The following is a 72,089-nucleotide window of genomic DNA, read 5'->3' on the forward strand; positions in this document are numbered from 1 at the left end:
CATCAATGTGATTGGGCATTTAGCAGGTGTGCCCACGTACGTCATTACCACGTAAGGCATGACGAGCTTTGGTAATGGATCAAGAAATTAAGGCTACTGAACGGTATATATAGTGAAATTAAAAAAAAAAAAAAAAATCTATATGTTGTAAACGAACTTTTGAGCCCCTTAACAATCTTTCGCTTACTTTCGATTTGAATTGTAATTCCAATATGAATTTAAATTAGGATCTAACTTATGGTTAAATTCTGACTTAAGGAAGCGCTTCTGATCGATTGTCGTCTAGAAGACAATTTTCCGATTACCCTTCCTATACATACATGACACATACAATGCACCAGCTTCCGCGGATCATCTAGTGTCAGATATTCGCATGGACAAGTAAACATCGCAAAAGCTTATCCGCACAAACGAAAAGCTTATCCACATTCTCGTGTGCTTGTGTTTTGCCGTGCACCATCTACCTCCTATGTCCTACGCTTTCATTTTCAACAAAATAATTATGTATGATCTCACTTTTAAAGAGGAATAATGATATTCTCTCTCAAGTTTTCAAGTAAAGATAGACATAAAAACTCTCCAAAAAATATTGCCAACCATATATATTTTTTAGACGACATTATAAATAGTTATGGTACAATAAATCAACCCATTTATTTTCAAGGTACCAATCTCGATGATATCATGATCAGTAGCTGTTTGCCATCAACCCATTTATTTTCCATCATTCTTGTTCCTATATATAGTATAATAGGAACTAGGAACTAGGAAGAGATTAGAAAATGGCTTCTAACATGGAGGATAGGATGATTCCTGAAATGGAAATTGAGGTGATCAGGAAAGATTTGCTCAGAAAGTCTGCGAAAGGCGAATGGGCAGGAGTTATTGACATCTATGAGAAGCACCCTCATGCCCACGAGGCAAAGCTCACAAGGAATGAGGACACAGCATTACACATGGCTGTCTCAAAAGACACACAAGAGACTGTAAAGCAACTTATGAACATAATTTCCAGTCATCACGGAGAAGGCAAAGAGGCACCTGAAATTAAGAACAGGCAAGGGAATACCCCTCTCCATGTTGCTGCATCAATGGGGAGTGTGATTATGTGCGAGAGCATAGCAGGAACATGTCAACTTGGTTCATCATTTATAGCTGCTCGTAATTGTAAGGGAGAGACCCCCCTTTTCTTGGCAGTGCTATGTGGCAAAAAAGATGCATTCCTTTACCTTCACAATCTCTGTTAGAAGTATAAACTTAATGGCTATGACTTTTCATGGCGGAGCGATGATGATGACACTATTCTTCACGCTGCCATTACTGTAGAACGTTTTGGTAGGTATTATAATATCGCATTTAATTTAGACATCTGACCGTTTCGTTGTACTTCATTTATTGTCAGTCACTTTCTTCTTGCAATAGAGTTTTCCTTATAGAGATGTTAGAATTCACGTTGTCTACATCCTAATTTATATATATATATATATATATATTCTAAAACATGTACTTAATTTAATTTTGCACATGGCAGATTTGGCATTTCAAATAATTGACTTGTACCCAAAACTAGTAGACTCCATCAATAAGCAAGGATTCTCTCCTCTCCATCTGCTAGCAGACAAGCCTTCCGCCTTCAAAAGTGCAACTATATTTGCATTAATCGCAGATTATATAATTTACAAAGGTAATTAAGGATTGCTAATTTTTTTTATGCATTAAGTTTATTTTAATTATTGTATTGAATTCCATCATCTTTAGTCACATCGACTTATGCGTAATATGTTTTAGTGGCTGCATAAGTCAATCACTAATTAAATGGAAAATCAGTTTAATGAATATGTATACATAACAAATGAACCTCGCGCAAACGTACAACTTAATTAAGATGTTATTGAGAAATTAACAAGGGTAGGAGTTCTTGATTGCTTAATTGCTAGCTACTTCCAAAATGCATTTTACAACAAAAATAGTAAAAAAGCTTAGAATACATAAATATTAGCCTCATGGACAAATATATAGGAGCACATGCAGATATTATAATTATTAAATTAATATCCAAATTTTGAGACAAAAAAATAAATCTTCATAGGAATATAGAGTTCCATCTTGATTAATTTTTAAAATTTGGATGTACCTTTCGGAAATATACGTACTTCGACCTAGGGAAACCGTATGTTCAAATGGCCTCCTTTATGCATCTCTTTGTTGTTGTTGTTTTTTTTTTTTTTTTTTTCTAAGTTACAAAATTCTTAAGATAGCGGTCTATTATAATATATATATATATATATATAATGCTATATATGTGCTAGTGATTAGACAATTAATCTTTTCTTAAATTCTAGTTACTATCAGATCAAAACAGAAACGAGGGCATTCAAACTTAGAGAATCCTGAAATACAAAATGTTCCACATGACCGAGGACATCAAGGTAAACATACTCTACCGAGAAAATCTATTTGCTTATTAACACATGATCAAACACGTTACTGAAGTTGAATTCTTCTACATGATCAGTTAACATAAAAATGTATTTGCATTTTAAATCTTTTATTACTATAATATATTTAACAGTAAATGGAGTGTTTACCCACAAATTTGTAAATAGGAGAACTCTATTCTATTAAGTAGGTGTTTTGATGAAAGGGATTTCTTTATCTTAATTCTTTCTTTAGGATGGTGGGGGGAAATGTAATTACCCTATTAAAAATAGCTTATCCATTGCTTAAAAAAACTAAACTAATGATAAATGGTGGATTAGCCATTATTTTAGCACCATCCTTCCAAAATTTCTCAATGAACAATGACATGCATGTGTAATCCAAACTTAATACCACTAGTGTTCATTTGTATGCTTCATGACATTTATTCATGCTATGTGACAGATATTCATGGCATGGCTAACAAATCCCAAATATATCAATCATATAATTATAGCATGTTTCACTTATATGAAATTTACCATCTTACCGACTGTAATACACTAAGAGTAAGTTAGAAGCTAACTTATAAATTTCTTCGTGCACAAAAGTAGAGTGGGCTGAAATGATAGATATTCTAAGGTTAGAAATTCTCATTTAATGTTGAAAAGCAAAACTTACTAGTTCTAGAGCTTTATTTGCAAGATTTCACATTAACTCTTGGAAATTTACAAATAGACCCCTAAACTTTCAACCATTACCAAAGGCCCAAACTTCACCAAATTTCATATACTTCAAGTATTTTCCATTCGAAGTCCATCAATGAACTTAGAATTGGCAAAAACACACATCTAATATGAGACCCCTGCCGTGGTCGAAACTTATAAACCCTATTTTCCCTTGATGTGATTTTTAGGTCCTTCTTGCATACCATTTACACTCTGATCCGAATTTAATGTATGACCAACATTAAATCCCTAGTTTAGTAACATGTTAAGACACCATCCATACAATCATAATGCCATATACTTGTCATGTGAAGCAAACAACTCAAAACAAAAAAATCATGCAATCGGAAACCTTAGTTTGGCATTTCTAGCATCTCTCTTGCAATTGACCTCAAGATGTGGTGCCCCCGACCCTCATGTAAGGAGACACGGGAATCGAGACGCCAGGATGGTGACAACACGGTCACACATCCCAACAATAGTTTCAAGTATGTGCATATACAACAGTGTACAATAAACAATGCAACGGATAATATACATAAGTCTACTAAGTATCAGAATTTTAAATACAAATATTCAAAACAAATTATCTTTAAAAAGTTATACAGTCATCCAAAATAAAAATATATACAAGTCTCAAACTAGAATACGAGTGATCCCAAACACTCCTCGGGCGGAGCCGACTCCTCAGGCTCATCCTCATCCTCCTCTGCATCAAAATCTGCGTTACCATAGAACGGTACCGCAGGTAAATATAAACCAAACAACCACGAGATAAAAACATATTAGTGCAACTAACATGCATGCATATGATGAAATATGCATTAGATCCAAAAATACCATTTTCTCCGAAAATAGATATTTTCAACATACGCCAAAATCTCATTTTGGCCCAAAAATAATACACCGTCATTTTTCAAGAAAATGACCCAAATCAATAAAACCTCATTTTCCCAGAAAATGAATCACATAAAAACCTTTTAATCAACAGACGCTATTTTCCCAGAAAACAGCCCATTATTCCATTAACCAATGCACCATGATCGCCCTTAGGGATCATCCGCATGTCCTGGCTTCGTAGCGATGCTTAGTTCCTTGCCCAGCGCATTCGTGGCCAAGCACCCACTACCCAACGAGCGATGCCTAGTTCCGAGCCCAGCACGTTCGTGGCCAAGCATCCTCTAACCCCCGCCAGCAGAGGGGCCACAGAGTCGGCACGAGACCATCTCGTCCGATCCCGTTGTTGCCCAGCGACAACCCAGGGGACGTCACTCAGTATATTCTGCTCCCGAGTGACCAGAGGAGCTCCACCGAGATAATACCCCATCTCGGCTTGGGGTCGTGATAAACACGCACCCGAAATCCTTTAACACATGAAAACCCAGTTTTCATGAAACACATGAACATGAATGCATGTACACGGAAACCCAATTTCTTTTACAAACATGATCATGCGTGCAATATGCCATGTACATGAACAATACCATACCAACAACCAACATTTCACAATACCAACTAAACACACAACTCTGTCCACAATCCATCCGACCCCCAAACTCTTCGGACTCAGTCTGACATGTCCCAACCAGATCACAATAATATGAGTTAGTATAAAAATATATTTAAATTACGATAGTTCTTTGGAAAAATACTTACAGTGCTATATAGTAATTTCTGAAAGATCATGGAGCTGCAAGAAGTGGCGGCACAATAACGTAACAGAACAAAATGCACTGTGGCCATGGGTCTCAAAAACTCACTTTTGAATGGGGACAAATTAAGACCCGAAATTGATAGGGTAGGGCTTAGAGATGTCGGTGAAGCTAGTGGTGGTGGTGGTGGTTGGCCGTGGGTGGCGGCGCAAAGGGTGGTTGAAGACCAAAAATACCCAAATCGGAAATGAGGTTGGTTGTGCTTCACCGGTGACGGATCGGAGCTGGGGTTGGGTCCATTGGGTTGCTATGAGGTCATGGATGAAGTGGTGAAAAGATGGTGGCCGGAGGTGGCGCAAGCTTAAAGGGTGCCGCGGCTTAGTGTTGGGCGTGAGGGCTATCGGCTGCGATGGAGGAGCTGGAAACAGAGGGAGGTGGTCGCCGGCCTGTGGGGGAACTGAAGGGAGGGGCGGTGGGTTGGGTGAGGAAGAAGCAACGCACGGGGAGAGAGAGGGACGACGCTCGGGAGAGAGCTGGGGGAAAAGGAAAAAGAAGAAAAAAGAAAGAGGAAAGAAAAAGAAAAGAGGAAAAAGAAAAGTGGGGAAAAGAAATGAGGTCTAATCCTCACATCTTGGGTCACAGAAAATGATCCAACGAAAATAATTTCAAAATAGTAAGTTAAATAAAATAATTTAAACGTAATTATAAAATGAAGATAAAATAATTAAATCCAACAATCAATTAATTTAAAAAGAAGAATAATTTAAATGTATAACAATAAATAAATATCAAGAAAACATAACAAATTAATTTTCACAATTTAAAGATCATAAAATAAACCATTTAAAATATCCGATAATTTTAAAACAAGAAAATAAATTTTTGAATGAATAAAAATAATCATTCAATAAAAATACACTAAAATACGGGATGTTACATTCTCCCCCTTAAAAAAATTTCGTCCTCGAAATTAGCAAGGTCAACAGTAAGGTTAAGACAGGAATAAGATTGAACTAAGAGCAAACTTAAGAACATACCGCCAGAATCAATCAAACAAATACGGATACTGCTCTCTCATGTCAGCTTCTCTCTCCCAAGAGAAATCCTGAGCCAACGGATCGCCCCATGACACCTTCACCAAAGGTATTGTCTTAGACCTTAACCTTTGCTCTTTCCAATCCACAATCTGCGTCGGGGCAACTTCATAAGTAAGGTTAGGCTGAAGTTCAATGCGTTCAGGGTTGACGAAACGCGGCTCTAGCTGTCCAAAACTTTTCTTCAAAGACGACACATGGAACACATCATGGACATCCCAAAATAGTCTGGCAAGACAACTCTATAAGCAACAAGCCCAACTTTCTCTATAATCTGGAAAGGGCCAACATACCTCGGACTAAGCTTTCCCTTCTTGCCAAAGTGCTTAACCCCTTTCATCGGAGAGACTTTAAGGTAAACCCAATCACCTACCTCAAATGATAAGTCTCTTCTTCTTATATCTGCATAACTCTTCTGACGACTTTGTGCTTTTGCCATTTTAGTCCTTATAAACTGAATTTGATCTTTCATTTCTTGAATTATCTCAGGCCCAATTACCTTACTCTCGCCAACTTCATCCCAACACAAGGGTGATCTACACTTTCTTCCATACAAAGCTTCATACAGGGCCATCTGAATGGAGGAATGAAAGCTATTATTATAAGCAAACTCAATTAGCGGCAGAAGATTCTCCCAACTCTCCCGAAATTCCATGACACAAGACCGCAACATAACCTCAAGAGTCTGAATAGTATGCTCTGATTGACCGTTTGTTTGAAGGTGATATGCAGTACTAAACTTCAACTTAGTGCCTAAAGCTGCTTCCAGACTTTTCCAAAAATGGAACGTGAACCGCAGGTCTAGATCTGACACGATACTCTTGGGTACTCCATGCAAATGCACTATCTCCTTGACATACAACCGAGTCAACTTACCCAAAGAGTCAGTATTATTAATAGGCAAGAAATGGGCACTCGTAGTCAATCGATCAACAATCACCCAAACTGAGTTCTTTCCACTAGGAGTCCTCGGCAAACCCACAACAAAATCCATAGAAATATCATCCCACTTCCACTCCGGAATAGAGAGAGGTTGAAGTCTACCAGCAGGTCTTTCAAGCTCAGCTTTAACTTGATGGCACATGGCACATTTCTCAAAAAAAACATGGCAATATTCAACATACTCGTATTAATCCTCTAGCGGCACATCACGACCAGTATTCCTAGGTGACTATGCTATCTAAAATCTTATTTTCTACAAGAACCTTAATACAATATCCAGAAAATTCCAATGATCAATAGCTTTTACAATAATATGTGCCAACCTCAATCAACTCCTATGCTACAACTTCTAAACCTCCATTGAATTCTACTTTTGGTAATCTAATAGCCACTTCCAAAGTTAACCATCAATAACAAATTTCGCACAACCAAATGATTAATCTCTAATTACAAGTATCTTCTCAAAATTAAAGTCACCACTAATTCCTCAAAATTAGCCCAATCTGAACTCCTGACTACAACAAAAATATCACGCTTCTGCTGCGCACTTTGATATTCGCCACATGCATAAAATTTATGTCCTCATAAAAACTAGCATATCGAGTACAAGGTTGCTTCATTCCTACTAACTAAAACTCTTATCACAATTTAGTAGAAAATATTCTCTTCCCCAAAACTACGAGTTATCACCCATAGTCCTCAAGTAACTCCGCTGCCTTAATCAAATCCAATATTCCGCAAAATACATCTACGATCATAGACAGGAAACCAATATCAACTAGCCTCAGTATCCCAAATTGAAAATAAGCAACCTCAACCCAAAATACATCCGTCTTATCTACAATAAGGAGCATACTTTAAAAGGCTCGATTCCAACCCGACCAACCAATAAGAGCGCCTATAAACTTCTACTTGACAACCTAAACCCAAAAACTCATCACCTACATTCTGAATAACATCTAATCTAGCGGTGACAAAACTCACTACGAACCACCATTGACTTCACCAAAACATTATCGAAACCATCTTGGTAACTCGCCCACCTATTTCTACTCCTATAAGCTAGCATTAACACAACTAGTTCCTTCAATAGCACATCACTATTAAACCTCAAGGCAAGCCATACTGCTCAATTCTTCAATCCACCAAAAGCCATTGCAAAGCACCCAAGGATCCTAGAGCTTTATTAACCCACATACCTGACTATATTATCGACCGATGATGCCTAAACTTCACTTCCAAGATCTTATCATACACCATACATGATGCCCCATCAATCTCTTTTCAAGTTAAATAACAATGTCCTTAATTCAACTAACTGGGTGCTCAATCTCCAAAAGAGAGTATAATCTCAAAATTTAAATTCCTATGTGACCTTAAGTCATAATTAATTCCTGTAGATAATCACAATAATTATTGTCAACCATCATTCCATTGAGTAATCCGCTTCGACTACACACTCCGGTTGACTCACCAAAAACTCCAAACCAAAATCTCTTGAATTTAATACTATTGTATTTACTCATCTTCAACACCTAACCAAGACACTTCTTCCAAGCTCAAATGAGACTAGGACCTGTACTCTCCGAAATGCATAAACACTTACCACTAATACGTATTGATCTCATGCACCCTTAGCCAAAACAAAATATGCTCCAAATGTGCAAGTGGTCCATCACTACCATTTTCATCATCTAGACCTATATCCTCGAAATCAACAAGTATTATTTCCTAAATCCGTACCATCTATTATCCTTAAAATTGATATGGATTAAATCCTCAACCTGTCACTAACCTCGAGCTAAAAACAATCATTTTCCGAACTAGATCAACATCTTCAATCCTCAGAACATACACAAACTAGATCATTACCTTCCATCTCCAAAGAAGTTATCTCCTGAAAAATTCTCATATCAGTAACTCAACTCTCATCAATCTCATTTTAATGGTTACCAACTAATCAATTGCTAGAATAGACCAAGCTAGCGTACCAAGTCTACAAAACTAAGAGCTCAAATCTTATTATAATTCAACCCTTCAACTCTGCAATTCTAAAACCATAAACCAGATAAGAATCATTTCTCGAAATCCTCAAGATCGATGACCTTAAATCTAAAACATTCACCTTATAAAGCTTGAAAACCCTCAAGTCCCAAATGTTACCAAATTGCTTATCAAGGTCGACAAGATCGAAAACTTCTAATCTAAGTAATCCTCCAAATGCTTGTTGAACCTATCACCTTAAATCCAATAAACTTATTTCCTAAAAACTATAGAATCAAAAACCTTAGATGAACTTCTCAAAAATCTAACCAAGAAATTCGTTGAACTTACAACCTCCTACTCCATAAACTCACTACATAATTTCTACGGAGGCTACAACCTCAATTAACCTAAGCGATTTAAAACTATTTCCCTCCTCAGTTGCGACTTGAGTTCCTACTGCATAGAGTTCACCCAAACCAAGTCGTTTGAGCCTCGATATTAAAACAAACTAGTTGCCAAGAGTTCAGGCCTACTACACTAAATGTTCAAGCCTAACAATGACATTAACAGTCGTACCATTTTCCTGCCATAGCACAATTCTTAACCCGCCTTTCAACTCCGAACAAAACAAAACAAAACAATATAACATAAAATAAAACAAATAAAGTAAATAACATACAATAAAATAAATAAACAAACAAGGCAATATGCAATAAAATAAATAAAACCAATAAAAACAACATACTTTAAATTAAATAATTTAACTTACAACATTAAAAATAACTCACCTAAGAGACATGTGGGTTTATCCAGAGCCGAACTACTCTGATACCATCTGTAGCGGCCCCAACCCTCATGTAAAGAGACACGGGAATCGAGACGTCAGGATGGTGACAACACGGTCACACATCCCAACGATAGTGTCAAGAATGTGCATATGCAACATTGTACAATAAACAACGCAGCGGATAATATACATATGTATACTAAGTACCAGAATTTTAAATACAAATATTCAAAATAAATCATCTTTAAAAAGTTATACAGTTATCCAAAATAAAAATATATACAAGTCTCAAACCAAAATACGAGTGATCTCAATCACTCCTCGGGCGGAGCCGACTCCTCAGGTTCACCCTCATCCTCCTCTACATCAAAATCTGCGTTACCATAGAACGGTACCACATGAAAGTATAAACCAAACAACCACGAGATAAAAACATATTAGTGCAACTAACATGCATGCATATGATGAAATATGCATTAGATCCAAAAATACCATTTTTTCCGAAAATAGATATTTTCAACACACGCCAAAATCTCATTTTGGCCCAAAAATAATACTCCATCATTTTTCCAAAAAATGACCCAAATCAATAAAACCTCATTTTCCCAGAAAATGAATCACATAAAAATTTTTTAATCAATACACGCTATTTTCCCAGAAAACAGCCCATTATTCCATTAACTAATACACCATGATCTCCCCTAGGGATCATCCGCACGTCCTGGCTTTGTAGCGATGCTCAGTTCCGCACCCAGCGCGTTCGTGGCTAAGTATCCTCTAGCCCCCGCCAGCAGAGGGGCCACAGAGTCGGCAGAGACCATCTCGTCCAATCCCGTTGTCGCCTAGCGACAACCCAGGAGATGTCACTCAGTATATTCCGCTCCCGAGTGACCAGAGGAGCTCCACCGAGATAATACCCCATCTCGGCTTGGGGTCGTGATACACACGCACCCAAAATCCTTTAACACATGAAAATCCAGTTTTCATGAAACACATGAGCATGAATGCATGTACACGAAAATCCAGTTTCTTTTACAAATATGATCATGCGTGCAATATGCCATGTACATGAACAACACCATACCAACAACCAAGATTTCATAATACCAACCAAACACACAACTCTGTCCACAATCCATCCGACCCCTGAACGCCTCAGACTCAGTCCGGCATGTCCAACCAGATCACAATAATATGTGTTAGTGCAAAAATATATTTAAATCACGATAGTTCTTTGAAAAGATAATTATAGTGCTATATAGTAATTTCCGAAGGAACATGGAGCTGCAATAAGTGGCGGCACAACAACGTAATAGTGCAAAATGCACTGTGGCTATGGGTCTCAAAAACCCACTTTTGAATGGGGATAAACTAAGATCTGAAATTGATAGGGTAGGGCTTAGGGATGTCGGTGAAGCTAGTGGTGGTGGTGGTTGGCCGTGGGTGGCGGTGCAAAGGGTGGTTGAAGACCAAAAATACCCAAATCGAAAATGAGGTTGGTTATGCTTCACCGGTGACGGATCGGAGCTGGGAATGGGTCCATTGGGTTGCTATGAGGTCGAGGATGAAGTTGTGAAAAGATGATGGCCGGAGGTGGCGCGACGGTGGCGCGCAACCTTAAAGGGTGCCGGTGCTTAGTGTTGGGCATGAGGGCTATCAGCGGCAATGAAGGAGCTAGAAACGGAGGGAGGTGGTCGCCGGTCAGTGGGGAGCTGAAGGGAGGGGCGGTGTTGTGCACGGCCGCGCGATGGCGGTGGGTTGGGTGAGGAAGAAGCAACGCATGGGGAGAGAGAGGGATGGCACGCGGAGAGAGAGCTGGGGGAAAAAGAAAAAGAAGAAAAAAGAAAGAGGAAAGAGAAAGAAAAGATGAAAAAGAAAAGTGGGGAAAAGAAATGAGGTCTAATCCTCACATCTTGGGTCACAGAAAATGATCTAACGAAAATAATTTCAAAACAATAAGTTAAATAAAATAATTTAAACGTAGTGATGAAATGAGGATAAAATAATTAAATCTAACAATTAATTAATTTAAAAAGAAGAACAATTTAAATGTACAACAATAAATAAATATAAAGAAAACATAACAAATTAATTTTCACAATTTAAAGATCATAAAATAAACCATTTAAAATATCCGATAATTTTAAAACAAGAGAATAAATTTTTAAATTAATAAAAATAATCTTTCAATAAAAATACACTAAAATACGGGACGTTACACAAGAACTTCAATAAAATCACCAAACCTTTCTTCTATCATTCTAAGCACTCATTCCTAGTTGACAATATATAACATCAAGGAATAAAAGTTCAAGATAACACAAGATAGAGATCAGTTTTGTGCCCTATACCCTAAACTGATTCTTTCATGCTTTGTTTTAGGCTATATTGACTAGATCCATAGGTAGTATGCATGTTTTCATGAGCTAAATCATTCACACACTTCCATACATGTCCTAGTTAGGTCTTAGTACCATTTTACAACATATCATAAAAAATTCCAACATTAAAAAAAGCAACATGCCAAGATCCTCAAAATATGCATCAAACCATATATCCTTGCATGTTCATCAAAACTCAACCTAAAAACCTAATAACAAGGCTCAAAATCCAACTCATATCATAGATTCAACTCTCATTAGAAAGAGTTTATAGGATCCAATCAGGTATCTAATACTCTAGAGTTCAAAGAATCAGCTTAAATAGTGGATTTTATGCGTAAAGGTTTCGGTTTTCATCACCCTAATGGAGCATGCAAACTTTTCTAATAAAATCTCTTGTGCTATTAATCAACCAAAAGATTTTCACGCCAACAAAATACCAACTTTATTAGAACCGACATATTTGGGATCAAACAACACCTCAATACAAAATTCCCAAGGCATACAAAGCATGCTATGTAACGCCCCGTTCCCGCATAGGGTCGGAGAGTTACCTCTTATCACTTAAACTCAAATTCTAATAATATATTTGTAGAGTCCAAATTCTCAATATCATATAAAATTTTTGATTCAAATTAATTTCCTCAATTTAATCAACCTCCCAAAATGCCAAGTCATTAGTACACAACAAAAATTCTTAACAAAAATCACCAATACTCATGCAAACCTTTTATGCTTAATCCACTATAATTAAAATCATCTCACCTATGCTCCATAATCTTGATCCTCAGTTGAAATATCTAAATCATCTAAAAAATATTGTTGAGATAATGGGTGAGTTATCAACAACTTAGTAAGCAGAGAACATAAACTAGTATGTATACATAAGCATTTATAGAGTTCGGAATGCAAAACAAGACATTTACTTTCAGAATGCAGAATCAAAACATGTTATCAAAATATCGGACCAAAATTTTCAGAAAACATTCTTATTCAAAAATCCTTTAGCATATCAAAATTTGGAATATCTTCATATTATATCAGAGCATCACATCGAGACAGATACCAAGTTTAACCCCTGTGGTAGGGTTATAAACTACCATTATATTTGTGGTGGTGTCGTATGCCACTATTATACCCATGGCGGGATTGTATGCCACTATTATACCCATGGCGGGGCTATATACCATGTTTAATCTCTGTGGTAGGGTTATAAACCACCATTATATCCGTGACGGGGCCATATACCACTATTGTACCCATGACAAGCCCTTAATAGAGACAGAGCAGAGGCAACATAGGAACTAGATCATATTTAGATATAGAATCAAAAATTTATGCTAAGGTTTTCAGATGACACATTATATCACAATAGAGTACTGAATAGATTCAAATCATTTCACATATTTAAAAATCAATTCGAAAAATCCTTGCATCACATGCACAATTTTTCATAAATTTCATATTTGCTCTTTTTGCATAGTTCAAAAATAGAATGCACAAAATTAGCTCATGTCTACACCTGTCATGACAAAAAAAATACTTTCTTTTATACATAATTCATGCATATGCAGAACACATATCTGAGTTTGTTTTCAGATTTCTTTTCAAAACAAATATGCATATTTTCAAAATCAACTTCATTTCATTTTCTTTGTATGCAAAATCTATTATAGGAACTCCGTTTACCTAAACTTCTTAACTCGTATGAATCTTTTCACTACCGTGCTGAATGAATATCAATTGTCACCTATACGGAATACTAAACGCTACTAAGCTTCTAAAAGCACTTGCTAAAACTCGCCGTTTACTTAAATTCATATTATGGATTTTTTTTTTTAAATTATTTAGCTATCATAAATCTAACAAATACAATCGCCATTCAAAGTATATTTAACTTGTTATATTATAATTTTATCAAATATGGAAAAACAACTTACATTCATTTAAAAAATTATCTCAATCATATTTAAAACTCATATCTCTAATAATTATAATTGAAATAATAATTTAGTACTGCTAACATATAACGTGGTAGGAAATCATAAAGTTCTGAAACCATAGTAGTTCATAAAATATCTTTAATAATACTTATATTAAAAATCATTGCAAACAACTAATAATATATATTTTAAAACCATACACGGTTTATTTCATATAATAGGCTTAAAATGTTTAAAATAAAAGATTAAATACTTACAATTCACTATCAAAATCAAATTGTAAAAATTTATAATAAGTAATATAGTTAAATTCTTTAAATATTTTTTGTGAAATCAAGTCTATGGCTAATATTTTTATTAGAATAAGATCATGCCTAATTTAAAAATACCAAAAACAACCTAAATTAAAACAATACATTAGTCTCTTAATACAATAAAATAAAGTTCATTAAAAATCGCTAATATAGTTTTTGAAAAATACAACGAATCTAATTTAAACATCAAGCTCATAAGAAATCAACTCATTTAAAATATTTCAATAGTTTCTGAATTATAATTGCCAATCTATACTTTTCATTTCCAACTTAATAAAATAATTATATCAAATTTAAATAATATAAATACCTGAAACATCATTTAGTAAGATAGACTTAAATCAGTTTTGAAGCATTTAGAATTAAAATCTTATTATTTACTACTCAAATTAGTTGTAAAATATTTAGTAATTTAATTTGAATCCATAAATGTAAATTCTTATACTTCAAACAAAGCCCACTTAAAACAAGTTTAATGTAAAAACCGGTCCAATATGAAACCATCTAAAATGACAAGAGCATTATGGAAAAATAAAACATGAACATGCATGTGCTCTTTAGGTATGGCTGGAAACAAGAAATACGTGAAGTAAAAGTAAAACGAACCTTGGACCAAAATTGTGCAATGCAGGAGACAAACTCACCGAGAGAGGATGTGAGGCGCAATGGGACAGTGAGCTGGGTAGAGGTTGATAGTGGTGAGCACGGCAGCATGGCACTGGACGAGAGAGAGAGAGAGAGAGAGAGAGTGTGAGCACGACGTGATAGAGAAGTGAGATGTTACCAAGAGAGCGGTGGCTTGGAGTGGCGGTAGATCATGGAGTGGCACGTGGGTGGCGGAAGCGTTGTTGGTCAGCATCATTAAGCTTCATTGACGTGTCACGGGGCTGCAAAACCGAGGTGGGGGAAAGTGGCTTTATTGCTTTGTTTCGGAGGTCAAAAACAAGGGACATGCAGTGGCTTGAATGATGGCTTGATGTTGTAGGGGTAGCACGGTGGAGGAGTTCTTTGTTGCACCGAGGCTGAGTGAAAACTTATGCGGTGGTCTTGCTGGCAATTGGTTTGTGGGGAAGAAATCGAGAGAGGGAGGAGGTGTGAAGGAGGCTCATGGTGTCGCAGCATGGGCTGGTTCAGTGGTGAGTGGTTGACGGTGCTTAAACATGGCTGGGCTTCACGGCTGTACTGGTGGCTTCCGTCGAGAAGGTTGGTGGGTATCTTGGGTTCACGTCGAACTGATTTGTAGTGGTTTTCTAGTGGCGGTACATGTGGTGCAACACAACATTGCATGTTGTACGTAATGATTGTTAGTGGAGCTTTACGGTGCAAAGCTATTGGATAATTCTGTCGTGTAGTGGCAGTGGCAATGGTAGTGAACTGCGGTGGCTGCATGGTGCTCGACATCTCACTGACTGGCGTTCGTGCTGCTTTTCATGGCATGGGCTTGCTCTGTTCTGTGAGTGTAAAAATAGAAATGTGCTATTCTGCTTGTTTCGTGCAACAATGGTTTTTGTTTTGACCTAACGAGGTCGACAATGCTATTGGCGGGTGCAATGAAAATCGACTTCAATGCGGGGGCTTGTTCTAGAGGTGGTGGTTTGTTGTGAAGAAATATAAAAGGGGCTTCTACGCATTCAATGCCGACGGTTACAAATTGATAACGTGCATATCCATGATTCATGGAGAGGAAGAACGTGACACGGGTTTATTCCACTACGTTCATTCTATTAAAGAATAATAGATAGAATAATAATAACAATAATATATGATAAAATAATTGATATTTGAAAAAATTCATAACAGTAATATGTGATAAAATAAAATATTTAAATAAATGACTAAAATAGCAAGCCCATAAAAATATTCGATATCGGCTAAAATACAATTTGGACCCGCAATTAATATAAAAAAAATACTAAAAAATTTCTTGGTTCTTCATATTTATAAAACCCTTATTAAAAAAAAAAAAAAAACTTCAGAAAACGGCTTGGTGCTGGACCTGGGTGTTACATGCTAACCAAAACATCATGTCCATACCAGCAATATTCAACGATCAAAACTTTGAGGAAAATAAACTAACACACTATTAATAAGATCATGATCTAAGGTAACATAAAATAGAAGAGATGAGGTTAGAAGACTAGACTTACAAGTTTTGAGTATTCAAGAGAAAACCTAGCACCTTCCCCTCAAAGTTCTCACTCTGGTCGTTCTCTAAAATACCAAAGTATGAAAGTTGGCCTTGTGTGTGTAAGTTAAGAGAAATGGCGTGAGGGACTGACGATATGAAGGCTGACTTGAGGTGGTTATGGTAGGTCATGCTAAATGGGAGAGCTTGCTTGCAAACTTGGATAAAGTATTGGCCGGTTTTGGGCTAAGTGCTAGCCAAATGTGTGGTGTTATGGAAATGAGTGATGTAGCTGGAGTTTGAGTACACTATTTGGGCTGCCATGAAGGTACAAAGTTGGTCATGGGATGGTCAATCAATGGTGTCTTTCTTGTGGGAGGATCCAAGTGATGGAGGCCATTCGGTTGAAGAAAAGACTCTAACACCCGACTACACCTATTTCGGGTTTAGTTGGGGTTTCAAGCTTCAACTCAATTAGGGTTGGTCAATGGAAGGTACCACATGGTATATGAGAGTGGATGATAGGGTAAGAGAAGTACTTGGAGTGAGATGTTTGCATGTAGAACTAGCTTAAGTCAAGAGGGAACGAAAAAAGTCAAAACCAAGTGGGCTAATTTGGCATTTGGGGTTTCAGTTTCTCTAATGGGGTTTAGGGTCTCAAACCCCCTTTTGAGAGCTGGCCAAGAGAGTACATGGTTGGTTGGAAGAGTGTGGTAGGTGTAAGGGGGGCATGTTCATGTAAGAGAGCATGTAGTTTGATTGATTCTCCCGCAACCTCCTTACACAAGTGTACTTCATTTGACATGTATAAAGTGAATTCCAAATGGAGGGTGGTGATGATGCCATGTATCCAATAAGATTTCCTAGTGATTCTAGGCTAATTTGGACATTCTACATGGCGATGTGATGTCTGTTTGGTCACTAACACTAGCCGATTGGCCATGTCAACTAGAAATCTTAAAACTTGTTATTGCTCCATAAAATTCTAAGAATTCCTACGAGTCTAGTGGTGCAAGGTTTTTCATCTAATTATGATCTTAAGTGCCTAAAAAAATAAAAAAATAAAAGTGATTTGTTCTCTTAGCATATCATAATTCGACTAATGCTAACAAACTAAAACTTAACCGATTTTTCGATCCATGAAATCCAACTAGGTTTCTTAGGCATACCTAGAGTTCAAAGAAATTCCTTCTCTTGAATTTCTTTTCGGGGCATTACATCTTATACTTTCTCTTTTCTATGTATGATTTTTCTAAGAAATGTCCTCCTATCTTTTGAGCTTTCTACTCCTTCAAAAAATAGTTAGTTTGTGCCCACCACCACCTCCAAGATGAATTTTTGGATATCCATTGCTCCCATAACTTGGATAGGTTGTTTAATGTACCAATCTATTGATTTAAAATGATGAACAAATAAATGAACCAATAAAGATCGAGAAAGTTATCATGATTTAATCTTTAATCTCAGATGTCCTTAAAAGGTAAAACTTTGATGAAATTTCTTTTTTAGGTATTACAATGAATTATTTCTATCGTACAAGATCTCGAGCAACACTTATGCTACAATCACTAGAAGAAAAACAAGCATTTGTTATGGATTATTTGTGACGATAATAACTATTTGCGATGAAAACAGACTCATTTTAACATAAAATAGTTAATTTCGCAAGAAATAGCTGGCCACGAATAAGCAGTTTTCTTATAGTGAATACTTCTCATTGTTTATAAAGTAGCGAAACATGTCATGGAAAGAACTTCTTTGACTTATACATATGCATGTTAGTATATAATCCACAGAGCTACCACTTGTACTAAAAAGTCAACAATAATTCAATATATATATGTACTAAGTGAATTGTGTGGAGTATGGAACTTAATCACTAAGGAAGCACGCTCGCACTATTCAATTCTTTTTATACATCAGACACAAGCCATATATTTTCTTCCACCCATATAACACTCTAGTTTAATTCTTTAAATCCAAATAATTTGTAAAAAAAAAAAAGTATATGGGTGTATTGTACAATATACTTTTATGCGATGTGCATTCATTTATCATTTGTAAAATTATGAATATAGTGTTCACACAGTTTTCTCTATATCACAGGAATTCTAACAGCTCCCAAACAGAAGCATAAATGGGTCACCCAAGTCATGAACGAGCTTGTAGAACGTACTTTAGCATATGAATTAGCAAATGGAGGGATGGAGCCCAACATGATCATTAGGCTTGAGATGGTGGGGGATCCAAACCAAAAAACACCAATCATTGGGAAAAATAAAGGTATTCCCCTATCCTTTTTCATTAGCTCATAAAGTTTACTATCAAGTGATGTGCAAGGATATTTATTTAAAGACAGGGTAAAAGGTTTTCTAGGATGCTAAATTGCTAGTTATGTATTGAAGAATGACGGGATGCATAAGATCATTGACAACATATATGACAAGACATTTACATGTATGCATATTGTCGATGAATACATATTTTTGTTAAAATAAATAAATTTCATTGTTATTATGTCCATTTTACTCATTTTCATGCATGTTTATGTAGTTGGCTTAATGTTGGACTAGTGTATTGTTATGATGGAGTCATTTTGAGTGCTCATTAAGGTAAAACATTAAAGATGGAAGCTTCTAGGTGGGTTCATTGATAGACCCACGAATTTTCCCTTCTTGTTCTCTTAGAGTCTATATTTTTTGAGGACTTTTCCTCTTCTTTTTATGAGGCTGCATCTTCCATGTGTTATACAAAATTCTCTCTATCTTATTTCATATGTTAACATAGTGGTATCAAAGTAAGGTTTGGATCAAAAGTTGGCTAGGTCTGATGATTTGAAGTGGGAAAACAAGCACCGAAGAAGTCAACAACAATGACGAGTAGAGGCAATCAAAATATGAGAACCCAACAACTATCATTTATTATTTTCAATGGAGAAAAATATGGTTTTTGTTATGTGAATATGAGAACTATTTTTATTTCATATGATTTTTGGGAAAATGTGGGAAGATGGGTACGAAGAACCGGTGGATGCTACAACCTTGATGAATGCTTGAAAGCAACAATTGAAGAAGCGTAGGAAGAAAGACGTAAAAGCCTTAGGCCCTGTTTGGATGTTGAGATGGTTTCATTTCATTCCATCTTACTTCATCTCATCTCAACATCTGAAAAATACTCAAACACAATTTTCAATTTCAAATTTTTAGCTTTTTCTTCTAATCATTACAACTTTCCTAAACTTTCAAACAAAATACAAAAAATAATTTAACTTTTTCAAATCTCAAAACAAAAATTGTATTAAAAATTATATTACAACAATATTTTAATTTTATAATATTTTATTCAACTTTTTTTTTTCCTTTTCCAAAATCCCATAAAACATCTGAACTCAAACTATTTTACTACTATTCATAAACTATTTCATTACAATAAACATATTTCTCATCTCAACATCCAAACAAGGCCTTATTTAAAGACCAAGTGTGAGGACTATGCCAAAGCAAGGGAAGAGACCCCTTCCCATGGGCAAAGGTGTCATGGAAGATTAGGCGGCAGTCAGGCAAAGTGTGGGTAGTGAAAAATAGGGTGAACAACACAATGTAGAAAGCCTTGCTGACACATCCCAGCACAAAGTGATAAATGACATTTCACCCCATGATTAACAAGTAAGGATTGTCCTGACTACACTTGAGTGAGAGTGAAGAGTTGAAAATGCTGGTAGTTCTGGAAAAGGACGATCCCTAGTAAAGGATGAGCTACGGGCGAAGGGTGGGCAATGGTCAAAGGACGACTGGCGATCAAGGATGGGACTGATGCAAATGTGAGGGATTTTTGGGATTATGAGGAGATGCTCAAAGGTGGCAGGTGTTGTATGCAGAGGTGTATTCTCCATCTGAGACATCACGTTAGGAGTGAGCCTGCAAAAGAAAAATATTACAAACCTACATGCCATATTGTCTGATCTCAAAGGTATGGTCCAACGCCATATGAGAGACCCTTATTGGAGGAAGGCTGCAGGATTGGACCCAAGGCAAGCCATAAGAATGTGCATGCCTTGACCCGTTAGTCATTCGAACTCTACCATTCTTCAAGTCTAGAGGATGAATGGATGTTTGAGATCAAATAACTCCTATTCAAGTGTATTAGAATATTGTCAGAAGGACACCTGGTGGTATCGTCCTATAAAAGGATTTGGACAATGGACAAAATCTTACTTTTGAGATCGTAAAGTGTTGGATCTTCTTTGGAGCTAGATTTTCAAAGAAAGCATGTGACTTCAAGGGTGCGACTGAGGGCAGCGCCAATGCTACCGTAGTATCTTTTAGGTAGGTTAGCTCTAAAGAAATTTTTTTTTATGAGTATGGTTATTAGACAAGGCTTTGCATATTCTATAAACTCCCTTTTCTACATGAAAATAATTTATATTTTCTCCCTTATGTTCTCTAACTATCTTTATATTTTGATTGTGAGAGTCTTACTGTGTGTTGATCATCGTAGATGGGTAGAGGAGTTCACGCACCATTCCTATAGCATGTTACCATGAGTTTCATAGGGTAGAGGGAGTCCCCGTGAAGATTGGAGTGGAACGTTTTCATATTTGCCTCACTTAATAAACGGGTAGAGAGATTCTCTGGATTGATCATGTGTGGTGTTTTCGAGTCGATTGATTGGGTAGAGTGATTCCCCTAGTTGATCATGTGTGTTGTCTTTGAGTGTGTTGACCGGGTTGCACAGTTCCACATGTAAAATGATTTGAAATTGGTGGATCTGGTTGCACATTAGCCGAGAAACTTCTCGCGTCGAACAATGGAGTGATTTCCTTCGTTATATCATAAAATGAGATATGATGAATTTTATGTGTTTAATAAGAGGGTGATTCCTTGTCTCGGTGATAATAACACATACTTAAGATTTGCTTAGAGATTAATTCTTCACCATGCTTATATCTTGTGTTTTAGTCAGAGGATGATTTATTACCATAACTATGAGTACATGTGTTTCTACCTGAGGGTGAATCCTTGCCTTGCACAAATATATGTGTTCATGGACTATTTACAAGAAGCGGTGCAGGCATATTTATTTGCATTTTATCTTATTGGTGGTATTGTCTTAAAAGTATAACCTACCTGTGGTTTCGTTTATCGCAACCGTAGGCCTTGATGCAAACATAGCCCAAGAGGAGTTTCCCCAAAAAAAAAAAAAAAAAAAAAAAATTGATCACACCCGACTGAGGCCTATCTTCATTAGTTGTTGTTTGTATTTTGATAAAATGTACTATTTAGGCAGCGATAAACAATGTTCAGTTTGTTGTACCTAGACATATGTGATGAATAGCTGCTGTTGTATAATATTATTTGGGAAAAAATAGTGACAAACGTTATTATTAATGAACGAAATTTTATTTTTAATACTTTAGACCTTTGTTATAGAAAGTATTTAGTCTTTGACTAAGCCTTTTGCTTATTTAATTTACTATGACTTAACCTTCATGCAGTATATTTGGTCAATGTGTTGGAAGTTCAAATAAAAATGAAAAGTCAAAGAAAGACATTTGTTAGGCAGTAACTTTATTAGACTTTGTGACTTTTAGATTTATTAGCTCTTGAGTGCTATGTGTAGGGTGAGTGATTATTAGTCACCTTTATAGACTTTGTAATAATAGCATTGAATGCTATGATGACTTTTGTGTTGAGAATTCCCTACATAAGGGATCACGCTATGTACGTTTGATACAAGCTAGAACCAAAAGAAATCCATGAGCTTATCTTTCTCTTCAAAAGGTGTTTGAGTAAGAGGGGTGATATAGTTTGTAAGCTTATCACCCGTTTATTTTGGTATTAGTTTGTAAACCCAATACCAACAAATTGGTATCAGAGCTAGTAAATTCCTAGCATTACAGTCATGGCCTCAAATATGGTGCAAATCCAAGTTCCTCAGTTAAAAAATGAAAATTATGAGAAGTGGTGCATCCAATTCAAAGCATTATTTGGATCACAAGATCTACGGGAGATTGTCAGTACTGGGCTCGTTGAGCCCACTCAGGAGCAAGAAGCCACCTACACTGCAGACCAGAAAGCCACTCTCAAGGACCAAAGAAAGATGGACAAGAAGGCGTTTTATCTCCTTTATCAAGGATTTGATGATTCAACGTTTTAGAAGATGCTGAAGCGTCAATGAGCAAAGCAGCTTGGGACACTTTGAATACAATTTTCAAAGGTGTTGTTCAAGTGAAGAGAATTCACCTTCAATCATTAAGGGCAGAATTTGAAACTGCCCGTATGAATGAAGGAGAAAATGTCTCTTATTATTATTCTCAATTACTTGTAATCGTGAATTAAATGAAGAGAAATGGTGAAAAACTTGAAGATATCCGTGTCATGGAAAAGATACTTCGATCCCTCATACCCAAATTTGAGCATGTGGTGATGGCAATTGAAGAATCGAAAGACTTGGAGACTATAATTGCAGAGGAGCTACTGGAACTCTCCTAGTTCATGAATAACACATTCTGAAGAATGTAGGCTCCACATCTCTTGAGCAAGCTTTGGTGTTAAAATGAAATCTTGACAAACCAAATGGGGGTCGTGGACAATGGGATTCGAGATGAGGTGGTGCCAATTACTGTGGTCGAGGTCGAGGATGCGGTAACACAAATGATCATGGTTCATCTCAAGAAAGGAGAAATTTCTCTGATCAGCGAAAGCAGAATGTCCAGTGTTACAACTGCGAAAAAACTATGCCTTAGAGTGCAAGCACAAGAATGATGACCATGTCAACCTTGCTGAAGCATCAAGTAGTGAGAGTAAAAATTCTACTCTCTTATTGGCACATAATGATTTCAGTGGTCAACATGATACTTGGTATCTTGACTCTGGTGCAAGCAATCATATGTGTGGAAGAAAATAATTTTTTGTTGAACTCAAAGAAGGAGTTTGTGGAAACATGAGCCTTAGAGATTCCTCAAAACTCGTAATTGTAAGAAGAGTAAAAGTCTGGATCTTCCAGAAAAATGGCAAGGAAGAATTCATTTCTAATGTTTACTATGTCCCATGTATGAAGAGCAATATCTCAAGTATTGGCCAGCTTCTCCAGAGGGGATATATTGTACACATAGAGAATAATTCTGTGTCTCTCTAAGTGATACAAATGGAAGGCTCATTGCATATGTTCAAATGATGAAGAACTGTATGTTCCCTTTGAACCTGAATATGAAGATCGAGAAATGCCTCATTGGACTCATTAAAAACGAGTCATGGTAGTGGCATTTATGTTTGGGCCATCTTCACTTCAATGGCCTGAAGCTATTATCGTCTGGTAGAATTGTGCATGGTCTGCCACAAATTGATTTAGCAAACCATGTATGTGAAGGATGTGTACTTGGTAAGCAGTCTCGACTCTCTTTTCCAAGTGGTACGACAAGGAGGGCGAAAGCACCATTGCAGTTGGTGCACACTGATATTTAAGAGCCATTGGATCCCATAACATTTGGAGGTAACAAGTACTTCATTACCTTCATAGATGATTTCGGCAGAAAATTATGGGTTTATTTTCTCAAGGAAAAATCTTCAGCCTTAGCTGTTTTCAAGAACTTTAAGGCGCTTGCCGAAATGGAGAGAAATTGCAAGCTTGTAGTTGTTAGATCTGATCTAGGGGGTGAGTACACATCAAATGCATTTCAAGATTTTTGTGGAGAGAAATGGATCAGACATCAACTCACTTCTGCCTATACCCCACAACAAAATGGGATAGCAGAAAGGAAGAATTGCACTATTCTCGACATGACGAGATCCATGCAAAAAGAGAAAGGATTGTCAAAGCAGTTTTGGGCGGAAGCTGTAGCATGCTTGGTGTATTTGCTGAACCGGTGCCCAACAAAGAGTGTTAAGAACATAACACCTCAAGAAGCATGGAGTGGATACAAACCTAGTGTTGCACACCTTCGGATTTTTGGATGTGTTGCATATGCTCAAATTCCTAAAGCAAAAAGAAGGAAGCTTGATGATCAAGGTGAAACATGTATTTTTGTTAGCTACAGTGAGGAGTGAAAGGCATACAAGCTCTATAACCCATTAACAAATAAAGTAGTGGTTAGTAGAGATGTTGTCTCTAGTGAAGAAAAAGCATGGAATTGGAGCAGTAAAGAGGTGAACAAAGAAAATGTTGTCTCAGATGAATCCCAAGAGCAAATGCCAATTGTGACATCGTCTGCCCCACCAACATCTCCTCAACTTGTTACACCCTCTTCGACACACAATAGTCCAACATCTGGTTCTTCATTTTCCTGTGACAATAGTAACAGAGGAATTCCAACCCTATCAAGATGGGAAGTCTCAGGGATGTCTATGAATGTTCAAAAGAAGAAGAAACCAATTTTTTTCTGTTTCTATGCAGCTCATGAGCCTCTAACCTTTAAAGAAGTTGTTGAAGAAGATTGTTGGAGATCAGCAATGAAAGAAGAAATCCATGTGATTAAAAAAAAGACACATGGGAGTTGTTGGCACCCCCACCAAAGAAGAAGATGATTGGTGTCAAATGGGTGTACAAGATCAAGTGAACTACAAATGGTAACGTTGATCGATACAAGGCAAGGCTTGTAGCTAAAGGCTATAAACATAAATATGGATTTGACTACGAAGAAGTCTTTGTGGCAGTTGCTCGACTTGACACAGTGAGACTGTTGATCTCACTTGCAACCCATCACAGTTGGAAGATATACCAACTAGATGTTAAATCAACTTTTCTCAATGGAGTACTTAAGGAAGAAGTGTATGTGGAACAACCAGAAGGTTTTATTTCACAAGGAGAGGAAGATAAGGTGTATTGTTTGAAGAAGGCTTTGTATGGCCTAAAGCAAGTACCACGAGCTTGGAATGCTCGTATTGATGATTATCTTCAACAAAATGGATTTATCAAATGTCCATATGTGCACTCTGTCTGCATGAAGTCTGGCGACAAAGGAGAATTTCTAATACTTTGTCTGTATGTAGATGATTTGTTTTTCACTGGTAACAGTGAAAATATGTTTGCAGAGTTCAAAAAGTCCATGTTCAAAGAGTTTGAAATGACTAACAATGGACTGATGTCATATTTGCTTGGAATTGAAGTAAAGCAAGAAAATGGTTGAATATTTATCTCTCAATAGAAATACATGAGAGAGATATTGGAAAATTTCAAGATGGATAGCTGTAATGTTGTCAACACTCCGGTCGCAACAAGACTAAAGCTGTCAAGAGAAGGAGAAGGAAAACCTATCAATTCACCCATGTACAAGAGTCTCGTCGAAAGCCTGAGATATTTGAAAATGACAATGCCTGACATACTCTATGGCGTTGGACTAGTAAGTCGTTATATGGAGACAGCAAGAGAATCTCATTGGCTATTAAAGGTATATTAAAGGTGCTCTCACTTTTGGCATTTTCTATACTTATGGTGAAAATGCCGAATTAGTTGGTTATTCAAATAGTGACTAGAGAGGTGACCAAGATGAGAGAAAAAACACAACTGGTCATGTGTTCTATCTTGGTTCAACTGCTTTTTCTTGTCCATCAAAGAAGCAGGCAATTGTAGCACTGTCTTCATGTGAAGTAGAGTATGTAACAATTTCTTATGCTATTTTTGAAGCCATATGGTTAAGAAAAATCATGCACAAGAAAAATCTACTGTGATTCATGTGGACAACAAGTTAGCAATCAAGCTCCCAAAGAATCCAATGCAACATGGAAGGAGCAAGCATATTAACACCAGATTTCATTTTCTAAGGGACCATGTGGAGCAGAAGACAATTGAACTTGAGTATTGTAATACCAAGGATCAAGTGGCTGATATCTTCACTAAGCCACTGCTAGTTGAACCCTTCAAAATGTTACGTGAGATCCTTCGCATGAAAGCCTTTTGATTTGAGGGGGTGTGTTGGAGGTTCAAATAAAAATGAAAAGTCAAAGAAAGATATTTGTTAGGTAGTAACTTTATTAGACTTTGTGATTTTTAGCTTTATTAGCTCTTGAGTGCTATGTGTAGGGTGATTGATTATTAGTCACCTTTGTGGACTTTGTAATAATAACATTGAATGCTATGATGACTTTTGTGTTGAGAATTCCCTACATAAGGGATCATGCTATGTACATTTCGTACAAGCTAGAACCAAAAGAAATCCATGAGCTTATCTTTCTCTTTAAAAGGTGTTTGAGTAGGAGGAGTGATATAGTTTGTAAACTTATCACCCATTTATTTTGGTATTAGTTTGTAAACCCAATGCCAACACCATGATTACGCTCCTAAACTAGACTCTAACACCGGGGTGTTGCCGACAGGCTGGGATACTAGGCACCACAAATTCTCACTAGGCTCTTTACCGAGGAACAGGGCTCCACAACAAGAAAATGATGCAAACTTGTTCTATGCTTGTCAAGCGGCATTGGAGCAAAAGAATGACGTGTGGTTTCTTGATAGTAGGTGTAGTAATTATGTAGATGAAACTATTTTTGTGGAGGTTGATACTTCCTCAAATTCCCAAGTTGAAATGGTTCCTTAGTTCAAGCGAAAGGAAAATGTACAATTGATATAGAGACAAAGGACACAAAGTAAACTCGGGATGTATTGCTAGTTCTAGATTTTGAGAAAAATTTATGAAGCGCCGGGGAACTTATAGAACATGGTTATTCTCTTCACTTTGAAGGAGGCTTTTGCAAGACTTGTGATAAAGGGGGGAAATGACAAGTTGTGACAAAAATCAAGATGAAGAATAATAAAAGCTTTCCTTTCACTTTCTCATATTAAAAAAATGTGGCCTTAAAGATTGATGTGGTTGAAAGTGTTGAGAAGTGATACAGATGGTGAGTATAGCTTCCATGAATTTGAGATGTTTTGTGAAGATATTGGCATAGAGATACAATTAACGGTTAGATATAATTCAGAACAAAACAGAGTGTTGAAAATAAAGAATAGAACTATTGTTGAGATGACAAAGTCTATGCTTCATGAGAAGGGGCTATATAAGTCTTTTTGGGGTGAAGCGGTATATATGGCGATTCATTTGATAAGTAGAAAATTAAACTCCATTTGGGGCTTGGTATGCAAGAAAACCATATGTGAATCACTTGAAGGTATTTGGTTGTATTTACTTTGCTTATGTTCCAAAAAATGTAAGGCACAAGCTTAATAAAATTGGTGACAAATGCATCTTTATGGGATATAGCTCAAAATGAAAGGGCTTTAGACTCTTTAGTTTGAAGAAAAATGAGTTGATTATTTGTAGAGATGTGTGTTTAAATGAAAATGCCTCATGGGATTGGAAAGAAAATAAAGTTCAAGATCAAGTTACTGCCTTCAATAGAGATCTTAAGAATCAAGAAGATTAAGTTGAAGATGTTCTTGAAGCTCCACAAGAGATGTCTACTATTGCTAGTTCACAACCATCTCCAATTTCTCCATCAAACTCAAACTTTTCATCTCCAAGTTCAACTCTGAAAAGAATGAGAAGACTTAGTGATGTGTATGCAAGTTTTAGTTTTTGTATGTTGAACCAGAGTGTTTTAAAGATACAGTTAAAGAAGAAGCATGAAAGAAAGATATGGAATAAGAGATTTATGTGATTGAGAAGAAAAAAATTTGGGAGTTGGTAGAGAGGCCAAAAGACAAAGAAGTAATTGGTGTGAAGTGTATTTAAAAAAAAAAAAAAAAACTCAATCGGGATCGTTCCACTCAAAAGAACAAAGCAAGACTTGTAACAAAAAGGTATAGTCAATAACCTAGAATTGATTTGGAATAAACATTTGCACCGGCGGCTCAGCTTGATACTATTAGAGCTCTTGGTATTTTGGCAGCACACAAATGTTAGCTTTTGCATCAAATTGATGTGAAATCAGCCTTCTTAAATGGAGTTTTAAATGAGAAAGTTTATTTAGAGCAACTACAAGACTTTGTAGAAAAATGAGAAGTGAATAAGGCGTACAAGTTGAAGAAAGCTTTATATGGCCTAAATAAGCACCACGAGCATGATATAGTGAGATTGATGCTTACTTTAATGAAAAATGCATTGAAAGAAGCAAAATTAAGCCAATATTATATGTCAAGACACAAGGTACAAGTGGTATTCTTATTGTTTCTTTTTCTTTTGATGATTTGGTGTTTACTAGTAGTAGTGAAGAAATGATTAATGATCTTAAATTGGAGGGGGTGAAAAATTATGAAATGAGAGATAGAGTTTATTGCATTACTTCTTGGGCATTAAAATTTATCAAAAATAAGAAAATGCTTTTATTTGCCAAAAGAAGTATACAAAAACTCTTCTTGAAAAATTAAAATGATGAATTGCAAATCGGTTGCAACTCCTTTGGTTCTGAATGAAAAATGGAAGCAAAGAAGTGGATGCATCTATTTATAGCAGCTTATTGTATTTGATGGCCACAAGATTGGATATTATATATCCTACAAGCTTATTGTGTTGGTTCATGCACAAGCCAAGCCAAATACATCTTGGGCAGCCTAGAAGGTGTTGAGATATCTTCAAGGTACACTTGATTTTGGTATTTTCAATGAGAAGAATGTTGATGCAAAGTTTATTGGATTTTGTGATAGTGATTGGGTCGGGTATGTTGATGATATGAGAAGCACTTATGAATCTGCATTTCCATTTAGTTCTGGCCTATTTTTCATGGGTATCCAAGAAGCAACAAAGTGCAGCACAATCTTCCTTTGAGGTCGAATATATTTAGGCATCATTAACAACTTCACAAGCACTAAGAAGAATGTTAGTGAGTGGAAAGTAGAAGCTACTCCACTTTCTTGTGATAACAAATTTGCCATTGCTATGACAAGGAATCCAGTCTACCATAGTCAGACAAAGTATATTGCAATCAAGCATCGCTTTATTAGAGAGGCCGTGGATGAAGAAGAGATTCAACTAAAGTACTATGGCAAAACTAAAGACCTACAAGCGGATATTTTCATCAAGCTTCTTCCAAGAGAGAAATTTAATTATTTGAGAGAAATGTTTGCCATCATACAAGGCATTAAGGAAGAGTGTTAAAATAAATTAATGTCATTGTTATCATGTCCATTTTAGTCATTTTCGTGCATGTTTATATAGTTGGGTTAATATTGGACAAGCCTAACGTTGTTATGGAGTCATTTTGAGTGCTCATTAATGTAAAACATTAATGGTCGAAGGTTCTAGGCCGTGGAGTGGTGGAGAGACCCACCAATTTTGCTAGAACATGATTGTTTAGTTGATATTCCTAAAATTAAAACAGAAATGATATAACCTAAAATATCATATCTGTTTATGATGATTTCACTTGTAAGTTACACATGTCTTTGTAGTGGATAATTCTATATGATATTGCATGTACGAGATAAAAGAAAAAAAGAAATATTCCGACAAGATTTTTGTACAATTAATGGAGAAAGTGAATATGATAAAAATAATATAGAAACTCTCTATAATGAAATATAAACCAAATGAAAGTGATCTTGTGCAGCATTGTAGCAAGTTTTATGTGGATAGAAAAGTCATAGTTAATCCTTGGTGTATAAATATAGCAACATTGACAAGAGCCAAGAAAAGAACAGAAATAAATCTAGGACTCATACAAAACTAATTTAACACCTTCACCATCATTTATCACTTAGTCTACTTTAACCCTTATTCTATTGATTGTGCGAGCGTAACACTAGGCCTAGTTTGATCACACAATTTAAACTATCTCATCTCATATAATCATTACAACTTTTTCAAATTTCCATACAAAACATAATAAATAATTCAACTTTTTCAAATCTCAAAACAAAAATAGTATTCTATTAATATTTTATTAAACTTTTACCATGTCAACACAATTAACATTGGTTTGTTGAGTGTGCTGACGTGGTAGTGCCCTATGCTAGCTGGCACTGCCATGTCAGCCATGCAGTGCAATTATCAATTCCTTACTTATAATGACTTTGTGGTTTATATAGTTTCAATGGCAAGGGAGACACCCATACTAATTGCAGCAAAAAATGGTATTACCAAAATGGTTGAGAAGATCCTTGAAAATTTTCCCGAGGCTGTATATGACTTGGATTCAAGCATGAAGAATATAGTGCTATTGTCAGTGGAGCATAAGCAATGTCACGTTTATGAGCTCTTACTCAACAACAAGAAGAAGAAAGTTATTCCCGACAGTGTGTTTTGGGAGGTTGATAAAGAAGGCAATACTGCACTGCATCTAGCTGCAAAGGTAGCAAATTCTAATACATGGCCAGTTCCAGGAGCCGCATTCCAAATGAATTGGGAAATCAAATGGTTTGAGGTATATATATGTATGTGTTCCAATATATTGTGTCTGGCCAAATAGTAGTAATAATTCTTGCTATGATTATGTGTATATGTAATTAATACACAATTTCTGTCTCAAGTTCTCAACCTTTGATTATCCTTAATGATTGAAAAGAGATTCATAATAGCACTCATTTCCCAATTAACATTCATATTTAAGTTGCCTTTTAATCAATGCGTGCAGCATGTACAAAGGTCCATGCCAGAATGGTACCCTTTTCTCTGCAACAAGGCAGGTGAAACACCAAGGGAGGTCTTCACCAAATCACACGAGGGTCTTGTCAAACAAGGACAAAAGTGGCTGACCAGCATTTCCGAGCAGGCATGCCCGATTGCAACAGGTCTCTTTGTCGCTGTTGCATTCTCCACATCATCCAATGACGGATTCAATTTTAAAGACCCTAAATTACAAGGAGTAGTAAGACCGTCTGCATTTAGTTACTCATTCCTCGTACCCGCAGCCTCCTTCTTCTTTTCAGTGGTTGCAGTGTTCTGTTTCCTACTGATCATCTGCTCGTCTTACAATGAAAGCAGCTTTCGCACAGGCAACAGATTGATGGTGTTTCTTCTGGGGTTAGCTGCCTTCTACTTATCCTTGCTTAGTACTTTGGAATCTTTCTCTCTTGGACATTTCTTAATGGCCATAAAGGAGCTAGACACATCTAACTATTTACCTCGCTATCTGACATTAGCGGTGGTGTACTATACTCTAGTACTAATAATACCGATGCCATTCTACCTTCACATGGCATGGGCATTCTTTCGCGGGCCGCATACTATGAATTTATTGATTCCTGGATTTTTTCCTACCAGGAATTAGTCAGTAATTCCATTTCTATCTAGCTTCTTCAAGGGGTTGGTGATTCGGGCTTAAAAATATCGATAGAACTCCTTTATGCAATTCCTAATTATAATTAAGTGGATATGTGTGTTGTATTTCATTAATCTATACATCTGGTTATTTTGAATGATCATATTCTCTCATCTCCTTATATAAGTTGTTTTCCATGTTAGATCTCAATAACTTATTTTAATTATGTGTTCATCTCCATTCATGCGTGCCCATTGTGTGTTTATCTTGATCTTATTTATTTTCTCGAGTTCTATTGTTCATACCACTAACCAATTTAAGTGATTATAACCACTTCCTTTGTTTTAGAAAATATTTCTCTCTAGATTTTCAAATGGATGTAGGTGTTTCCAGAAACAATATCGTAGATTAATGGTGCGATTTATTTACAGAAATCAAGATTACATTCATACTAAGTCTTTCTTATCATTACTGGAAAACCTTTCTTATCAAGATTACAGAAATCAAGATTACATAAATGGATGTAGGCCTCGCAACGTCTTTGTCAGGTTTTCAATAAGGTGTGGCCAGTTTCGTTAATGTGCTGGTGACGTTGCTTAGCCAGGCTATTTTGTTCTAGAGAGTCCCAGGGCACGAAAAATGATGAAGAATTCCTTGTGAATCAAAATACTTCTATAACATTTTATTGACATATGCCTCCCCCATCAATTTGAACCATTCTTACTCATTTATGAAATTGATTTCCCATCAATGTAAGATTGTTTGAAACAATGTGAGCTACATCTGATTTTTGAGACATAGGAAAATGCCAAATAAAATGAGAGTATCCATAAAAAATGACAAGATAAAACCAAAATCCATCATAAGAAGGCACCGAAGTAGGCCCCACATATCAATTTGAATAACATGCAGAAAAGAAGCATAAGCTCTTCGGTTTTTAAAGAGCAATTGGGTTGAATTTGACAAAAACCAGCAGTACTGTTATTCAAAGAAGGTAAAAAATGCAATAAAAACTTGAGTGCACGAGAATTGGGATGACCCAAACGTGCATGCCACAAGTTAATAGAAACATTGTTTGCTGTAAGTCCAATGGGAGAGGTAGGAATTTTGCTTGCAGAAACTAGTTACTGGCCATCTACCAGCGATCGTTTATACATCTCTCTCTCTCTCTCTCTCTGTGCACGCATTGCGCAACCTTCTCTACCACACGACACCTCATGCCACTCCAGTCCGTTGTCCTCCACTGCCCCTTTCATCGCCTATTGCAGCATTCCAGTACAAGTCTCGCGCACGATGTACACAAAAAACACAAAATAAACAATATGGCAGTTGCAAAAACAAGCAATGAAGACGATGTACTACACACTAGCATTATAGAAGAGGAAGACCAACATGCGGACGATGTGAGTAAGCATGTGCAAGGAACATGGAAAAGAAGAGCTCATAACAAGGGGACTTCAACTGCTATGTTACTCAGATCGGGTCATAAAGAGGCTTGATAGTGAATGGTGGGGATAGTGGAATGGATGTTGGGGTAAAGAAGGGGAAGTTTGTGATAGGGCAAGATGAAGTAACAACAACTTTAGTATTGACGGAGGCTGTGAGGCAGCCCCTCCAAATATTATGAAAAGACTGAGTTGGAAATGCCAGGGGCTTGGGAACCCCTAGATAGTTCAAGAACTTTGCCATTTGGTGAAGGAAAAGAAGCCTCAAGTAGTTTTTCTTATGGAAACAAAACTACTTGCCAAGAACTTTGAAAGAATTAAAGGTAGGTTATATTATGTTGGTTATTTTGTGGTGGAGCTAGTGGGTAGAAAAGAGGGATTGACATTATTATGGACAAAAGATGTAGATGTAGATATAGTGAATTTCTCTCAACAGAATATTCATTCAAGAGTTAAATTTGACAAAGAAGGAATGGATTGGTACATAACATGTTTTTAAGGGCATTCTGAATTATGTAAAAGAAAGGAAGCATGGAAGTTATTATCAGCCATAAGACCACCTACACAATAGCCTTGGCGTGTCTTAGGTGACTTTAATGAAGTGCCCTTCCAATCTGAAAAAGTAGGGGGAAGATTGAGACCAGAACCACCAATGAAGGACTTCAGAAATGCTCTCGATAGTAATGATCTTTTTTATTTAGGTTGGAAAGGGGATAAATATACATGGTCTAATAAACATGTTGATGGAACTTTCATTAAAGAGATATTGGTTAGGGGGTGGCTTATACTATATGATCTGAAGTGTTTAGAAATGGGGAGGTGCATGCTCTACTAGTTATAAAGTTAGACCATAGGCCTTTACTGCTTGTGATGGAGGAAAACGGGCAGGTATGGAGGAGAAAGAAAAGAGTGTTCAGATTTGAAGCTAAATGGACTTTAGAGAAAGAAGGAAGTAATGTTGTTCAAGGGGCATGGAATATAGAAGCAACAGTGATGGATCCTTTTCTACAAGTACAAAAGAAGTTACATATTTGTAGAAGAGATATGATCAGGTGGAGTTTTTCTATTGTTGAGGATGTAGGCAAAATTATCAGAGAGAAGATTGAATTGTTGAAAGTGGAACAACAGAATGAAGGGGCCCATAATTTAGAGAACATTAAGAAGTTGCAAGAGGAAATAAGTTTGTTGATGGCAAAAGAAAATATTAGGTGGCAACAAAGAGCTAAACTAGATTGGTATCAGAAGGGAGATAAAAACTCGACGTATTTCCATGCATGTGCTAATCATAGAAGAGAGAAACATTGGATAAACTAGATTCGAGATGCTCAGATGAGAAGCTTGACTGAAAAGGCAGATATAGAAGGGGCTTTCCATGAGTATTTTACAGGAATTTTTACTTCCTCTAACCCATCAATGGAGGATATTGATAGCTGTACTAGTGTCATTGAGCCTAGGATGTCTACTGGTGTGAATGAAGAATTGATCAAGGAGTTCACTAAAGAAGAAATTTATGAAGCATTGTAGCAGATGGGTTCCCTCAAATCTCTTGGACCAGATGGGTTTGGAGCTCATTTCTACAAATCATATTGGGATATAGTAGGGGAAGAGGTATGTAATGTTGTCTTAAACGTTTTAAATGGGGGACCATTGGATTCTTGCCTTAATTATACATATATAGTCTTAATCCCAAAGGCTAATTCTCCGACTACAGTTAGTGATTTTCGACCTATAAGCCTTTGTAAGGTTCTCAACAAACATGTATCCAAAGTTTTAGCCAACATGCTTAAAAAGGTGCTGAATGGCCTCATCTCCAACAATCAAAGTGCTTTTATTCCTGGGCGCCTCCTTACAGATAATGTAATGGTAGCCTATGAAACATTGCACACTATGAAGACAAGACAAAGATGAAAATCAAAAGAATGACATTAAAGTTAGATATGGCAAAGGCTTGTGATCGGTTGGAATGGAGTTTTCTTGAAGCAGTGATGAGAAGGTTGGGTTTTCAAGAAAGGTGGATCAAGCTAATTATGACATGTGTAACCTCAGTCACATATTCTGTAATGATTAATGGGCTACTAGGAGAAATCATCAGACCAACTAGAGGATTACGGCAAGGGGATCCTATTTCCCCTTACCTTTTTATTTTGTGTGCTAAAGGTTTAAGTGCTCTTATAAACTCAGCTGAAAGAAGGGGATTAATCCAAGGAGTTGTTGTCTCAAGAGGGGAATAAGGGTCAATCATTTATTATTTGCTGATGATTGCATTATTTTTAGAAAGGCCAATCTGATAGAATGGTATGATATATGGATAATTCTCCATAGATATGAGAAAGCTTTAGGGCAATTTCTAAACAAGAACAAGACCACAATTTATTTAAGCACTAATTCTTGCAGGGCTGTTAGAAGTTAGATAACTTGAGCAGCAGGGGTTAGGGAATGTGGTTCTTATGATAAATACTTAGGTCACCACCTATGGTGGGGAGATCAAAGTATAATGCTTTTAGACATTTAAAAGAGAAGATATGGGGGAGAGTACAAATTTGGAAGAGTAAGATTTTAACACAAGCAGGGAAGGAAGTCTTGCTTAAAGCTGTGATTCAAGCTATGCCAACTTTTCCTATGAGCCTATTCAAATACCAAGGAAGCTGTGTATGGAAATCACTTCTGTTATGTCTAAGTTTTGGTGGGGTCATAAGGAGAATATGAGTAAGATTTAGTGGAGGAGTTGGGTTAGAATGGGAGAATCAAAAGAAAAGGGCGGGGGGGAGGGGGGGGGGTTTAGAGATGTGGAGTCTTTTAACAACGCAATGCTATCAAAACAGTGTTAGAGACTACTAAAACAACCCCATTCATGGGTGTCTAAGGTAATGAGAGACAAGTATTTTAAGCATGGTGATTTGTTGAATGTAAGGATTGGGAGTGGACCTTCTTTTATTTGGAGAAGCCAGTTGTCTACAATGGATTTGCTTAAAGCTGGCTTACTGTGGAGAGTTGGCAGAGGGATAAGATAAAAGTTTGGAAAGATAGATGGTTGTCTGTTCCTACTTCATACCAGGTGCAATCTTCAATGTTCAATTTGGATATAGAAGCCATTGTAAATGAAATTATCGATCAAGAAAAAGGGGAATGGAAGACTCAATTGATTTATGATACTTTCAGTAACACTAAAGCTAAGACCATTCTAAGTATACCACTTAGAAAATCAAGTCTTGAAGATCAACAAATATGGTTATATGCAAAGGATGGGAAGTTCTCTATGAAGAGTGCTTATCATTCAGAGCAATCGAGGAGAATGATTCAAGGAAAGACCTCAGCCTCAACTGACCTCACAGAAGGTTGGAAACAAATCTGGAAACTGAATGTGGAAGGGCAACTCTCAACAGGTTTGTGTAAAGATGCACTGACAAGTGCCTGCCTTTCTTCAAGATTCTGCGAAAGGCATAGATATGGGACGACGAGTACGACTTGGCATTCGAGGCTCTCAAGAAGTATCTCACAAGCCCACCGCTCCTCAGCAACACAGGTGTGGGGAAACACTGACCTTGTACTTGTCGGTCTCCCCCCAGGTAGTCTCTTAGGCATTAGTGCGCAACGAGGATGGAGTCCAGAGGCCGGTCCACTACACCAGCTGGGCATATAATGGGGTTGAAGCCAGGTACCCCCACATAGAGCAACTCGAATTTGCACTGGTGGTAACCACATGCAAGGTGTGCCCGTACTTCCAAGCTCATCCATTAAGATTCCTCACAAAGACCCCTCTAAGAAAGGTCCAGCAAAGGCCAGATGCTACTGGTTGGCTCATGAACTAGGCAATAGAGTTGAGCGAGTTTGATATCGACTATGTGCCATGGAATACCATCAAGGGGCAAGTGTTGGCGGACTTCGTGGCTGAATTTGCTGGTTTCCTGGTGGAGTGCGAATGTGCACCTCCCGTGAAACCTCAAGTTTTCATGGATGGCTCGTCTTGCTGGGTTGGAGGGTGAGGGGGTGCATATCATTACGTCCGATGGAGAGGAGTACAATTATCCCATCAAGTTGGCATTCAAGTCCATGAACAACGAGGTAGAGTATGAAGCATTGCTTTCAGGACTGGCGATAGCTAGGTCTGTTGGTGTCATAGAAATTGAAGTGCAAGCCGACTCGCAGGTGGTGGTCAATCCAGTACGAGGGGAATTCGATGTAAAGAACGAAAAATTGAAAAAATACATGGCACTAGTAGAAGCCAAGCACCCTCACTTCAAGTACTTCCAGATTTAGCAAGTGCCAAGGATAGAAACCAAGAAAGCGAACAAGTTAGCACCCTCGCCATAAGACAGAAAGATTAGGAATCGAATGGCACGCTACACTTTGATCGAGGGAATTCTGTACCGAAAGGGCCACTCGACACCTCTCTTGACGTCCATCTCCCCTGAAGAAGCCTAGTATGTGTTGGCATAAATACACGAAGGGATCTATGGCAGTCACTCAAGAGGAAAAGCACTAGTTGGAAAAGTGATGAGGGCGGGGTATTACTTGCCCTGTGCCTTTCTAGATGTCCAGAAGTATGTGCTGAAATGCCAGAAGTGCCAAGAGTATGCCAATGTGCCCCACTGCCCACCGAAAGAATTGACGTTGATCACCTCACCTTGACCCTTCACCTAGTGGGGAATTGACTTGGTCGGCCCACTCCGTTCAAGCAAGAGAGGAGTAAAATTCGTGGTAGTAGCTATGGATTACTTCACCAAGTGGGTTGAGGCCGAGGCCCTAGCACACATCACAATGAACAACATCACGCGGTTCCTGTATAAGATGGTGGTTTGTAGATTTGGCATCCCATGCACAATCATATCAGACAATGAGAGACAGTTTGATTATGATCACTACCGTAACTAGCGTCAGGAGCTGGGGATTGAGTTTCGCGACTCATCTCCAAGCTACCCCTAGTCCAAGGGGCAGGTGGAGGTGACCAACAAGAAACGACTTGACAACAAGAAGGACACATGTGTAGAGGAACTTCCCAGTGTTCTGTGGGCCTATCGGGTCATAGTAAATACACCGGTAGCGCCAGCGCCAGTGCCAGCCTGACCTAAACTTACAATTTCCTACAATATTAGGTAGTAATGGGTCCAGTCCCAAATTTCCTGAACAACCTATCTCCCCACAAAGGATGATAGGTGAGCAGGAGGCTCAACCTACTTGTCTGGGAGAGCAGGACTAGGCCCGAAAAACTTACCCCAACCTCCGTCGCGGTGAAAGAGTGGACCAACTACATAGCTGTCCGAATTACCTTCCCCACGGGATACCAGAGGGAAAGGTAGGCCAAAAGGTTGCCTTATCCCTTATCCCTCTTACGACGTCAATGGGCGGGAACGGGTCCAATAGCCGACTACCCGAGCAACCTACCTCTTGCAGGGAACAAAGAGACAGGTTGAGCCAGAGGCAACCTTGTCCTTCTAGTGATAGAGAGCTGGTCCAACCTTGAGGCTGCTGAAAAGTTACCCCGACCTTTATTGCAGCGAAGGAGCGGAGCAGCTACAATGTTGTCGGAATTAACTCCTCGGAGGGCAAAGGGGCGATTTGGCTTGAGGCATTCTGACCCCTCCCTGATGGAGTGTGAGTAGTTCTCAGCTACTCCAAGATGAAGACTTACCTTCCTCGTAAGCATAAATAGGTGGGAACGGGACCAGTTACAGACTGCTTGAACAATCTACCTCTCTGCGAACCAAGAAGATGGGTCGAGTTAGAGGCCACCTTGTCTCCCCGCGGCGAAGAGTGGGATCAGCCCTCGGCTACCCGAATAACTTACCCTGACTTTTACTACGACAAAGTGTGGGATCAGCGCCAGCCTGACCCAAACTTGCCATTCCCTGCAATGCTAAGGGAGGTATCGGGTGGAGTTACAAACTGCCTAGAAAACCTACCTCCTACAGGGATAAAAGGGACACAATGAGCCAGAGGCCACCTTGTCCCTCCCGTGATGGAGAGTGGGTCCAGTGTTGTGGCTGCTTGAAAACTTACTCGACCCCCATTGCGGTGAAAGAGAAGCAACCACATCACTATCCGAATTACCTCCTGTAGGGGTTAAAGGGGCAGGTTGGCCAGAAGCATCCTGACCTCTCTCCGATGGAGTGTGGGTCGTGTCCTTCGACCGCCCGAATGCTGAACCAAGGAACGCGGACATCAACAACATGATAAAAAGCAGCAAGGACATCGCATCATAGGCTAAAAGACCCAAGTTTGCAAAGTCTAACTCTTACAAAGCTAAGGATAAAGTTATGAAAGCTTGCTTATTTTTCAGTAAAAAATTAAATACTCAATGTCAACGGGCGGGCGCGGGTCCAGTCCCAAACTTCTCGACCAACCTACCTCCTACTGGGACAAAATGGATAGGTTGATCCAAAGGCCACCTTGTCCCTCCCGCAATGAAGAGCAGGTTTGGCTCCTGGTTACCTGAATACTTACCCCAACCCCCATTGTTGTAAAGAGTAGCCCGAATTATTTAATTCGACTCCACAGACACAGTGCTGCTCAGAGGGACATAGAGGCAGGTTAGCAAAATGCTTCCTGGCCTCCTTCCCCTAAGGAGGCAACTGGAGGGCCGATATAAACGGATGATACTTTTTTTTTTTCTGTTTTTTTTTTCAGTTGCATATCAAAATAAAGAACAACAACATAAAATGGAAGAACAAAAGGACTAGTGTGATGCCCCCAACCTCCGCTTGGGATGAAACATAGATTTAGAGCATCAAGACATGCAACACAAGGTTAGATACCCCCGTACATGACAATTATTACGCAATACATCCTAGTACGCAACTAGCAGTATGCAATAATTGCAGCAAAAATAAAAGGTGAAAGTATAACTTATGCCAGAATAACTAAAAAGCATCCCAATTTCATTAGTAATCATCAAGTTTAAAATACCAATGTAACATAGACTTAGTACAACTAAGAGTCAAAGTCAAATCATTCTCTTCATGCGCTCTAAAGTATGAAGGACTTGGGCTATAAACATCATGATTAAGTCCAATTTCCTATCAAGATCCGACTTCTCCTCAATCATACAGATCCAACGCTCTATCTTGCTCGTCCTCCTTTAGTCCTGATACAACTTCTATCATTCTGAGTGGAATGATAGTGGTCCCATAAAGGGTGAGATTTACTCGAAATCTCAATAAATTAAACAACCAACTAGCACAAAGATAAATCAAATATGAAAAACGATAAATATGTAATGCATGAGATTGAAAAAACTCAGTATGCATGTCTCCCATCCAGATTCCTCAACATTTTAAAAAATTGGATACACTGGTTTTCATTCAGTAAGCACATATGCCATCATTTTTGAAAACATAACTTCATCATCATAAACTTTCATCATTATTAGCAATTCTTGATTAACATTAAAACGTGTGGTAACATCATAGTTTCCTGTATGCACTGTGAGTACCTGCCGGTGACCGTAGTCCAACTCACATTGTCATTGCGTCTTTGTTTGCAGACATCGTTTTCAATGCATTGGTAAATATAACGTAACATTATAAAATTCATAATGTGTACACCCACCAGCGTTAGGTGCCATAACATATTGATTTCGTTTCAGTCTTTGTTAAAAAGAATCCATTCAAAACCTGTTTACTGTTCTTTGTCAACCCAGGGGTTTCTACTCCATTATTAAACACTCCAGAGTGGACAGAAGAGTTCCACCAGGATAATTCTCTATCCTAGCCTTTGGGGTCATGACAAAATGATTTTCATGCTATGCTTTGAAAAAATGTTTTCATGACATGTGCATATATAGTAAATGTTCATGCAAAAATGACATTTATAAATGCAATATGCAAAAATGGTGAAAAAAATCACATGTCATGTAAGTATGCACTCAATGTATCATATAACATGATAATTTATATTCAAAATGATAATTGAAGTATTAAAGAAGCATTTATCAATAATTCATAAATAATCTATCAAAGTGTAAGTTAGAGGCCAACTTACAAACTTCCGGAGTAATTTGAAAAAATGTCGTAGCTATGTAAATCAAGTGCGTAATAAGTTAGGATTAATATTTCTATAAAGGCTACAAAATTGAGTATTTACAAAAATACCCCTACACTTTCAAAAATTGCCATTTAGGCCCTAATTTTTCACTAATTCCAAATGAACTCCAAATTTAACCAAATTTCATGGATTTCATATTTTGACATTCTAAAAACATCTATCTATACCCTTGGATTTTTAAAAATCAAAGTGAAACTTGCCCAAATAATCCCAACTCGTGGCATGCATCCTAATTGATGCCTAAGTGTGTTTTCAGCTAATGATTCCTATGAATGTATGCATATGAGATTTTCTTTAATAAAAATGATCACTAACATCTGTAGTGATATGATGATGTCTAATTCTTGGATAATCAAGTTCATTCCAACAGTTACTCACCAATATGTTCAAAACCGATACATGTTTGTTGATCAAAACAAGATAGATTCAATACCTACCATGGCATGCTTCTAACCACAAATTAAACCTTCCATAATTATACTAAGACAATGATAAATCATATCAAATCATGCTTAAGACATGCCATAGCTAGATTTCCACTTAAAATCATTTAATCATTTAAACAATCTCTTAATTGACTCGGTTTTGAACTAATCACGATAACCTTCTCAAAACTCAACCAAATTTCGTACCAACACTTGGAAACAAAGTTTGAAATACTAACTAAGATCAAAATCAAGAAAACGCCTTCCAAGCACTCAAGACTACTTTACTCAAGAACACTCAAGAACTCCCCAAAACTCACTCGATTTCACTCTTTTGATCTCTAAAAGGAACAAGTGCTATCAAGACTCAAGAAAGGGTCTGGAGGGGAGGTGTGGAGAAATTAGAAAGTGAGTAAGGTATTTATAGGCTTCAAGAGGGGAGGAGGAGGATGGTTTTGGCTCCAAGGAAGTGAATGTGACTGGTGAAGGTGGGAGGTAGAGTGTGGATTGCATTTTCCATGGCTTGGTCAACTGAATAGTGACCTAAAGTGTCATCATTTCATCATGTCCAAGAGCTAAAATATGTCCATAGGTGCAGGGGTTGCTTGATTTAGATTTTTGAAACAAAAATTCACAAGACAAGCAAGCCATAGCCAAAGGTTTTGAGTTTTCTTTAAAGCTGTCCAAATTTTGATCATTCCTTTGTTCCATCCTCTTGCTCTGGTTTGTGATACTCCTTATTTTAGTGTATAGTAATTGAAGGATTATTTTAACTAATTTAAATATTGGTTTTCTTGTTTTAAGTTTATTGAATTTTTCGTTGGTTTATTTTTATGATTTTGAAGTTGTGAAATTTATTATGATATGCTTTCTTAATATTAATTATTGTTATGCATTTAAATTTCTCTTTATTTTAAATTAGTTTATTGTTGGATTTAATTATTTTATTTTTATTTAGTCACTATGTTTAAATTATTTTCTTTAACTCGCTATTTTCAAGTTCTTTTCGTTGGATCAATTTTGTGACGCAAGTTGTGAGGATTGGACCTTATTTCTTTCCCTCACTTTTTATTTCTTTCCCTCTTTTTTCTTTTCCTTCTTCTCTTCTTTTCCCCCTGCTTTTTCCTCCCGCACGCGAAGCTCTCCTCCCTTTTCTTCCCATCCGTTTTCTCTTGAGCACATAGCGCTGTCGTGCGCCATCCGTGGTCGTCATTGCCCATCCCATTTTCTTCCCCTCCGGTCGGCGACCACTGCCCTCTGTTTCCAACTCCTCCCTCACTGCCGTTAGCCTCCACGCACGGCTTTAAGCTGAGCGGTTTTTGTGCTCTAGCACCACCTTGGCGCCACCATCGGCCACCATATTTTCACCACAGTACCGGCAGCGTCCCAGCTGCCTAACCCACCCTTCCTCAGCCCTGATCCGCCACAGGTGAAGCCCATCCATCTCATTTTCGATTTGAGCTTTTTGGCCTCCAACTGCCGTCCACGCCGCCACCCACGGCCAACCACCACCACCATTAGCTTCACCAACACCCTTAAGCCTTTCCTTAGTAAGCTCAAGTCTTCGTTTGTCCCCGTTCAAAAGATGGGTTTTTGAGACCCACGGCCATAGTCTAAAATACATTATTTCGTTGATGTGTTGCCACTTCTGTGCTCTGATAGGTACCTCTTGTGTGAAAAGAAACTGTATAGATAGTGGTATAGTCCCACCTGTGATTCCTGCTTACAGTGCACGCAGTAGGGATGGTGGTATGCAGGAATGGTGGTATAGTCCCACTTGTGATTTCCGCCTACGGTGCATGCGGTAGGAATGGTGGTAAGCAGGGATGGTTGTAGAGTCCCGCCTATGATTCTAGCCTACAGTGTCTGATAAATAATTATGTTAGGTCATTTTTTGGGAAAATGACAGATTTTATTCATGGCAGTTTTGGGTCAAATGGGATTTTTGGCGTGCGTTGGAAAATTATCATTTTCTGAAAAAATGAGGTTTTGGGGTCACATTTGTGTTTCATCCGGTACACATGATTGTAGGTTGCATTAATGCATTTTTATATCGTGGGTTGTTTGAATTATTAATTACCTGCGATCGCAGATTTTGATGTAGATGAGGACGACGAGTCGTTGGAGGAGTGATTTGGGGTTGCTCTCGTGTATCGATATTTATTTTCCCACTTGTTGTGTATTTTGCCCTTTGTAATATATTTTGGGATAATTGTATAACTCTTTTCTGTACTACTTTTATTTTGGTAAGTTTGTATTTAAAATTCTGGTACTTAGTTGGCTAGCTATTAATTTTAATCGCTGCGACTTTTGTTGTGCACTTTTTGCATGTTACACACACTTGAGCACTTATCATTGGGATGCGTGACCTATGTTGTCATCATCCCTACGTCACGATTTCCGTATTTTCATACTTGGGAGTCGGGGCACTATAGGTGGTATCAAAGCAGTTTGGCTCTGGATAAAACCACATGTCCCGTAGGTGCAGTACCAGAAAATTTTAAAGTTGTGATTTGAAGTGATTTTGTTTGAAATATTTTATTTTAATTATTTTATTTATTTTATTGTATGCTACTTTATTTGTTTTATTTATTTTATTGTATGTTTATTTAAATTTATTTGTTCTATTTTATTGTATGTTATATTATTTTGTTGGTTTTATTCTACTTTATTTATGTTATTTTGTTGTATTTTAATTTATTTTACTATAATTATATTTTAATTTGTTTTAAGTTGAAAGTGGGGTTAAGGGTTAAGCTATAGTAGGAAGATGGTACGACCAAGAAGGCCGACTTGGGGACCTGCAGATGAATTACCTAGAGGCGATGGGAATTACATCGTGGCAAGGGCATTAAATCGGATGACAGAGTTCCTTTAGTAGAATTTTCATCCACTACAAGGAGAGCAAAATAGGGTGGTGCAAGCCGGGTGCGCCTATGAGTGCTTCTTGGCACATAGAACCCTTGCCATCACGGGTGAAGAGGATCCACTCTGGGCGGGAGGTGGATTGAAGACCTCTAAAGGACATTCGAAGTCTATGGTTGCATGGAGGCCCAAAAGGTGTTGTATGGGAGTTACCTGGTGCAAGGTGAAGTAGCTAATTGGTGGAAGACTAAGCGGGAACTCCTAGAGATGGAGTTGGGATCTTTTGTGGCTGTGTCTTGGCAGCGCTTCAAGAAAGAGTTCGACGACCATTTGAGCTTTTTGGCCTCCAACAGCTGTCCACGCCGCCACCCACGGCAACACCACCACCATTAGCTCCAGCAACACCCCTAAACCCTTCTCTAGTAATCTCAAGTCTTCGTTTGTCCCCGTTCAAAAGATAGGTTTTTGAGACCCACAACCATAGTCTGAAATACACTATTTTGTTGCGGTGCTACCACTTCTAGCATCTCCGTGATCCTTCGAAAAGTATATTTTAGCGCCGTAAGTATTTTTTCAAAGAAGTTTTGATATTTAAATGTATTTTTGTATTAACTCATATTTACTGTGATTTGATTGGTTGTGCCGGACTGAGCCCGAGGAATAAAGGGCTTAGTTGGATTGGTGGATGGAGTTGTTGTGTGAGTGGATTATGCTACGATTTGTTGGCTGTTGAATATTTATGTCGTGTCTTGTACATTGCACAATTGCACGCATGTTTATGTTTGTAAATCAAAACTGAATTTTTACATAATTGCATACATGTTCATGTGTATATTTGAAAAACTAAGTTTTCATGTGGGAGATGATTTTGAGTATGTTTAAAATGATTGGATTGATCGGTTTGAGAGAAAGCAAAAGAGACTGTAGGGATGGTGGTATTGTCCCGCCTGTGATTCTCGCCTACGGTGCACGCGCTAACTGTAAGGAGATTTTCCCCTGACTCATAAGCCCACTAGGCGCTCGGCCCAGAGTAATGGGCTTTGCCCTTATAGCCGATCCCAGTGCCCAAACATGATCACGAAGCACCTCGCCTGCAAGGGGAAGTAAGCAATGATGGCTGATGGGATGGACAGGCCTGACGCCGCTCGGTCACATCTCTCTCATGGGGACTCATATAGGGCAGAATGAGGGAGATGGAGAACCTTTGATCTTTTGACAGGGGAATATCGACGGATGACCAAGAGTGCCTGCATAATAAAGTGGTCAGGAAGCTACGCTGTATTATTGGCGCCGTCGTAGAGGCACACCGCATTTAAAGGACTCTGACAAAAGGAACAGTAAAAAGGACATGTCCACGGAGACAAGCATGATCTGTGCCCGGACTCCTGGTATAAATAGCAATTTTCACATAATAAAAAAGCTCACTCGACTCTCTCATTATTTACAAACTTCCAAAATACTCTGCTAACTTTAGCATTGGAGACTCCCTGGCCCCAAGCTTGCCTTCTCCGGTCTTCTTACTTCTTCATTTACGCAGTTTGAACTTTGAAAATCCGAGTTGCTGGAACCTAACCCAAGGGCGTATCAAACACGACATTAGCAATATATATATCTCTCTTGTCTCCGTGCAAAATCCCAAACCATTGACACCACGAGGCTCTATTGCAACACTACTCACAACATCTGCCCTTCTCATCCCCATTGCATGATGACCTCTCCCCCTCATTTTTTCTCTTTGTTTGATCCTCTCTCTTTGTGTGCATTTACTCCCAAACACAATTTATTACCCCTATTTTTTGTGTCTAAGAGTACCACAGACAATCTCTACACAGCATCACCTCACTCTTAAATTTAAGTGACCATCACTCCGAGAATGGGTAAAGTACCCTCGAGCTCTAATCTCATGATCACCCTTTAATTTTTGTGACTCTTATGTTTCATGCCTAATGGAAGTTTGGCTTGTCTATGTTGGATGTTAGAATTGTAGTTGAGTGATTTCATGGCTTGGCTGATGTTTGGAGGATCCCTTGTTTGTAATATCAAGGTCAGAGGGGAATGATTCGAAAATTGTGGGTTAGTGTTTTTGTTTAGAGCCATTCTACTCATCATCCTTACACCACCCTATCTCATCGACAACTTTGAAGAACTGGGCATACAGCTCTTTACCCTATTTATGTCCAATAGACGTAAGAAAGCACTGGCCATGTACCTTCTTATAGTTAAGAAGTGGGAGGTGAGAGCCCCAAGGCATACCTCGCGAGGTTTAACAAGGAGCGCATGAAGGCAAATGTTTAGGATGAGAAGATCACTCTCACGGAAATTTTAGGAGGCATTTGGCCCAAGAACACTTTCATGGCTGAACTAGTGAGAAAGACTCTAATGACGTTGCAAGAATTTATGAATAGAGCAGACGACTTTTTCAACACGAAAAAAACCCTAAAGGCCTTAACTACCACAAGAAAATCTGAATTGGAAAAAAAGAAGAAGAGATCAAAAGAAACAAGAAGCGGCAAGGGTTGCAAGAATGAGCAAAAGACAAGGAAGAAGGGATGGGGGCGCACCCACCATGAGTTAGAACTCGAGCATGACACATTTGAGCTTGAATGTGTTGATAGGAAGTGAGGGATATGTGTAACCCCCGCTCATTTCTTCTTACGTAAGGTTCTCTCTTTCTTACGTAAGGCTCCTCCTTTCTAACGTAAGCAAATTTCGATGACGGAATTATGCAACAGTTTGCCATTCTTTCTGGCGACTGTGAGCATCGTCATGTGTGCCGAACCATGACGACGTGCCTCTCGAGATATTAGGTGACTTCTAAGGCACACCCAGTGTTTAAAATGTACTGAAAATATTTATATGAGGTATTTCCAGTATCGTTGAGTTAAAGTTGTTTTTAAATGAGACAATTATAATATTTTGACGAGCTCCAAAATATTATAAGTGTCAGAGATCATTTTAATATTAATTATTAAAATGATTCCCGTTATTTAAAATATTAAGGGATTTAAATTATGTTGAAAGTTTTAATTAATTAAATGGTTTCATTCTCTTAAATATATTAAATAAGACTTCATCATTTATTAATGATGAAGAAATATTATTTTATAAACTAAAGTTAGTTTAAAATAATATTTACCTTAATTCCTCTAAGTGCTTTTAATTAAGTTAACGTTTATGTATTTTTAAATCAGTATTTTAATATCTCAACGTTAGATCGTTTTGAGGACCCCCAAGACGAAGGGACTGGATTAAATACCTAGACCCCCTCTCTCTTTCCCTCACTTTTCCCCAGCCCTCTCTCTCTCCTCCCTCTCTTCTTCAGCGTACGCTGTACGCAGCCCCTTCCGCCCGAACTGCTCCATGCCTCAGCCCGGCGCTGCCGTGCGCCACCAGCTCTCACCGCCGGCACCATCAGCTCCCCCTTCCTCCGGCGAGCCTCCCCGTAGCAACCTCTCCCTCTCACGCTCTCTCCTCCTCTCCGCTGGAAGTGTAAAGCCCAAATGGGCTTGATGCACGTAGCGCAGCCATGCGGAAACCCAACGGCTCCACCACTCCCACGGCAACTTCTCCTCCTGCCGGTCATCATCCTCCACCAAAGCCAACCCCTGTTACGCAGCCCTCCCTCTCCTTCCATGGCAAGAATCCGAAATGGGTCTCTAACCCATTTCCTCATCGTGGGCCGCCGTGCGTAGCTTCCACGGCCACCAGTCACCATCATGGACCTCTCCTCCCCTTCCCCTTCCTCCTCCCTTGGACCCGAGGCCCATGGACTCTCCTCCATGCACGGGTCTCCTCTTCACGCATGTATGGGTTGTGCCTCCCCCACTGCCATGCGCCACCACCCACGGCAGATGACCACCATCATCAGCCTCCTCAGGCCACCACCAAGCTATATCAACCATCCATGGCCCCGATCTGTCACCCATGCACGCACACTCTCTCTCACTCTCCCACGGCCTTTCCTCCATCGTGAGGCCAGATCTGCCGCCGTGAGCCACCTTGGCGCCACCTCGACGCCATCACGTGATCCACCGCATTTCCCTTAGCCAAGCCCTAAGTCCAAACCACCACTTTACTTGGTGGGTAATCACTGCACGTGATGGACAGTCACTACGCGTGACTAACCGCCACTGTACACAGCTAGAGCCACCATGTTATGCCCCTAGCCACCAACACAGGGCCTTCACGAGCCTTTCGAAGACCACACTTAGCTATCCAAACGCCCAAACAGTCAACGTATGTGGGTTAGCCGCCACGTACGCCCTTCCGGCATTATCGACCGTGACGATCAGCGAGCAATGCACGGGTTATCCCGTCGATGGTATAACTCTCTATCCCTCGTTAATTATGATAGATGTTGATTAGTTGATTAGGTTGTGGACTGTGCTGTTAGTATTAGGAGAATGACTGGGTTGTATTGAGATGCGCTATGTAGTGCGCTGTGAAGTGTTGGGCATATCTGTGTAGTGTGGTGATGGGATGTGCCGTGTATGTGAAGTGTTTGGCATATCTGTGTAGTGTGGTGATGTGATGTGCCATGTATGTGAAGTGTTGGGCATATTGTGTAGTGCTGTGTATGTGAAGTGTTGGCCATATGTGTGAAGTATTGTGGACTATGCTGTGTAATGTAGTTGTAGAGTTGTGCCGTAATGATGGTGTGGTTGTGCTGTGTAGTGTAGTTGTGGGGCATGTGCTGTATTGGTATCGTGGAATGTGGAGTGGGAATAATACACACTGAATGTACTTTGTGTATGGCATAAAGTAAGATAAGGAGAGTATATGTGAAATATATTCTCCTATTGTATTGTGGATTGGGAAGAGTACACATAAAGTGTACTCTGTATGGCGTGGTGTGTGAATGAAGTACACGTGAAGTGTACTCCATGTGGTGGAATGACGCACCATGTGGCGGGTATGCCATCATGGTGATGTGGCGTACCGTGTATGGACTATACGTGGAGTGTACTCCATGTAGTGGAGCGACGCACCATACGACGGGTATGCCGTAATGGTGATGTGGCGTAATGTGTGTAAATGGAGTATGTGAAGGGAGTTGTACTCCATGTGGTGGAGAGATGCACCATATGGCAAGTATGCCATAGTGGTGATGTGGCATGTGGAAAGAGAGTATACGTGGAGTGTACTCCACGAGGCAGCGACACTCCGTGTGACGTGTTGCAGAAATAAGGATAATTGTGCAGTTGATGGACGTAGAACGTGGTGAGTAGTGTCGGGAACTGTGGAACAGTGTCCCGAAGTAGTTATGGCGCAGCTAGTAGTCTGAAGTGACAAGTGTCACCATGATGAACTTATAGCTCTGAGTATGCGTGAAGTAGCAGAACAAGTGTAAGAGTACGTAGCGGAAGCATAACTAGGCAACGTCACGAAGTGACGTGGTTACTGACAGTCGTGCTTGTGATGGATGAGACGTTGGCGTAGAACGTGGTGAGTTGTGTCGGGAACTATGGAACAGTGTCCCGAAGTAGTTGTGACGCGGCCTGTAGTCTGAGGTGACAAATGTCACTGTAATTGACTTACGGCTAGGAGTATGGGTGTAGTAGTGGAATAAGTGTAAGAGTACGTAGCGAAAGCATGACTGGGCAATGTCACAAAGTGACGTGGTTACTGACAGTCAGGCTTATGATGGGTAAAGAGTTATTGTAGAAATGGCGTAACGGGAACGTGACGAGATGTCACGATGTTACGGGAGTACGTGAGTACGTGAGGAACCGTACTCGTGATGAGTTAGAAGTTGGCATAGAAGTGACGTAATAGGATATCAGGTGACGTGACAAGGTCACAGTGTAGCTTGAGAGTAGCCTCGAGCTATGTGACGTGACATAAGGCTTAATGGTGAATGGAGCCTTGTCATGTTAAGTGTTGGGATGAACTGTCGAAGGGACGGCTAGCATGAAGAGTCGTGCTGGACGGGTTAAGAGAGTGTTGGTATTAGAATATGGCCCTCATCCCTACGAGCAGGTGATCGACATATTATATGTTGATCTTAGGTGATAAAGGGGTAAGGTACATGTGTAGTCTGGGAGACACGTGTACCAGACGGATTCACCATATGTAATGGTAATCTGTCTTGAGCACAGTTGCACAGTGCTTAAGCCTCAGAGTTGGCTTAGAGCCGTGTGGCTTGTATGGATGGGAATGAGGATTAGTATGGGCTAAGATGCATGAAGATAGTGACGAGTGTACTGTCTAAGGAAGGGATGCGTGACTTAGTTGGTTTGAGTCATGCGTCGAAACGTGGTTAATAAGGAGAATAAGACGAATGTCTTAATGTCTTAATCCTAAGGTGAATCATGGGTTCACTTTAGTGAATGAGCACTCGAGGCAAGATGTTGAGTTGAAAGATGTGGTGACCGTAAGTGGTCCCTGAAGGTTTCAACATAGTGAAGAGCACGGGATAGAAGGAAAGTGTTCCAAGTATAGCGTAGTTCTATTTATAGTTAAGTTGCTTATGCACTAGATAAAGAATGATGTTAAAGTTATGTATGCATGTAGGTTGCTAGCTGACACGCGCATGAATGGACTGCATGGTATGAAAGTAGCATTTAGTCCAGGTAAGTGTTACGTTCATGCCCTTCTAGAGTTTTCTAGAAATTACGAAATGAAAAGGAAAAGCTTTTATCTTTAAGAAAATGCTTACGAAAGAAGATGCTATGCTTTCAAATGTATATGTGCGTGCGACCCCTCCATGAAAGCCCCTTTTTACGCACCCAAAGTTATTAATTGTACGCATGCGAATGGATGATTATAAGATGTATCTATTGTACGTATTTTCAAAGAAACGAACTGATGAAAATGCACGAAAGACGAGCTTGAGCTGACGCCTTCACGGATCCTACGGACCGATGCTGTCGCGAGCGCCGCGAGGTGATGCTCATGGATGTCGCGAAGGTCGACGTTCAAGATGATGCTTACGGATGCCGCGAAAGGCGAAGTTTGAGCCCGTGCTTTATGTTTTATGGATGGTGTGAACTGACACTCTTGTGAAGGCCGCGAGGTGATGCTCGTGGACGTCATGAAAGAGGACGTTCAAGCCCATGCTCACGAAATGACGTTTTCTCACGAAAAGAAATGTTTTCTCATGTTAAATGAAAAAAAGAACTGAATGAAAGCTCCAGCTCTTCAGAGCTGGCATGAACGAATGAATGAAAGCATGAAATGTATGAAGACACGTAACGGCCATATGAATGAATGCAAGGGTACCAATTAATGGGTAGATTGCAATGCCGGGTAAGTAGTACTGGTAGTGCACCCAGTGCTGCCCCTATGAAAAGGGATTCCCAACCTGTGGCCAAGGGCGGAATCCAGGTCAAAGGGCCGCTAACCCTAACACACGGGGTGTAACAGTGTGTACCGGCCTATGAAAGTGAAAAGAAAGAATATATGTATGTACGTATGTACGCATGCACGAACGCACTTTAAGAAATGAAGGCACTGACGGGTGAAACGTTTTACGAAAAGAAAGGAAAACCCCGTCCAGTGATGTTTTCAAATGAACGCACGTATGCACGCATGCATGTATGTATAGTATGTACGAATGATGAATGCATGAATGAAAACCTACGTTGTTATATTTTAACTGTATGAAGTAATGCTTACGAGTCTTCGACTCATTTTAGTTTTTATGCATGTCCCTCCCCCCCCCTCCCACAGGGAAGGAAATGAAGCACGCGTCGGGACGGACACAGCCCATGGGGAAGAGCATGGAAGTCTAGGCACAAGGTTCAAATGTAAGAGAGGCATTTTTATTATTAAAGCCAACAATTCATCATGTTCATCGTATGCTTATCCTGATACAACTTTTACCATTCCGTGGGGAATGGAAGTGGGACTACCACAGTGAGATTCCTTAAAATCTTAGTAAATTGAACAACCAATGTACACAAAGATAAGATATGCATGATTAATGATAAATATGAGATCCATGATATGCAGAAAAATCCGTATTTGTCTCCTATTTAGATTCCTCAACATTTTCCAAAGAAGCTTTGATGCACATTTTCTTACAGAGAACATTTTTCACTTCATCTTTTGAAAAATATAACATTTCATCTTTATTATAGCCATTATTAACAATAATATAATGTATGGTATCATCATAGCTCCCCATTATACACTGTAAGTACCTGCCAGTGACCGTAGTATAACTCATGTTGAGGCTACATTATTTGTAGACTTTTTTTTTTTTTTTTGAAAGAAAAGCACTTCATTTCATAAAGGCATAACACCTTAAGATAGGTTACAATAGTGTTGATCAATGAAAATTACATTGTCATCATCATAACATAATATCATAACGTATGCACTTACCACCCTTAGGTGCCATAAATGATTTCGCTCTAGTATTCTTTAAAAATAATCCATTTGAAACCCGTTGAGGGTTCTTTGTCAACCCCTGGTTTACCACTCCATTTTTACTCACTTTAGAGTGAACATATGAGTTCTACTATGATAATTTCCCATCCTACCTTTTAAGATCGTGTCAAAATTTATTTTCATGTTATGCTTGAAAAATGTGTTTCATGACATGTGCTTATATGCTTCATGTGAAAATGACAATTTCATATAATATTCTAAATTTGTGAGAATTACACATGTCATGTAAGTAATCAAATGCTCAATTACATATCATATGATGTTTCATGCTCAAAATAACATTTATGTCATAAATGTGGCGTTTATGCATAAATCATAAATAAATTGTCTAAGAGTAAGTTAGAAGCTAACTTACAAACTTTCTAAGTACTTAGGAAATTGGTACGGCTGTAATAAGAGTTATTCTAAGTTAGGAATTGCACAACTAAGGAAGATGTTCATAATCAAAAGGGTCTAGAATCACTATTTACAAAATTTCCCCTATACTTTCTCAAAATTGCCAGCCTCTAAACTTTCACTATTTGCAATTTGGCCCCAAATTTTACCAAATTTCATAAACATCAAATTTTCTATGTTAGAAAACCATTTATGCCCTTATAATTGTAAGAATAAATACACAACTATGTCAAAATCAATCAACCCATGGCATGCAGGTTTGTGGGCTTATTTGTGATCTCAAGTCTATAACCTCTATGGATGCATGTGTGCTCAAATTTCATCAAGTGGCAACCATGAATATGATCTTAGAGACATGGTTATAACTTAGATTTAGGTTACACGAGTTCATCCCAACACTTATTCATTGATTAACACCAAATCATCACAAAACCATCAAGTCGTGTATATGTATGATGTTTCTAACTTTTCCTTGTCAAAGAGAGGTTTAAAACCTAAATGAATCGTGCATTATTACTCCTATCCTAATAAGAAGGCTTTTATTGATGCTTAACAAACATCCTTAGGAAACTTAACCAAGATTTCACAAAATAAACTTCAACCAAGTGAAAACCAAAACATTCTTGGTGATCAACACAAGATATTGATTTATAAAACTATCATGACATGTTGTTTTCCTCAAATTAAACTTTAAATAAATTTATCTATACATTAGAAAAACATATAGAATCATATCAAGACATGTCATGGCTAAAAATTTATCCCAAAACAATTTATTCAAGCAAAACTCCAAATCTCAACCAATATGCATCTCTTCAAGTTAAACCTCATATAAATCAATCAAATATTCATTCTCATGCCATAAAGCAAGACTAACATGCCATTGTAACACTCAAGAAAATGTAGGGTAGGATTACTCACCAAAACGTAGCTTTGATGCTCTAAGAACAAACTCAGTCCAAGAACAACTCTCAACCCACTCGGTTTCTCACCTTTCTCACACTAATAGTGTATATCTCCCAGGAACGCTAAAAGAATGCTTGAGGGAGTTGTGTGAGGAAGTGAGGATTGAAGGGGGTATTTATAGGACTCAATGGAGGGTGAGAGGCAAGGAGGGGTGTTGGTTTGGATGAAGGGTGAGGCTTGTGAGTTGTGGAAGGGGGCGGTGGAGTGTTGAGTTCCAATTTTCCAGATTTGTCATGCTTGGTCAGCTCAATAATGGTCTAAAGCATTATGATTTCATCATGTTCAGGTTCTAGAAGGTGTCCATAGATACAGGAGGTTGCATTGGTTCAGAAATTTGAAACAACAATCCACAAGGAATCAAACCATGGCCGACAGTTTTGGGTTCCTTCAAAGCTGGCCAGTTTTGAATCCCTTCTTGTCCCATTCTCTTGGTCTGGTTTGAGGGCATTACTACAACCATGGAGTGGCTTTATTGGGTGGGTAAAGAGGCATGAATGGTGGTCAATTAATTAGATTTGAGCAGAAAATGAAGGAGATTGATTTGGATGCATATGGGTTTCGGTCAAGGTGATGAGCTTCACCTATCCATTTGCCAATCGATTTGAGGTACATAAAAGGGGATTGGCCAAGAATAAAAATTAAAAATTTTGAAGCACTTCTAAGGGTGAAATGGCAGAGGTGGTGGTGTGTGGAGGTGTGTAAAATAAGTATAGAAATTCTTTGAAGAGCCAAGGGTACCCAGTTTTGAAAATCACTACATTTCCTAGGTGAATAGTGGTGATTTTGGCTTGGCTTATGAATATTTTTTTGACCATCACATAGCTCTAATTTTAGGTGATATTATGAGGTCTAAATGGTGCAGAAATCACATTGAAAAGCTGGTGGAAGAGGCTTGGCTTTGGTGGCTTGTTGAAGGGTTGCATAGTGATGCACCAAGGGTGCCGATTGGTGGGTTGTGTTGGTAATGACATGCCTTGACTTCAAGTGACATGGGTTGGGTTAATTCTAACCTTCAAGGATTTTCTAAGAGTGATGCAAAAAAAGTGTAAAAGACAAAAGTTTTAGATCTAAAACTATGAAGAAAAGAGTTTCAAGAAAACTATGCAAAGTCAAGATGCTTGAGTTATTATTCCTGGGTGTGATAAATATTGTTCTTAACTCAAGTTAGAAGGCTTACCATGGTTGGGTGGGAGCCCTAGGGGCATGTGATTGAGCTTGGGTTAAATGAAAACCAATGGTATGGTGTATGTGGGTCCAATTTGGAAGAGTGAAATGAAATACAAGGCTTGGGCTTCATGGGTTGGGCTTTTATTGGGCCATATAAACAAGCCTTGGTTGTGGGCTTACCCATGGGTCCTATGTCCAGATTTATTAGGCCCATATTTGGCCTCAATAGTCCACTAGGTTTGGTCCTAACTTTGGATTTTTTTCTATATTGGGCCAATAGCCTTGAATCTTACTAAGTTAGGCCCAATTGTCTTATATCTACTGAGTTTGGGCCTAATGCCTTGTGTCCATCAAGTAGGACCTAAAGTTTTATGTCTCCAAAGTTGGGCCTAAGATTTAGTGTCTATCCTTAGTCCATCTCATCTTAGTAAATTAGGGCCCTTATTAAACCACTTTTGCGCCTTCTCTACATCCATCCAATATTTAACCGAAATGCTTAGCCCATCAATATGCCATGTGTCCTTTTTCCATTGGCCTCTTGGCATCTTTCCTTAAGAAGTAGTACGCATTAACTTGTTCTCCTGACTTCCTCCAATGTTTATTCAACACGTTCTCTATCTCTGGAGATCCCTCCTCATGGTATCATTCACGGTAAAAAGAGGAGTCAGATAACTCTGAGGTATCCATGTAAGAGATAACGGGATATAGTCTTTCCAAGTTTGCCTCGTGTCGTTCAGCCACTCAACTAGACTTAGGTTGGTCCTTTGTGGTGTGGTTGGTCGAGCTACTTCCTTCCCCTTGGCATCTAAGTTGACGGGTTCGGGTCTCACTAATCCAATTGGTAGGGTCTAGTGGTGGCCGGCGCTTCTCATGGGACAATGCTCTCCTGGCCCTAATATTACCTTGCCCGTCGTTAGCTAAAACATGAGTCCTGTGGTACTCTAATTTATCTCATTGAGTCCAATAAAAGTCAACCATATTGTTACCTCCTCCTTCTGTGCCCTTTTCTCTATCTCCATATCTGCCTAGGAGTTAGAATAGATTGTTGTGCCACTCTGTTGCTTTGAGCCATGTCTATACTGAAAATAATTGATGAGGGGGTTAGATTATACGTATGAAAAGAAATGGATGCCATGAGTGCATGCATGGATGCGGATGCTATGATGCGATGTGATGTCAAACAGGTTATAGCCCAAACAAGTAAGGGTACTTGGGTTTCATTTTATCCTCCTTCTCCGAAGTGGCTTCTTCAATGTCATGATTTCATCAATGCACCTTCACCAAAGTAATTTTTCGATTCCTAAGTTCCTTTTCTTTCCAATCCATAGTTGAACAGGAACTTCCACGTATGTCAAGATAGGTTGTAACGAAATGTCCTCCAGATCGTTAGGGCGAAAACTACTGCGTCTAAGTCATGGGTGGGTAATTCTGCTCATAGTTCTTATGTTGTCAGGAAGCGTAAGTGAAAATGTGTTCATCTTGCTAAAGCACACATCAAAGTCCTGATTTAAATGCTTTGTTGCATACCACATTAGGCTTATGTGGTTCCCGCAATGCTAAAACTAGTGCAATTGTTAGTCCTTTCTTGAGCTTTAGAAAACTTTGCTCATTTCTCTTCGTCCAGACATACTTAACATTCTTCTTGGCTAGGGTGGTGAGTGGTCCTAATAATTTAGAGAAACCCTCTACAAACCTTTGGTAGTAACTAATCCTAAGAGTCTTTAGACCTTGTATATATTAGTAGGACGCTGTCTATTCACTACCACTTCAATCTTACTAGGATCAACCGCTACTCCTTTACTCGAAATCACATGCCCTAAAATATCACTTCCTTGAGTCAAAATTCACACTTGCTGAACTTGGCGTACAACTTGTAACCCCCGCTCCTTTCTTCTTACATAAGCTTCTCTCTTTCTTATGTAAGGCTCCTCCTTTCTAACGTAAACAAATTCCGATGACGGAATTATGCAACAGTCTGCCATTCTTTTTAGCGACTGCAAGCATCGTCATGTGTGCCGAACCATGACGACGTGCCTCTCAAGATATTAGGTGACTTCTAAAATACGCCTAGTGTTTAAAATGTACTAAAAATATTTATATGAGATATTTCCAGTATCGTTGAGTTAAACTTGTTTTTAAAAGAGACAATTATAATATTTTGAAGAGCTCCAAAATATTATAATCGTCAGAGATCATTTTAATATTAATTATTAAAATGATTCCAGTTATTTAAAATGTTATGGGATTTAAATTATGTTGAAAGCTTTAATTAAATTAAATGGTTTCATCGTTTTAAATATATTAAATAAGACTTCATTATTTTATTAATGATGAAGAAATATTATTTTATAAACTAAAGTTAGTTTAAAATAATATTTACCTTAATTCATCTGAGTGCTTTTAATTAAGTTAATGTTAACTCATTTTCAAATCAGTATTTTAATATCTCAATGTTAGATCGTTTTGAGGACCCCAAGACGAAAGGACTGGGATAAATACCCAGACCCCCTCTCTCTTTTCCTCACTTTTTCCCCAGCCCTCTCTCTCTCTTCTCTCTCTCTATCGGCGTACGCTGTACGCAGCTCCTACGCCCGAACTGCTCCATGCCTCAGCCCGGCGGCGCCAAGCGTCGGCAGCTCTCACCGCCGGCACCATCAGCTCCCGCTTCCTCCGGTAAGCCTCCCCGTAGTAATCTCTCCCTCTCACGCTCTCTCCTCCTCTCTCTTGGAAGTGTAATGCCCGAATGGGCATGATGCCCATTTCGCCACCGTGCGTCGCCAAATGGCTCCACTGCTCCCACGACGACCTCCCCTCCTACCAGCCATCATCCTCCACCAAAGCCAGCCCCTGTTACGCAGCCCTCCCTCTCCTTCCACGGCAAGAACCCGAAATGGGTCTCTAACCCATTTCCTCACCGTGCGCGGCACCCACGACCACCAGTCGCCACCATGGACCTCTCCTCCCCTTCCCCTTCCTCCTCCCTTGGACCCGAGGCCCACAACCTCTCCTCCATGCACGGGTTTCCCCCTCATGCACGCACGACCTTGCATAGCTCCACCGCCGTGCACCGCTACCCACGATGGGTAACCACCCTCTTCAGCCTCCTCAGGCCCCCACCAAGCTATATCAACCACCCAAGGCCCCGATCTGTCACCCATGCACGCACACTCTCTCTCACTCTCCCACGGCCTTTCCTCCACTGTGTGGCCAGATCTGCCGCCGTGAGCCATCGTGGCGCCACCTCGATGCCACCACGAGATCCACCGCATTTCCGTTAGCCAAGCCCTAGGTCCAAACCACCACTTCACGTGGTGGGTAATCACCGCACGTGATGGACAGTCACTACATGTGACTCACTGCCACTGTACACGGCTAGAGCCGCCATGTTATGCCCCTCACCACCATCACAAGGCCTTCACGAGCTCTTCCAAGACCACACTTAGCTATCCAAATGCCCAAACAGTCAACGTACATGGGTTAGCCACCACGTACGACCCTTCTGGCATTATCGATCGTGACGAGCAGTGAGCAACGCACGAGTTATTCCGTCAATGGTATAACTCTCTATCCCTTTTAATTATGTTAGATATTGATTAGTGGACTAGGTTGTGGACTGTGCTGTTAGTATTAGGGGAATGACTGTGTAGTATGGAGGTGTGATGTACTGTGAAGTGTTGGGCATTTTGTGATGCGTTGTGCTATGAAGTATTGGGCATTCTATGTAGTGAAGTGTTGGGCTTATCTATGTAGTGCGCTGTGAAGTGTGGAGCGTAGTCGGGAATTGTGCTGTGCAATGTTGTGGACAGTGCGGTGTAGTGTGGCAGCAGAGTATGAGTAGTATTAGTGTCGTGGCATGTGGAGTGGGAACAGTACACGTTGAGTGTACTTTGTGTGTGGCGTAGTGTGAGATAAGGAGAGTATATGTAAAATATACTCTCTTGGCGTATTGTGGATTGGGAAGAGTACACACTGAGTGTACTCTGTGTGTGGCATAAAGTGAGATAAGGAGAGTATATGTGAAATATACTCTCCTGGCGTATTGTGGATTGGGAAGAGTACACGTAAAGTGTACTCTGTATGGCGTGGTGTGTGAATGGAGTACACATGAAGTGTACTCCATGTGGTGGAGTGACGCACTATGTGGCGGGTATGCCATCATGGTGATGTGATGTAACGAGTGTACTCTGTGTGGCATGTGGAAAGGGAGTGCACGCGGAGTGTACTCTTTATGGTAGAGTGATGCATCATATGGCGGGTATGCCATATTGATGATAGGTTGTAGTGTGTGGAAAGGGAGTATACGTAGAGTGTACTCCATGAGGCAGCGACACTCCGTGTGATGTGTCGCAGGGATAAGGATGGTTGTGCAGTTGATGGGCGTAGAACGTGGTGAGTTGTGTCGAAAACTGTGGAATAGTGTCCCGAAGTAACTATGATGTGACCTGTAGTCTGAGGTGACAAATGTCACTGTAATTGATTTACGGCCGGAAGTATGGGTATAGTAGTAGAATAAGTGTAAGAGTGCACAGCGGGCATGATTGGGCAATGTCACGAAGTGACGTGGTTACTGACAGTCGTGCTTATGATGGGTGAAGAGTTAGTGTAGAAATGGCGTAACGGGAACGTGACGAGATGTCACAATGTTACAGGAGTACGTGAGGAACCGTACTCGTGATGAGTTAGAAGTTGGCGTAGAAGTGACGTAACAGGATATCAGGTGACGTGACGCAAGGCGTAGTTGTGAACGGAGTCTTGTCCCGTTAAGTGTTGGGATAAACTGTAAGAAGGGACGGATAGCATGAAGAGTCATGCTAGCCGAGTTAAGGGAATGTTAGTATCGGAGTATGACCCTTGTCCCTCCGGGCAGGTGATCAACATGTTATATGTTGATCTTAGGTGATAAAAGGGTAAGGTACATGTGTGATCTGGTTAGACACATGTGTTGGACAGATTCACCATATGTAATGGGTAATCTGTCTTAAGCATAGTTACACGGTGCTTAAACCTCAGAGTTGGCGTAGAACCGTGTGTCTTGTATAGATGGGAATGAGGATGTAGTATGGGCTAGGATGTATGAAGGTAGTGACGGGTGTATTGTCTAAGATTGGGATGCGTGACTTAGTTAGTCGGAGTCATGCATCAAGATGAGTTCAAAAAGGAGAATAAGACAAATGTCTTAGTGTCTTAATCCTAAGGTGAATCATGGGTTCACTTTAGTGAATAAGCACTCGAGGCAAGACGTTAAGTTGGAAGATGTGGTGATCATAAGTAGATCATGAAGGGTTTAGCATAGTAAAGGGCACGTAAGTGCACGGGATAGAAGGAGAGTATTTCAAGTATAATGTAGTTCTATTTCTAGTTCAGTTGCTTATGCATTAGATAGAGAATGACGTTAAGTTGATGTATGCATATAGGTTACCAGCTGACACGTGCATGAATGGACTGCATGTTATGCAAATAGCATGGAGTCCAGGTAAGTATTATGTTCATGCCCTTCTGGAGTTTTCTAGAAATCACGAAAAGAAAAGGAAAAGCTTTTATCTTTAAGAAAATGCTCATGAAAGAAGATGCCATGCTTTCAAACGTATATGTACGTACGACCCTTCCATGAAAGCCCCTTTTTACGCACCCAAAATTATTAATTGTACACATGCGAATGGATGACTATAAGATGTATCTATTGTACGTATTTTCAAAGAAAACAAACTGATGTAAATGCACGAAAGACGAGCTTGAGCAGACGACTTCGTGGATCCTACGTTGTCGCGAGTGCCGCGAGGTGATGCTCGCGGAAGCCCCGAAGGCTGACGTTCAAAGTGATGCTTATGGATGCCACGAAAGGGGAAGTTTGAGCCCGTGCTTTATGTTTTATGGACGGTACGAACCGATACTTTTGTGAATGCCGCGAGATGATGCTCGTGGACGTCATGAAAGAGGACGTTCGAGCTCATGCTCATGAAATGACGTTTTCTCACAAAAAGAAATGTTTTCCCATGTTAAATGAAAGAAAGAACTGAATGAAAGCTCCAGCTCTTCGGAGCTGGCATGAATGAATGAATGAATGAAAGCATGAAATGTATGAAGATACGTAACGGCCACATGAATGAATGAAAGGGTACCAATGAATGAATGGGCAGATTGCAATGCCGGGCAGTAGTACTGGTAGTGCACCCAGTGCTGCACCCTAACGGAATGGGATTCCAACCCGTAGCCATGGGCGAATCCATTGGCCATAGGGCCGCTAACCCTAAGACACGGGGTGTAACAGTGTGTACCGGCCTATGAAAGTGAAAAGAAAGAATGTATGTATGTACGTATGTACACATGAATGCACGAACGCACTTTAAGAAATGAAGGCACTGACGGGTGACACGTTTTACGAAAAGAAAGAAAAACCCCGTCCAATGACGTTTTCAAATGAATGCACGTATGCACGCATGCATGTATGTAAAGTATGTACGAATGATGAATGCATGAATGAAAACCTACGTTATTATATTTTAACTGCATGAAGTAATGCTTACGAGTCTTCGACTCATTTTAGTTTTTATGCATGTCCCTTACCCCCACAGGGAAGGAAATGAAGCACGCGTCGAGACCGACACGGCCCATGGGGAAGAGCACGGAAGTCTAGGCACGAGCTTTTAAATGTAAGAGAGGCATTTTTATTATTAAAAATGATGTTTTCCGCTGTAAACCTCTTTTATTGTAAAAGCACATTTTTATTTTATAAACGTAAAGTCTTGCACCCTGGGAAGAAACAAAAAGTTTTAAATCGGACGGTAATTCCCGTCGTCCTTTCTCAAAATATTTTATAAAAAGACCCACTACAAAGACGGGCGTTACACAACCTATGTTCCTTCAATCTTTCTAGCACTAAGCTGAGATGTTACCTATGTTCCTCTATTTGAACCTTCAACTCCTTTAATTCTAACGGGGCCATATGGTATGGTGCTCTATGAATTGGGGGTTATGGAAAGTTCCAATTCTAAAATGAACTCTGTTTCTCTATTGGGGGGTAACCTCGACAAGTCGTCTGTGAAAACCTAGGGAAAATCCTCAACTATAGGTATCCCTTGAATCTCTTTATTCTTGCTAGAGTCTTCAACTAGCAAAGCTATATAGGCTACAACACCATTAGTGATGCAGTTTCGAACTTGCAAAGCTAAGATCGAAAGGGGGAATAGCATTTACAGTTCCTCCCATATAATGGATCGGACCAACTTTAGGTCAGTCAAACACAATCTCTTTCCTCTGGCAGTGTATCTTTGCATAATGTTTGAATAACTAGTTCATTCCTAATATCAAATCAAACCACAATAGACTGATGATAATCAAGTCTGCCTCCATAATCCTTCCATCTAGACTTAGAGGGCAGTTTCTAATGACTCGAGTACACGTGACTATACTTCTATCAAGAATTGTAACTACTACCATTTTAGGTAGTGATTTTGTCGTCAAGTTACACGTTCGTGCAAACACCGCTAACATGAAAGGCCCCATTGTGCCAGAGTCAAATAAGGCATATGCCATATATCTATATAGCGTGATATTATCTGAAGCATAATCATGAACTACCTTATACCTAGCAGCTAAATTAAAAGTGCTAGTTTCTATATATGAAAAAAAAAAGGATACTAAGGGAAAATACCAATAATGACTTATGTTTCTTCTACTCCTAGAGCTTCGTCATTTGTTTCACCGGGGGTAATGGCGTAGACGCGGGCATGGGTAGGTGGCTTTGGATTTGGTCTGTTATAAGGGTTAGAAGCATTTCTCCCTCCTTGTGCATTCAGAAGGCATTCTTGAATCATATGGCCAAGCTGACCACATTTGAAGTATACCCCCAATCCAAATTTGCACTATCTGCCATGGACCTTTCCACACTTTTGGCAGGTAGCAGATGGGATGGGCATGATGCCCTTTCCCTAATTTGCTCCTTGCACCATCCCTCTGTCAATGTTACTTCCTCCCGTAGCAAAGGGAGAAGCCCTATTCCTTTCCTGGTTTATTTGAGCTGCGACATTTCGTTGCTTCGCTTCGGCTATTGAAGCTACATTAACCAACTCTTGAATGTTATCAAAGTGGAAGCAAGCTAAGTGGCTGCGGATCTGGGGTTGCAGTCCTCTTTGAAATTTTTGAGCTTGCATCCTTTCGGTTGCTATCAAGTGTGGAGCAAATCTTTTGTGCTCCATGAATTTTGTAGCATATTGTTCAATAGTGAAGTTCCCATGCACCAAGGTGGCGAACTCCTACGCCTTCTGTTGCTTCATCGATTATGGAAAGAATTGATTATCAGATTCTTCCTTGAACCTTTCCCAAGTCAAGGATGCCTAATTTCCTTATCAACAACTACATTTTGATATCCCACCAGATACCGACTTCTCCTTGTAATAGATGCCTCGCATACTGCACTTTCTACTCTTCAGTGCAGCTGCTGATCTTGAAGGTCCTATCAAGATCGAGTAACGACTTGTTGGCCCTCATAGATCCTTCAGTTCCCATGAAGTTAGAGGATCTGTATATTAGAAATTTTTCATATGAGCGGCCTTTATTTTCTACCTACCCTTGCCTTTTTGCCTGAGGGCGAGGTTCCTGCTGGTTCTGACTATGAATTATCTCTTCCTTTTGCTTCATCGTCTCTGTCATTTGGCAAATTGCATATGCCATGTCATGACCTCTGTCCAACAAGCGATCTTGCACTAAATTATAGTTAGTGAATGCTTGTTGGAGATCTCCTCATGTGATTAGTTAATTATCCTGTAAATAATTGCTTGTTGGACTACATTAAAATTGATACATGTTGTTGATAATCTTGCCATTGTACTATGATTATGTGTGAAAACTGAAATCTGTAAAATTATTGGATTTTTGTGTCAATGGATTTTGAGTGTGTGTATCACGATCCCATGCTGAGATGGGGCATTATCTTTATAGAAGTCTTTTGGTCACTCTGGTGTGTTTAATACTGAGTGACATCTCCTGAGTTGTCGTTGGGCAACAGGCTCGAGTCGACGCCATAGCCTCTTTGCTTGGCCACAAATGCATTGGGTGTGAAGTTGGGCATCGTTTGTTATGAAATCACAAGCACGATTGTTATCTATGATGTGGCAAAAAGAGTTAGACTATGGTGCACATGTTACTAAAATAGTTATTTTCAAAATGAAAACGAGATTTTTGTGGGTAATGACTTGTGTAAAAATTTTTATTGAATATTTAAGTTGTGTAATCATCATTTACAATTGTATTAAATGTTTTGCAAAATTTTTCTTTCCACCTACATGTATCTTGAGTGTTAGACTTAGGCCTCATTTGGTTGTTAAACTCATTTGAGTTCAACTCAGTTCAGTCTAATTTTAAGTTAAGTCTTACATCCAAACACCTAACGCTTGAATTATTAAACTCATCTCAACTCTAAACCTCTTTACATGTAGGACCCACAATCTTTTTCAATTCAACACTTCTTTACACGTGGGACCCACAACCTTTTTCAGCTTCCCATAAAAACATATAAACTCATCTTAACATCCAAATACATTTAAACTCATTTTAAGTGGACCCCACAAAACTCACGCTACCATCTCAACTTACTATTATTCATAAAGAACTCAAGTCAACTCAACATCCAAATGCAGCCTTATTTTCACTGACTAAGATTTTGCAAAATCTCATCGTGGTGGTCCCACTTACGGTGCCGCTTCTCGGGACTGTAATTTTTTATTCAGAGAAAGAATTTGGAGGTGGTTATGAGCATGGAGATCCAACAACATAGAGGATTGAGGATTGGGGCTTTTCCCCATTTTGCTTAGGTGCTGCATTTCAGTCTTTGTAATAAATTCATTGGATGATTGTATTATTCTTTTGTTCACGGGTTTGTGACAAGTGATTTATGGATATTGTAGTTAGGATGTAATTGAACTTTTCTGATACTGTTAACTTGAATTGGTTGTGAAGCAACAACCTTATTCCAATCCCCTCCTGCAATTTATTTCAACAATTGGACATAAGGCATCTAGCCCGTACTGGGTCGATGCCATACTTACATATGAGAGAAAAGATCTGAATATTTCTTTTTCTTATCCAGGTATGGTGGAGAAACTCTTAATTAAGCTTGATGAGCTTGTTAGACACTACAAAATGCCGGTTATCAATAGGTTAATTCGATCTTATTATTGAAAACTTATACCACCTGAATTTCAAAATAAAAACATACATTGGACATGTTCATTTGCTTTCATATTGTGTATTAATAAAAATACTACACATATATAACGCCGGCTTCAGGAAAAGTTTACCATTCATTATGAATTTTGTTATCATTAACCATATCAATCAACATGACATATTTTCAGAATTGTTGGAAGTCAATCACTTAAAGGAAGAAACTTAGATGTAACACATCAATATGTATGACTGAGAATGAGAAAATCACATTGACCGACTTTGACAATTATTTTTTAATGTGAAACTACAACTCTTTTGCTGAAAAGAGAAAATCTCAAATAATAAGAGTACTATAAAAAAGGGGCGATGATTCATCCTTCGACCCACATATAGGTGGTACAAATGTTGGTCAAATTCTTCCATGTCTTCCGGGGTAAAGCGTAAGGAAAATCTCCAATTCAAAGTTGAATTCCATTCACAATGTAAGCTAGCTTTAAGTTTGAATGATTTTATGTAGTATTTTTATCTTCTCATTCATAATTTTTCTCATGATCATCTTATCATATATGTCTACGGACATAAGCATTTAACCCAAACCACTTACATTTTGTTGTTTTGCAGTATGATTGCTGAAATTTATATATTTAATTTTTTATATTTTCCATCTTAAATTCTGAAAATATCTATTTGTGCTCTCTTCTTTTATGATTAGCATTTTAGCAGATCGCTTCCATCCTCTTAGTAAGGGCACATACAACTTAATTCTATTGCTCTTTTTACAAGTCGTAACGATTCGCCGTAAAAAACGTTGTAAACTAGATTTTTTGAATATGATATATATATGGCACACGCAAAGAATGTGGAATAAGCTTTTCGTTTGAGGTATGGTGTTTAAATTATGTTCCCACGTGATGAGCATTTGCTTTCATGCATGTGACAGCACTAGCATTGGACTCGGTTGTGGTATAAATAAAGGTACCAAGGCCATTATCACCAGCTGCATGCCATCAACCCACATATTTGCTAGCTTTCTTGTACCTACAGTATATTATTACGTACGTAATAGGAAGAGATCAGAAAATGGCTTTCAACTTGGATGGTATCATTATTGAAACAGAAATGGAGGCGATAAAGAATGATTTACTCAGGAAGTCCACGAAGGGTGACTGGAAAGGAGTTATTGATATCTATAAGAAGCACCCAGAAGCTCATGCGGCAAAGCTCACAATCAACGAGGACACAGCATTACACATAGTTGTCTCCAGTGACCGAGAAGAGACCGTGGAACAACTTATGAACATAATTTCTAGACATCATGGAGAAGGCCAACAGATACCTGAATTTAAGAATGAAAGAGGGAATACGCCTCTTCATGTTGCTGCATCAATGGGGAGTGTGACTCTATGCAAGAGCGTAGTTAATGAAACTACTGGTCAACTTGGTTTATCATTTATGGAAGCTCGTAATTTTAAGGGAGAGACTCCGCTTTTCATGGCAGTACTTAGTGGTAAGAAAGAAGTTTTCATTTTCCTTCACAAAGTCTACCAGGAGAACAACCTTAGCTACAATGACCTTTCCTGTCGGAACGACGATGATGACACTATTCTTCACGTTGCTATTGCTACAAAATGTTTTGGTGGGTATTTTCTAACATGAACTATCAATTTAGTTATAATCTTGTTGAGTTGTATTGCTTTTCTACTCAATCTCACTTTGCTATCTAGCAATATACTGATACGTACTTTAACACATTTTATAAATATAATATGGGTCTATAGTAAGTGTTGTGTTACATATATACCATATGCTTGTAAATAATGTGTAACTGACTCCAAATAGTGAAAATGTGTATTTTTTTAAGAAAATGTTTGAATCCTGATCCAAATTTCAAGTAAATATAAAACATGTTTTGACGTGTATTTGAATTCTATATATGTTTATCACGAATACCTATTAACTACTACATAAATGCTAATGCGTGTTTATTTTTGCAGATTTGGCATTAGAAATAATTACGTTGTATCCGAAACTAGTACACTTCGTCAACAACAAAGGCTTCTCCCCTCTCCATGTGCTGGCGAACGAGCCTTCCGCATTTGAAAGTGCAACCATGTATGGATTCGTAGTAACGCACCTTGCTAAATGTAAGGATTCTAATTTTTTTGTTATGCACAAAGCCCTCATTATATTTTATTAAATTAGTTTTAGTTACATTGATTAAACGTGTCATCACAATTTAAACGACTTTATAGATTAATCATTTGAAAAATAACTGATACTCCACTATAACTGACAGAACGAAAGCGACTTCTAGCACCAAATAATCAGTTAATTTGCCTCTTATTTACAAGTGTTTTAGCTTGAATCAAGAATAATATTTTTATAAACATCTCATCAAACTTATCTAAAGGTCTTTTACCAAGATATAATATATACATGGGTATATATATATGGGAGTTCTTTTTGCTGTTTGTGCTTCTACTATTGAGACTTTTCAGTTTCTTTATAAAGATTCATGGAGATATTGAGACTATCAGTTTCTTTATAAAGATGCAAGGAGATATGTTTTATTGTTTTTCAAGAGGGGTGAGGCACATTTCCTCGTAGAAAGAAAATATAGGATGACGGCTTTCAAAATAAAACGACATAATTGGAAGGAACATGGGAATTAGCACGCATGATGTTGTATTAAACTAGGTTATACATCTACCAATCACACACCACCGCGTCATGATTCTACTAATTCTACAATGAATTTATAAATCACACTGAATTAAAGATCCTCTCCCGTGAGCAAAGGGTTGGCGAAGAGGAGGCAACTAGCGAGCAAAGTGCGGCCACACCAAGAGTAAGGCGAGCAACACGTTATAGAAAGCCTGACTGATATGGTCTAATACTTGGTGAGAAAGAACTTTTCACCATTTGCCAAGTAGGCAAACATTGTGTCAACAGTACAAGGGTGAAAACGAAGATCTAAAGAGGTTGGTAGTTCTAGAAAATAATGCCTCGCAGTACAATGGTAAGGACAAAATTGCTATGGATGTGAGAGTTCTCCAACAAAACATAGAGAGTGTGTTGAAGGAAAAAATATTAATAATCTGCAGGGCATATCATCTAATCTTAGAGGTATGATCCAGCACTATGTGGGAGACCCTCATTAGGAGACAGACTGCGAGATTTGACCAAAGGCAAAGTGCAGAGGATGTGCATGCCTTGTTCCCATCAATCTCTGTCATCCAACAAGGCGAGAGGGTAAATGGATGGACGAGATCAAAGGCCTCTTGTTTAAGCATGTTTGGAGTCAGAGGACGTCAAAAATACGATTAACAGTTCCACTATTTAAAAAGACATTGAAAAAAAGCCAAAATATTACTTTTGTGATTAATAAGTGTTTACCCTTACATTTGGTCAAAGTCTCCAAGAAAGTAAGTGACTTCAAAGGGTGCAACGGAAGGAGCAACGCCAACGCTACCGTAATAATAAAAATACTGTTCAAGTAGGTTAGCACTTACGACCATTGGGAATAGGCGATAAATGTTTGTGAGTCTGTTGTAAGATTAGGTTTTGCATATATTGTACCTCACCCCTTTCTACATGAAACTAATATATCTTTTTCATTCTATTTATTATTTATCCTTATACAATGAATTTGAGAAGATGAGATTGAATGATGCGAATTAATGATGTGGTGGCTTCCAAAATTTGAGTCTTGCCATGTGTGGTCATCATGGACGGGTTGAGAAGTCCTTGTGCCATTCCTACAACACGTTGTCATGAGTTTCATGCAGGTAGAACAATTCTCCATGATGATTAGGGTGGAACATCTTCAGATTGCCCTCCCTTGATAACACGGGTAGAGAAATTCCAAGGATTGATCATGTGTGGTGTTTCCAAGTCGGTTGACCAAGTAGAAAGATTCTCTGGGTTGATCATGTGTTTAACGAACTAAAAGAAATTCAAATTTATTTAGACCTTAGAAACGTCGTGAAATTCCAAAATGATTTCACGAATTGAGTGATCGATTAGGTTTTAGTCTGTCAGCGTACTCGGAACCCGATCCATTATGGTGATTGAGTTGCCTTTGAATTTAATTAAGGTGCTTATATAATGAATTGCACCATTAGACTCGGATGAATATTTAGGATTTTACGATACAATAAAGAGTTTCAAGTTTTACGGAAGAATAGTAGTCAGGAGTGTCTTTCTATTTAATCAAGGCACATAGGAGTAGAGTTTCACAAAACGAATTATACCACTAGATTTGTATGAATATTTAAGATTTTATGGTGCAATAAAAGTTTCAAGTTTTCTGAGTGAATAGTAACCCTTTGGGAGAGCGCCTTATGGCAACTGGTTCAAACATCTGTCAAATCGCCATGTAGGATGTCTAATTACACTTAGATCCCTCGAAAGGTTTTTAGTGGACACATATCACAATCCTAGCCATTCATTTAAAAATCATTGGACACATGTCAAGAACGAAGTGTGATTCAAGCCATGTGATCATGTCTATTATACCAAATACTATTTTATCCAACCAAATACTATTTGGTCAATCAAAAGAGAGTTGCAACCTATTTGGTCAATCAAAAGAGGGTTTCAACAAGGACGTTGAAATCCCAAAACTTTAGAAGCCAACCGAAACCCTATATACTTGAAGGAAACCAAAACCCCAAATTGGTTTCCACACCCTAAACCACTCTCAGTTTTGATTAAGTGATTTACAAACAGAAGAAAATTAAAAATCAAGAAAATTAAAAAACATGAAAGAATAAATAATGTTATAAAACTCAAAAACACTGCCACATCCTCTTCTTTAACTTGTATCTTGGTCAGGTTGTATGTGATCTAATAATATACCATGCACTATCTCTCGGTTTAAAATAATAAATAAACAAATCTTATTTTTATTAGCATCCAGTGTCTCGGAACAAAGTTTAGACTAATTTTCGGATGTCTCAGCTGTAAAGTAGAACTTTGGGGAAACTTAATTATTTTGTTCCTTTTTTCGATACGTATTATATATAATGAATTATTTTGGTATTTACAATAGCTCTCAAATTGTCAAGCTTGATCCCAAACATGGTACTGCTTAGTGGCGGAACTATTAATAGACCAGCTGATCTGGAAGCTCCCCCTACCTCCCCCAAATAATTTGTATTTTTAAAATCCTTGGGCCATGTTTGGTTATAAAAAATTTTATAAATATTTGAAAATTTTGAAAATTCTTTTGAGATTGGATTTTGACAAAGGAGAGTGTAAAGCTTAAATAATTTTTATTTTTGTAAATAAGTTTTTTAATATTTGAATTTGTAAAAAACAGATATATAGAGTATGAAATTTAATTGCAAATTAAGGAAGCTTGCTCGCATTGTTCTTTAATACGCCTCATACATGGAAAGAATTATTAATAGCTAGATGTTTTCTCCCACCCATATAACAAATCCAATTTAATTTATTAAATCTTAATATTGTGTAAAAGAAAAAGTATTTGGGTGTACGATACAATATACTTTTATGTTCATTTGTCATTAGTAAAACTTTCTGTATTATGTTCATAAGGCTTTCCCAGGATCAAAAGTCTGATAAGAGCAATTCAGGACCAAGAAAATGCCGCTAAAGTCATGAATGAACTCGTAGAACGTATTGCAGCGCCATATGAACAAGCAGATGGTGGGACGGACCCCAACAAAACCATTAGATCACCTGAGATGGCAGAGGATCCAAAGCAAAAAACTCCAATCATTGGGAGTACTAGTGAAAAAGGTATTCCGGCCCCTATCCTTCTCAACCCTTTTTCATTAGCTGATCGTAAGATTATCTCCGAGTGATCATGTCCAAGGAAATTTGTTTAAAGATAGTGTAGATCGAAAGCTTTTCTAGACTGCTTATATATTATGCATCAAAGAATGATTAGACATATAGGATCATTGACAATATATATTACAAGACGTTTATATATTATGTATATCGTCGATGAAGATTTGTTTTTGCAAGTGGAACTAGTCCTTATTCAAATCATAATCTACTTACAATAATGTAGAGATTTATAAGGCCTTGTAATGTTGAGATGACATGACATGACATGAGAAATTTGTGAATAATAGTGAAATAATTTGTGAATATTAGTGATATAATTTTAGTTAAGATGTTTTATAGAGTAGTTTTGGGAAATGATAAAAGGAAAAAAAATTGAATAAAAATATTATAAAATTAAAATCTTGTTATAATATAATATTTGTTTTAGGATTTGAAAAAGTTATAATTGTTTTTGTGTTTTGCGTGAAAGTTTGAGAAAGTTATAATGATTAGATAAAAAATTAAAAAATTGAAATTGAAATATATTTATGTCTGTAGTGTTTGAATGTTGAGATGAGATGATATGAGATAAGATGAGATCATCTTACAATCCAAACCGGGCCTTAGTTGATATTCCTTATACACTTCAAACAGATAGAAAACAGCATACCCTAATAATATATCTATGGCATGCGCAGGTGTGATAGATAAAATAGTAATATCGACAAGCAATAATAAAAGAAAAGAAAAAATTAGAGCTTTATATATACCAATTAAACTACTACTTTAATTAATACATGTACCATCATAATTTATCATATAGCTTATGAAATTAATTTCAATAGAATGAGGGTTGATATGAAATCGTTCTCTTGATTGTGTTGACATGGCATGCACTATGAACTTGTATAGTGAATGCAACAGTCCCAC

At 38.5% G+C, this 72,089-nt stretch overlaps 3 protein-coding genes across 6 annotated transcripts in view; all 3 read left to right on the forward strand.

Annotated features, from left to right (window-relative positions):
* Nucleotides 1–568: 568 nt before the first annotated feature.
* On the forward strand, nucleotides 569–31,700 carry LOC121263506. 4 transcript variants are annotated; one of them, XM_041166430.1, is made up of 6 exons: nucleotides 569–1,335; nucleotides 1,532–1,684; nucleotides 2,343–2,429; nucleotides 18,477–18,653; nucleotides 30,327–30,661; nucleotides 30,872–31,700. In XM_041166430.1, exons 4-6 carry the CDS (start codon nucleotides 18,524–18,526, stop codon nucleotides 31,505–31,507), a joined length of 1,101 nt encoding a protein of 366 aa, XP_041022364.1. In that variant the 5' UTR covers nucleotides 569–1,335; nucleotides 1,532–1,684; nucleotides 2,343–2,429; nucleotides 18,477–18,523; the 3' UTR covers nucleotides 31,508–31,700. The 4 variants fall into 4 exon arrangements, with proteins under 4 accessions (XP_041022364.1, XP_041022363.1, XP_041022365.1 ...); XM_041166429.1 differs by having other exon boundaries at nucleotides 570–1,335; nucleotides 18,489–18,653; XM_041166431.1 differs by having other exon boundaries at nucleotides 570–1,335; nucleotides 2,353–2,429; nucleotides 18,489–18,653.
* On the forward strand, nucleotides 783–1,247 carry LOC121262061. The gene has a single exon (XM_041164494.1). It carries the CDS (start codon nucleotides 783–785, stop codon nucleotides 1,245–1,247), a length of 465 nt encoding a protein of 154 aa, XP_041020428.1.
* Nucleotides 31,701–66,371: 34,671 nt separating the features above from the next.
* Nucleotides 66,372–72,089, forward strand: part of LOC121263505 — a 7,118-nt gene continuing 1,400 nt past the window's right edge. Inside the window, exons 1-3 of the mRNA XM_041166428.1 lie at nucleotides 66,372–66,996; nucleotides 67,355–67,504; nucleotides 70,923–71,126. Of these exons, the coding sequence (XP_041022362.1) occupies nucleotides 66,441–66,996; nucleotides 67,355–67,504; nucleotides 70,923–71,126 (910 nt within the window). The 5' untranslated portion in view covers nucleotides 66,372–66,440. The remainder of the gene's footprint in view (nucleotides 66,997–67,354; nucleotides 67,505–70,922; nucleotides 71,127–72,089) is intronic.

This window comes from Juglans microcarpa x Juglans regia, chromosome 4S, assembly GCF_004785595.1.
Source record: "Juglans microcarpa x Juglans regia isolate MS1-56 chromosome 4S, Jm3101_v1.0, whole genome shotgun sequence".
Taxonomy (NCBI): Eukaryota; Viridiplantae; Streptophyta; class Magnoliopsida; order Fagales; family Juglandaceae; genus Juglans; species Juglans microcarpa x Juglans regia.

Coding starts and splice junctions, on each gene's coding strand:
- LOC121262061 (XM_041164494.1), top strand. CDS start 783: ATGGCTTCTAACATGGAGGATAGGATGATTCCTGAAATGGAAATTGAG.
- LOC121263506 (XM_041166430.1), top strand. CDS start 18,524: ATGAACGAGCTTGTAGAACGTACTTTAGCATATGAATTAGCAAATGGA. Junction 18,654..30,326: donor AATCATTGGGAAAAATAAAG/GTATTCCCCTAT, acceptor TGGTTTATATAG/TTTCAATGGCAAGGGAGACA. Junction 30,662..30,871: donor GGGAAATCAAATGGTTTGAG/GTATATATATGT, acceptor CAATGCGTGCAG/CATGTACAAAGGTCCATGCC.